General features: G+C 51.9%; 2 protein-coding genes across 7 annotated transcripts in view; one reads left to right on the forward strand and one right to left on the reverse strand.

The window, feature by feature from the left end:
* Nucleotides 1-7,676: 7,676 nt before the first annotated feature.
* Nucleotides 7,677-49,100, forward strand: PSTPIP1 (proline-serine-threonine phosphatase interacting protein 1). 3 transcript variants are annotated; one of them, XM_017870364.1, is made up of 15 exons: nucleotides 7,677-8,188; nucleotides 29,789-29,889; nucleotides 30,104-30,178; nucleotides 37,012-37,046; nucleotides 37,221-37,327; nucleotides 39,533-39,595; nucleotides 40,221-40,319; nucleotides 41,201-41,246; nucleotides 42,276-42,355; nucleotides 42,939-43,037; nucleotides 44,059-44,155; nucleotides 44,623-44,713; nucleotides 47,277-47,332; nucleotides 47,574-47,707; nucleotides 48,818-49,100. In XM_017870364.1, the coding sequence occupies exons 1-15, from the start codon at nucleotides 8,153-8,155 to the stop codon at nucleotides 48,947-48,949; spliced, it is 1,251 nt and encodes a 416-aa protein (XP_017725853.1). In that variant the 5' UTR covers nucleotides 7,677-8,152; the 3' UTR covers nucleotides 48,950-49,100. The 3 variants fall into 3 exon arrangements, with proteins under 3 accessions (XP_017725853.1, XP_017725857.1, XP_017725862.1); XM_017870368.1 differs by lacking the exon at nucleotides 7,677-8,188 and adding an exon at nucleotides 27,439-27,623; XM_017870373.1 differs by lacking the exons at nucleotides 7,677-8,188; nucleotides 29,789-29,889; nucleotides 30,104-30,178 and adding an exon at nucleotides 35,169-36,275.
* A 9,837-nt stretch (nucleotides 49,101-58,937) lies between these two features.
* TSPAN3 (tetraspanin 3) overlaps nucleotides 58,938-69,768 on the reverse strand; it is a 26,154-nt gene continuing 15,323 nt past the window's right edge. The window contains exons 1-7 of one of the 4 annotated variants that reach the window (XM_017870398.1): nucleotides 68,961-69,024; nucleotides 68,855-68,928; nucleotides 68,579-68,653; nucleotides 66,961-67,062; nucleotides 65,552-65,704; nucleotides 65,162-65,245; nucleotides 58,938-59,840 (exon numbers count right to left, since the gene is read on the reverse strand). In XM_017870398.1, the coding sequence (XP_017725887.1) occupies nucleotides 59,748-59,840; nucleotides 65,162-65,245; nucleotides 65,552-65,704; nucleotides 66,961-67,062; nucleotides 68,579-68,653; nucleotides 68,855-68,928; nucleotides 68,961-69,024 (645 nt within the window). In that variant the 3' untranslated portion in view covers nucleotides 58,938-59,747. Of the gene's footprint in view, nucleotides 59,841-65,161; nucleotides 65,246-65,551; nucleotides 65,705-66,960; nucleotides 67,063-68,578; nucleotides 68,654-68,854; nucleotides 69,047-69,768 lie in introns of those variants that run through there. The other 3 variants (XM_017870379.1, XM_017870388.1, XM_017870380.1) reach the window with 3 other exon arrangements.

Consider the following 69,768-nt stretch of genomic DNA (forward strand, 5'->3'; position numbering starts at 1 on the left):
TTTGTCGCCCAGGCTGGTCTCGAACTCCTGAGCTAAAGCAATTCACCCACATCGGCCTCCCAAAGTGCCGGGATTACAAGCGTGAGCTACCAGGCCCGGCTAGAATCTGGTTTAAGCTTTAAACAAGTAACCTGCTTAAATATGTAGGCTTATCATTTCTGTTTTCCAGATGAGGTAACTGAGTCTCAGTGAGGTGAGGCTGGAGCTCTTCCAACTCTGAGTCCAGGGGTCATCCACCCCCGCCCCCCCACCCCAAGTTCCACTCCTTGGACAGGCTGGGGCTTCCCTGCTTGGAGCCTGGGCACATGCTGCTCCCTTTGCCTGCACACAGGCCTATCACGTGTCTCTGCCTGTGGATTTTCTGGCCCAGCCAAGACTAAAGTTGGGGTCTCCTGCCTCTGATTCCTAGGTTTTCAGGGATAATTAAACACCAGTTGGACTGAAATCAAGCTTTGCCTTACTGTGAACAAGTCTTTTCCCACCTGAATTAAAACCAACCCAATAGGGGAGAAGATGCTAGAAACACATTTTTGAAGCTGTTTTGAGAGAGAGCTGCCATAATGGAAACAAAACGAAACAGGCTAGAAAAGGGGGTAGGGGGTGGGAGATGGTTATGTCTTTCCTTCCCTGTCAGTGAGATCATTCTACTGGTCCCCCTCTGGGCCCTGCCACCCCCACTTATTGGGCCTCAGTTTCCCTATTGTAAAATGACAAAGTAAGGCAATAGAAGGAGTTCTGCTCCAAGGTGTGTGACTGACTCACGAAACTTAAAATCTATGCAGACTCCCTGGCCCCACCCAGTCAGTAGGCCAAGGTTGGGACTTGGCCTTTGCTTTTTTTTTTTTTTGAACAAAGTCCCACTTCTGGTAGGCATGTTTTGTGCTGTTTGAGCACCTCCAGATGGTCCCTGCTGGCTCTTCCATCACTGCAGGCCTCCACCCTCTGACCGGTGAGCAGGTGGCAGTGGATTCCTGGGACTCACTGAGGTCCCTTCCCCATGCCCACCAGTTCCTGGGCCACTTCCCGAAGGGCCACTTTGCACCTCTTTGCTGTCTTTCAAGAATCCTGACCAGCACTCAGCTTCTGACAACTGATAATGCTTGGAAACTCAGAGTCACAGTCTTGTGGCTGCAAATTAGCAAACCTGAAAGCTCCTCATCAATTCAGAAGAGCTGTGCGAGTGGGAAGAAGCCTTATTTTTTGCAACTGCTGTCCCTGGGGGCAAACTGAAAAACAGAAACTATATCATATCCTGAAGGCCAAAGGTCACACCCTTAGCCCCAGTGGAGGACTCTGGGGCAAGGATGTTTCCTGGAGTCAGAGGAGGGGAGCCTCCATCTGAGCGCGCCACATCCCCATCCCGCATGGGCTCTGCACTTCCTTCTCAGCGGGGACTTGCTTTTCCCTTCTTCCTCATCCCTGTTCTGCCTCAGGCCCTGGCGCCTCACTGCCAGCTCCACACTCTGGGGAGGAAAGACCCTTGTTAGTGATGGGACTCCGAAAAGTTAACTGACCTGTCTGAGCCTCAGGTTCCTTGTCTGTTGAATGGGGCCATAATGCCTCACATTGTTGTTGGGAGGATTAAGTGATACGTAAGGCAGGTGAAGTGCTTATAACAGAACCTGGTGCAGCACAGCCCTAGTAGGCTATTAGCGTTATTCTTGAACGCCCTTCCTGCCTCACAGGTGAGCTCTTTCCCATTAATCAAGACCCAGCTCCGCTCCTTTGGGAGGACTTCCCAGGCCAGGCTCCTCAACAGCCTCTCTCTGTTGTCTGCGCTCAGCACATTTTCCCTTCCTAGGCTACCTCCCTCACCACACTGTCAGGGGCTGAGCTTGTTCATTTCCATGTTCCCAGACAGGAAGGCTCAGTCGATGCTGGTGGGTATGCTTCAGTGGAGCTTGTTCCATTCTGGGACAGGGTAGGTGGGGTGGACAGAGGGTGCTCCAGGACAGTGGGCATGTGCCTCTGGCCACCTGGAGAGACCCTGCGGGTATTTCCCCCAGCAACAGTGAACCATCATGGCCAGGTGCTGGAACATCCCAGTTCACCCACAGGATGGGTGGACAACCCTACAGCCATGGGCAGCGTCATGACAGTGCGCCCACTGAGGTCTGAATGGCTGACTCACGAATGCCCTTCTGGCCATAAGCTGATGGCAGGTTGAGGATTACTCCTGCAGGACAGATGCTCCCCTGCAGAAGGGAGAAGCATGCATCACTTGCCTACTCCTTGGACCAGCGGCAATGCTGTCTCCAAATGAAATTCATGGCAACAGCCTCCTGGCTCTTCAAATGTCACCAAAGAGCTTTCAGACCCTCCTTCTCTCCCTCTTCTTTCCAGCCCCTGCCCTTCTTCAGAAGGCTCGAAGCTCTCACTTTAGATTCTTCCTGGATAACAAATTAGAATCTTAGGACTCTCAGAGTGCAGTCCTGCCCTCCAGCTTGGTGTCAGCCTCACCTCTGAGGGCTATTCCCTGACAACGTCTTCTCTTCCAGCTCCTGGGAACTTGGCTGAACTTCCTTCAAAATGGTGTTTATTTGGCCAGGTGCAGTGGCTCATGCCTGTAATCCCAGCACTTTGGGAGGCCAAGGCGGGCAGATCACTTGAGGCCAGGAGTTTGAGACCAGCTTGGCCAACATGGTGAAACTCTGTCTCTACTAAAAATATAAAAATTAGCCAAGCATGATGGTGCATGCCTGTAATCCCAGCTACTCTGGAGGCTGAGGCCAGGAGAATTGCCTGAACCTGGGAGGCGGAGTCTGTAGTGAGCCAAGATTGCGTCACTGCATTCCAGCCTGGGCAACAGAGCGAGACTCTGTCTGAAAAAAAAAGAAAAAGAAAAAAGATGTTTATTTGCCTTCCATCTTGCCTGCATTTTGTCCATTCATCCATCCATTTATTGGTCAGGGAAGGCTTTCCTGAAGAGGTGACATTTGATAAGAGGGCCAAGGGATAAGGAGTAGTTAGCTGAGCCAAGGCAGGATCTAGGATGGAACAGGAAGAAGCTTCCAGGCAGGGAGATCATGTGCGAAGAACCCGGGGTAGAAGAGAATGAGGCAGAATGGAGGAATTGAAAGAAGGTCCGGGAAGCAGTACCAGAAATTGACGGAAGCATAGTGTCAGTTGAAGTTTTGAAGAGTAGGCTGGGACCAAATTATGCAGGGTCTGTAGGCCATGTAAGGGCAATGGCCATTGTCCTGAGAGTAATGGAAAATCATGGCAAGGTGACAGTGGGACGCTGACATGAACAAATGTGGATCTGAAAATGTCACTCTGCTGTGTGGAGAGCAGACAGGAATGAGCAGGGTTGGTTTCATAGACGTGCAACTTGTGTAAAGAAATTGCACTTGGGGTCTAATGCTCTGAGATTGCCATCTTGGAATTCTTAATCACATTATTTTTGAATTTGCTTTTCTTAAGTACAGTCTGGTGGGACAATGAAGCATATATCAAGGACTTGGAGCTTTGGCTTCTGTGGTCCTGCTTCCAACTGCCTCCCCTGGACTGGTTCTCAGTCTCCTTCTCCACTTCTGCCTAGCAATCACTGCCACCCTCTGCCCCCAGCAGAGACCTGAGTGCAGGCATGGTGACAGTCAGGGTGAAGGGCATACCAGGTAGCATCTGAGGATTGGCCATGGCAGTGTGGCCCCTGCCCCAGGCTGGCAACACCATGGCAAATTCAACAGGTGACTCAGGAGGCTGAGCCTCTCACTCACTTCTGACTCAGGGCCCTAGTGCATCCCGGCCTGGACTTTGCAACACCCCTGGGAACTGCCTGTCCACTGTGGGTTGGTGAGGCAGGTCCATGGGAAATGGCAATGCCTGGCTTGACTTCCTCAACCCCCACTGGGGAATGCAGAACACACGTCAGTGTGGTGACAGCAGGAGAACTCCAAGCAACTGGTAAATTTCAAACAGAACTGAGTCAAGTCAGAGGGTGGGGCGGGGCAGGTTGTCCCACAGATATTCCCATGCCCAAGGGAGTGTAATGTTAAATAACAAATCAAAAACACCATTCCAGGTTGAGAGACTGCAGTAAAGAAATAAGTTTTATATATTAGTACCTTTAACCACAATTTTGTCCCTGCTTTTTGAGTAAGAGGTCTCACATTTTTATTTTCCACTGGCCCCGTAAATTATGTAGCTGTCCAGGCAGTGAGCAATCAGTGAGATCAAGCCTGTGAAACTGGTGGAGGTCCTGTAAATATTGATCCTCCTTCTGTGGCAGCTGGTGTTACTGGTTTTATTGTTTATGTGGCTCAGAGGGATCGATGAAGTGTCTTCAGGAGCTGAGTCCTGCCAGTCGGTGGTGGGGGCTGTGACAATAAATATTATAAAACCTGATTTTGCATTTTATTCTTAATCCTTGGAGCTGCTGCTTCTTGAATTCTTCAAGCAGATGTGTTCAAATACCATGCAAAACAGGCAGGGGCTCTGCCTGGGAGGGGGATGCCCCCACAGCCTGGCTTGAGGCACAACTGCACAGACCTCAAGGCAAATTGTTTTGAAGCAGCTGGAACAGTCACTAAAAAGCGGTGATTTTCAGGACTGTATTCCTCTCCCCAGGGGCCTGGGTGTGGGTGTGGGTGGGGCTGCTGGGAATAGGGGCCCCCTAGGACAGTACTCTTTTCTGAGGGGCACTCAGATGTGTCTCAGTCTTGCTCCTCCACCTCCCTGACATCCCACCAATCCACCCAAGCCCCACCCCACCTGCCCCAACCAGACCTCATTCCTGTCTAAGTATCACAATATCTTCTTCTGGTCTCACCTGCTCTGAGCCACTTCTCATGGAGAAAGAACTTCCTGGAACCTGTCTGTCAGTCTCTGGGCCCCTCAGAGCAAAAACCAAGTTGGCCTCCCCTTGAGGCCCCAGTCCCAGCAGGACCCTGAGGGAGTTGGTGCTCAGCGGTGCTTGTGTGCCTGGGCTGAGGAGAAGGTTGTGGTGGTCATGTGGTTGGCTTTCAGAATCCATGGCTGCCCATTGGCAAGGCCAACCGTGGGGAATGATGAGCACATGACCCACTTTGGGCCAAGGAGACACAGGGGAAGGTCTTCTGGGGAGCTGGGCAGAAGGGAGAGTGCAGGGGTTTTGGAGAAAATGAGACACATGGGCAGGTGTCCTTTTCTTTCTCTGCTTGTGGCTGTGTCTGGGGTTGTAGACTAGAGCTGCTGCAGCTCCTTGGCCTTCAGCCCAAGGAGGAAGATCATAGATGCAGGAGAAACTCAGAGAGACTGAGCTGAAGCCCTCATGTACCACAACTGGAGGCTGCCCTGCCTCCAGCCCCCTTGTGTAGGTGACAGCACACATCCTCTGTGTCAGACCCTCTGGTTTATGTTCTTTGCAGCCAAAAGCATCCTCAACTGATGCAAACAAGACAGTGACTGCACAATAGCATGTGCCAAAGGCCCAAAGTGGGTCACGTGCTCATACTTCCCCATGGTTGGCCTTGCAAATGGGCAGCCTCTCATCCCAATAGCACCATCAGCCCCGGTGGCTTCCCTAGACTGTTTTTCCATCTATCGACTTGGGTGAGAGGGTCTCGAGGTAGAACTGGAGAAAGGAACAATGAAACCCATTTTGAATAGAGGGCTGTTGGTAAAAGACAACTGTGGAAGTTAAGAGCATGTGCTTTGACTTCCGACACATCTCGGACCAAAGCCCAGCCCTCCGCTTATTGCCTGTTACTTGGGTGCATTACTTACACTCTTTAATCACTGGTTTGCTCATCTGTAAAGTGGGGATAATGACAGTGTAAGTGAGGCGGCCCATGTGAAAAGCGGAATGATGTACCCAGTGCTGGGTAAGTACTCCAAAGCCGAATTGGCTGTCTGGTCGCCCAGCCCGGGGAGCTGCAATAGGTAAGGGTGGAAGGGAGGGGAGGAGGAAGACTTCTTTAGCAGAGAACTGCAGATTCTCTCCAGGGGTTCCTCCCATTACTTCCTTCCCCAGTTGCTCCAGCCCATCACCAGCATGGCCCTCCATCCGGGGCTGCCCTGGCTGGACAAGTGCAGTTGGGAAACGAAGGCCTCATGTGTGGGAGCCTTGAGGTTGGCTTTGAGGGGTGGGAGGATTTGCCAAGGTAAGGAAGATCAAGGGAAGCTTGCCAGAAGGGAGGCTGGGAACAGAGCAGGTGGGAGTGGGAAAGGTGCCTCTGGGGAGAGGGCAGAGGCCTGGCCGGAGCGGAAGTCTCTGGGAGGTGATGGGAAGGATGCCTAGAGAGGCAGGGCAGGGAGCCCAGCTGTGAAATTTTCTGCCAATAAGAGGGCAGGAGACTTCTGTTAACAGAGGGTCTCTAGACTGCTCCAGACCTAGAGGCATCATCCCATCTGATAGATGGAGAAACTGAGCTCAGGGAGGCTGAGCCAGTGCTATCAGAGGTAGTGGTGCCATTGTGAGGGGAGGTGCAGCCTGCCTCACTCTATGGCCTACGAAGTTCAAGGGGATTTTTACACTATTAGTTGTCTTCAGCTGCAAGTAACAAAAAACCTGACTGGGGTGCCTTACAGATTAAAGTTTAGCTCAAGTCCAAGGTTTCTGGAGGTAAGGGCCTTCTGGGGGCAGTCCCATTGCTCTGCAATTCTCCCCAAAGTGTTTGCTCTTGGGTGGCTATTTCAGAACCTGGGTGTGTACCTCTCTCTAAACCCTGGGCATGCATAATGGGCACTTGGGAGCTCAGCTATTTCATCTGCAGCAACTCTCATCTATCTTACCACCCCGTCAGCTGTAAGGCAGACATCAGTGAGGGTGGTGATTTGTGGACAATCCCTGACTCATCCCATTTTGCCAGCCTGCCTTGGGCTTAGGACTTCCTGCTGCATCTTCTGCTGAAGGGGCAGGGCCTGGCTCCTCAGGGCTGGGGCAGGGGCTCTAGTCCAGGGCTCTTCCTCAGGTAGTACCACACAGTGCCCCCAGCACCTGCCCACCAAACTGGAAATTCCAGAAATATTCTTGACACCGTCTCCTTTCCAAAGACTGGGTGTGGCAGATGAGGAAGCTGAGGTTCAGCGAGTTGGAGCCCTTGAAGGGCAGGGTCAAAATGAAACAAAAACTGGGCCTCAGGCTGGGTTTCCAAACACCCTACTCTGTACCTTGATAATCCTGTTTCTCTCTCCGTCCATTCCCATTCACTGAGCCGGAAGTCTCCATCTTCAGAGGGAGGTTTTCTGCCCCAAACAGTGTCTAATCAGGAGACTTGCGGCAGTGGCGGTGGTGGGGGGTGGGGGGCAGTGCAGGGGCCTCAGGCTGTTCTCCCTCATCTTGCTGCCTGCTCACCTCACCTCTGTGTGCTCACTGCCCCCCAGAGCACAGCTGTGTCTGCCCCCAGATTGTGGGCCCCTTGAGGGCAGGACCTGGTTCAGGTCCCGGAGCAGCCAGGGTTTGATGCATGACAGATGCCCTAGGCCTGGGTAAGCCCCTCCAGAATGGCTTGCTTGTGTGGGATAGAGAGTCTGGCATCTCTGGGCCCAGCCTGGAAGGGCGCTGGGCTGGCTGGCCAGTGACACACCTGGGGTTCCTGGGCCCCTCCTGGCCACATTGTCGGTGGGCCTCAAGCTCCCTTAGCCTATGACCTCTGGAATAGTGAGCCCGCGCCTCGGGAGGGGCAAGCAGAGGCAAGAGCAGGATGGCAGGTGGCAGGCGGGGCTGCACAGGGGAGCACAGCAACTCCACTTCCTGTGGGCGAGGGCCCCGCGCCTGCCCGGGGGGAGGTTGCACAAACCTTCCTGCGCAGGCCTCGGGCTGCCTGCCTGCCTGGCCCGAACTCCAGCCTGCCTCTTCCACTGGCCACTGCCTCCCACACAGGGCTGGCATCCCTGTTCCCTGCTCTGGGTCCCAGACTGTGTCCTCCATCACCACAGGGTCGGCGAGGGGCTGGGCTGGACACCAGGGCCCGCCCTCCCATCACTGAGCTCCACTCCTTCCTCATTTTGCTGCCGATTCTAGCCCCAAACAAAACAGGTTGAGCCTTTTCCTCCCCTCGTCAGCTCCTCTCTGGCTCATGGCTGCCTTCTGAGTGCTGCAGACGGCGCCGGCCGGGAAGGGGGGCCTGGGCCAGCCCTGCCAGGACTGGGACGGTGCTGCTGGCGCCTGGCCCTCCATCAGGCCAGCCTGTGGCAGGAAAGCAAGCTTTGCCGCGGCAGACGCCTGAGGATGATGCCCCAGCTGCAGTTCAAAGATGCATTTTGGGTGAGTGAGGATGGTTGGGGGCACTGAACAAGTGGAGCGGGCAGAGTTAGGCTGAAATATCCATGCAGGTGATGGGCTGCGGCTCCGAGAGGGGAGCTTTCTCATAAAATAGTGGTTGATTCTTGGTCTTAATCGTCATGGAGGTCCCACCCTTCTGGACTGGAAGGCAAGTGGACTCCGTGAATGAGGGTCCTCCTTTCTGCTGCCCCAGCTGTTTTCTCCTCTGGGAGACCTCTCCCCACAGCAGGAGCTCCTCAGAAGAGGGCAACACATGGGTGGCGGCTTGAGGAGGATGTGTGGGGCAGCAAAGGAGGGGTCACAGATTTAGAGACCAGACAAACTTGGGTTCAGGTCTTGGTTCTGTTACTTACAGGCTGGGCAAGTCATTTCTGTCTCTGAGCCTCAGTCTCTCCATCTATATAATGGTGATAAATAGAAATCAACACACCAACTAAAGCATTGGATCAGCAAGGGGATCCAATGCACTAAAGACTCCAGCCCCTTGCCTCACTCCAAATGGTAATTCTCTTTCTTTCACCCAGCCCCTTGTCCCTTGCAGTCCTTAGGGATCCTTCAAGGAGGCAGCCAGGCGGGCAATTGCTTGCTTACTTTCTTAAATTCAACACAGGCTTAAATCAAGTCATTTCCCCCATGAAACAAGGGCACCCAGCCAGTGGTAGAGGTAAAGTGACTTGGCCCGGGCCACATAGCCTGCAGCCCAGCTTGGACCCCTGGATCATCTCAACATTTTTCCAGCTGTCCTTCAACTCCCCCTCTGCCCCTCAGCTCCAGCTATGCCCAGGGCTCTGGGGAAAAGCTGAGACCTCTCTGGTTGGAGCTGGGGAATACGGCTGTCCTGGGGTGCTGCCTCCAACCCCGAAGAGGACTCGCTGGCCGCTGAGCCCCAGCCAACTGCCCTGTCCTCCCCGGGCCCTTTCCTGGGGCTGCAGCCAGGAGGATGAGAGCCACGGAGCCAGGCCTTCCTTCCCTTCCGGCCAGCTCCACTTGGGGCCTGTGGCCAGCGTGTGAGTGTTCTGCTTCCTCTGCACTGACTGCACAGTAGGCAAAGGACCCCACATGGGGAGGGCACCTTGTGCCTTTCTGGGCCTCAGTTTCCCCATCTCTACAAAGACAGGGTGGGCGCAGTCCAGAGAATCAAATGGAGGCAGAGCTGCCTCAGCCCATCCGGAGGACCAGGCACCAGGATGCTCAGGGCCCAGGCTGGCAGCTGGAGCCCTGGGGGTGGGGGATGTGAGTCACCACCTTGCTGCCCTGCCTTGGTGTGCAAAGTTGGGGGAAGAGGTAGGGCCTGGAAACCCAGTCCACTCTGTAGCCCAGGGCAGGCCAGGACCCCTTGACTATCTTATCACTGAGACCTCTGTCCAGGCTCAGAGCCTAGTGCAGAGCTGGGCAAGGAGCAGCCCCTATGGTAGGATCTGGGCACAGGTAGGGGTGGCGTATAAGGGATCAGGGTGTGGCAGCAGCAGCAGAAGCAAGCAGCCAGCCCCTGTGGAGCTTCCTGAGCGGCATCCTGCCCACACTCTGAGCTCATCACACCTCTGGGCTTCCTGGCCTCCAAGTGCCTGCTCTCCTCTGTGGCTGGCTCCCTGGGTCTGGGGTGGGCATATAGTTTCCCTAGGGAAGGCCAGAGCAGGAAGGGGAGAGAAGTAGCCAGTGGGAACCTTTCACACTGAGTCTGGGCCAACGACCCGAAAGGTCACTGTACGCATCAAGGCATCACCTGCCCCAGGGCTCTGGATTCTAATACCTGTTCCTGATGCTCAGCCCATCCCAGTGCATAACAACTAACATTTGCTGAGGACGAAAGATGTGCCAGGCGCTCTTCTCAAGATGAATGCATATTCACTCATTCAATCCTTCAAACAGATGCTACTGTTATCTCTCTTATTCAGATGAGGAAATTGAGGCACAGAGACATTAAGAGACTTGCGCAAGGTCACACTGCTGGGATTAAACCCTGGCAGGCTGGCTCCAGCACCTGTGTTGTCGCAGGATCCCTCTATCTTTCATATCATGGATCTTTTGGCTTCGGGGTAAGAGGAAATCCTCTTATCTCCCAGAGGGTTAAGAAGATCAGACAAGGTGGCTAGAACAATATTTTGAAGCTTCATTTGTAGACAAATCTGTAAAACAGAAAAGGCACACTACTCTGACCGCAGGTGTTATGTTAGGAACAGCCCAGCCAGCTTGGCCCTTGTTTGGGCCTTCCCCCACCCCAGCCCAAGGCACTGTCATTAAACCCTGATTCAGCCTGCCAGCACACTGTTTAGAAATGACTGATTTTTAGGCCGGGTGCAGTGGTTCACGCCTGTAATCCCAGCACCCTGGGAGGCCAAGGCAGATGGATCACTTGAAGTCAGGAGTTCAAGACCAACATGGCCAACATGATGAAACCCTGAGTCTACTAAAAATATAAAAATTAGCCAGGCGTGGTGGCATGCTCCTGTAATCCCAGCTACTTGGGAGGCTGAGGCAAGAGAATGGCTTGAACCCAGGAGGTGGAGTTTGCAGTGAGCCGAGATTGCGCCACTGCACTCTGGTCTGGGTGACAGAGCTGACAGAGTGCAGGGACCCTACTTTGGCTAAACTAGAAAGATCATGTTTGATATCACAGCCCTTCAGTTATCACCCATATCACCTCACCCATACAGAACACGGGGCAGAAGAGGGGAGCTAGCCCTGCTGTTTCTGGCTTTAGCTCACAGTAAGGGAGGAAGCAAAAGTGGTTTCTCAGGAGCCAAAGATGATTTCCCTAAGAGCTTTCCTTAAAGCTCATATACTACACTCCTAGGAGACGTCCCCTAGCTTTTACTCAGGTCCTGTGAACTCTAATTCCACCCACAATTTTAACGAACTTGGCATGGGGTCTTTTAGCCTGTAGATGTAGCAATTGGTGGCAGTCTGCACAGTACCTGATACACAGTTGGTGATGGATAAATGCTGGTGGACCTGGACTATGAGAGGACATTTCACAGGCAGGGCAGCTAGCAGCCTGATTGCAAGGAAGGAGGCAGAAACAGTCTGAAAAGCAGCTGTAATGGTACAGAAGTAGTGGGGACACTCAGAGTGGGAGCAGACACAGTCCTGTCCCTCGGTCGGCCTGTTTTTGTAATTTTATCAGTGTGGCCACACAGTATTTATTTATAGCCTGATTTTAGCTGCAGCCGAGTGTTCAGATGCACGCTGCTGTAGGAGTGAGGCAGGGCAGACCAGCCACAGAGGAGGGAAGGGATAATGTGATTTCTGTGATACATGCAGATGATAAAGAGTATCATCCCTTGGCAGGAAGTTTATAAATGAGCCTCAGAGTGGGACCTGTCAGTGAGACAAGGTTGAGTCTGCAAATCCCAGCTGTCCGAGCCGAAAGGGCGTTAGACCTCATGTTGTCTGGCCTAGCACTGAGTCTAAGGAGCTGGGAAACCCGGAGAAGGAAGGGTCCTCCCCCTGCCCCTAGTTTGTCACTGCTCCACTCCCAGGAGGCGGCCGAACTATTGCAAGAAATGTCTGTCTATATCCTCTGCACAGGGCTGATGAGTGGGGTACCAGCTGAGGATGTGTTCATAGAATAAATGAATGGACAGTGAATGTCTCCATGGTCCATTTCCCTTCCTGAACCCATTTTTTACTTCATTTCACTTTTTTTGGAGACAGAATCTTACTCTGTCGCCCAGGCTGGAGTGCAGTGGCACAATCTCGGCTCACTGCAACCTCCACCTCCTGGGTTCAAGCAATTCTCCTGTCTCAGCCTCCCGAGTAGCTGAGATTACAGGCATGCACCGCCACATCCGGTTAATTTTTGTATTTTTAGTAGAGGTGGGGTTTCACCATGTTGGCCTGGCTGGTCTCGAACTCCTGACCTCAGATGATTCACCCGCCTCGGCCTCCCAAAGTGCTGGGATTACAGGCATAAGCCACAGTGCCCAGCACTTCATTTCACTTTTGTTATATTCTGCAAAGTGTGTGTGTATATATACACACACACACACACACTGTCTAAAGAAACAAAATCGACTAATATAAAATCCTAAAAGGAAAGTGGGGAAATGGAGAAAAATAGGAAAAGAAAAAGTACCTTTAGTCTAATCACACAACTGCTAATATATTGCTGTGTTTGGGTGAGATTGCCTTACATAGGTGCAAGCATATTGTGTACACAATTTCGTATTTTCCCTCTCTTTTAAAAATTTTTTATTTTTGCAGAGATGAGGTCTCCCTATGTTGCCTAGGCTAGTCTCAAACTCTTGGGCTCAAGCAATCCTCCTGCCTTGGCTTCCAGAGTGCTGGGATTACAGGAGTGAGCCACTATGCACGACCCTCCCTCCTTTTTTTTCTAGTATTCTAAATTTTATTTTAAATTGTAGTGAAATACACATAACATAAAATGTACCAGCTTACCCATTTTTTTTGGTGTATGGTTCAGTAGCGCTAGTGTTCACACTTTGCCACCCTCTTCTTTTTTTAGCGTAACTCACTCCATCAGGAACACTTGTGGGTGTGGACATGGGTTCCTCATTTTTGGCGACACCGATGTTCATGGCCACACAGTTCTCTAGCTTGTGAATTTGGTGACTATGCTGTGATTTTTTTGCCCAGTCCCCCATTGCTGAACATTTAGGTTACTGACAATTATGTATTATTCTGGACAGTAACACCATGGGTAGATCTTTGACTGTAAAGGTTTTTCACTTGGGGATGATTTCTTTGGGCAGAGGAGGCTAATGGCTCTTTTCTAGGGAAGGAGGCATTTCTGGGTGAAAGAGTGGGGACAATTCTTTAGCCATGGGCACTAGCAACCTCTTTGGGATCCCCCATAGTCCTCTGGTTGGGCAGGAGCTTTTTCACACAGAAAGGAGGGACCCCAGAATGGCCTGGAAGGATCAGGGCCTGTGGGTGGGGCCCTGCTGGAAACCAGAGCCTGCTCTGACTTTGTGGAAGGCCTTGCAGCCCAGCAAACTGCTGTGGCCTTGAAGGCCCTGGACATCCTGCCTTTGCTGCCACCAAGTACCTTCCCAGCACCTGCCTGGCTGCATCTGTCAGAAGGAGTGAGGACGGAGGCTCTCCCTTTCCTGATTGAGAAAGCTCTTTAAGACCTGGTGTTCCCTGTAAAAAGCAGAGAGTCTAGCAGTGTGTCTGGTCGGCAACTCGTTGTGAAAAGTGGGGAAATAAGCATTTATACTGGCACAGGCTTGTTGTATTAACAACAAAAATCTGTGGATGGATGCACAGGGAGCTCATTAAAGTGGTTGCCTGTTGGGAGAATGAGAGAAAAGAGAGGGTGAGGGATGAGGCTGAGCGTCTGTGAATGTTTTCAGGATTGATGTTTTATACTGTTTGATTTTGAACCATATGAATGTATTAATCATTCAAAATTAAATCAAACAATTAAAATGAAAAGATGACATTTATTTCAAGTCCCATGAAGAATTTTTCCCTGAATCCCAGCTACTTACCTCATCCCCTGAGGAGCAGCAATGCTGCCTGTTTGCTGAGTGCCTGTTCCGTGCCAGGCATGGTGCCATTCAGTCCACACGCTCCCAAACCCATCTTCAGTGTCTTCCTGACTCTGTGATGGGACCTAAGGCACGGCAGGATTAGGACCAGACCAGGGTCACCTGTGCAAGGTAGAGCAGGGACTCCCACCCAGGTCTGTCGAACTCTATTGCCCTCTGCCCCTGAATTCTAGAGAGTTTGTTCTTGCTTCTATTTTAATTTCTGTAGGATGAAAGGACGGCTCCCTACATGTTAACACTGGTGTCTATGGGTTTGGAAGTAGGATTCTCTCCATCCCCCATCTAATTTTCTGCAAGTCAATACAGAGTACCTGTGTCATTAAAAAGAAAATATTTAAAAAGAAAACTAAGCAATTCCTGCTTTCAAGACTGAGGGGTGTTTCTACGCCAAGTTTGTGGTTTGCTAGCACGCCCTTTCCACACACTCTGTGCATACTTTGTGGTACATGGGCCTCTGGTGACCAAGAACTTGGTTCATCTGTGCCCGTTCCACAGGACGTGGCCGGCTGCTCAGGTGTTAGAAGATTGCAGAGGTTTGTGGTCTTGCTTGCTCTGCTTTCGCGATACCTGCAGATGGTCACTACCAGGATTTGCTAGCTGCAGGATTCTGGGTCGATTTGGTGTTCTTAATTCAATTTTATTCTTGATAAAAAACAAGATCTGTTTCTTGATGACCTGCTTTGTGCTCCAGTCCCCAGGAACCCACGTGCTTTTCCTGGCTGCTCCTGGCATCTACACAGAGCTAGGGCAGCCCCTGGGATGGAGAAGGAGGGCCTTGCTTTGGGCTTTGGAGGGTGGGTGAGGATTTGAGATGTCAGGAGGACAAAACGGCACTCAAGGTGGGAGGCACGGCATGGGCAAAGGTGTGGAAGGGGGTTTGGAAGACAGTTTTCTGGGCCAGAGCATTATGCAGGGTGACTGGTAGGAAGGGAAGGCACGAGCTGGATTGTGAAAGGTCTCTGTCCTAAGTGGTGGTAGAGATACTTTCTTCTGCCTCTCTGCACCCTCTCTGGTGGTGGCTGTTTCCTCTCGTGCAAAAGAGAACAGAGGCTGCAGGCTGTGAGCGGGATGCCCTTCCTCCTCACCCAGAGCCTGGCTGACGCTGCAAACCACACAATGGAGGGAACTTTGGGTGGAAACCAAGACTGCCTCTGCTTCCAGCTAGAGAGGATGATGCCCTGGGCCCTGGGCCGCCCACACCGGGATTCCCATTTGGGTTGGCTCTGGAAGGTTCCTCCCTCACAGACTCAGTAATGACCCATCCTCCAGGCTTAGAAGGAAATGGCTTCTTGGGAGGCCGAGGCGAGTGGATCACCTGAGGTCAGGGATTCAAGACCAGCCTGGCCAGCATGGTGAAACTCTGTCTCTACTAAAAATACAAAAAATTAGTGGGGCATGGTGGCGCGTGCCTGTAACCCCAGCTACTCAGGAGGCTGAGGCAGGAGAATCGCTTGAACCCAGGAGGTGGAGATTGTAGTGAGCTGAGGTTTCACAATTGCACTCTAGCCTGGGCAACAAGAGCGAAACTCCGTCTCAAAAAAAAAGAAGAAGGAAGCGGGCTTCTTTGAAGCCTCACCCAGCCCTCACCCACACTTGCTGGATGGCCTTGGAGAATCATTTTCCCTTTCTGAACCTCAGTTTCCTCATCTGTAGGATGTCAGGGTCATCATCACTTAAGATAAGGGCTTTGAGGATGGGGTGGCTCAGGGCAGTGCTAAGGGACCACCTCCTCCTGCGGCTCAGGGCAGCGCTAAGGGACCACCCCTCCTGCTCACCGTAGTGGGGTAGCAGACCGGGAACAGGTTCCAGGGGACCCAGATTTATAATTGGATATGCACCTATAGGGTGAGCCTTATACATAGATCTTGCTGTTTCCAGAATGCCTCCTCCACTGATGTTCAGCATTGCATGTTATACTCCACCATTAGAGAATCATTCCTTTGGTTTCAAGTAACAAGATGATCTATGTTATCTCACTGAATTCCAGCAATAGTCCTGTGAGGTCAGTATTCTTATTACTGTTTTACAGAGAGGAAACTGAGCCTCATGGAAGGGATGTGGGCCTGGGGGATGCCACAAGGATGGAATTTTGGACTGGGCTAGGCCTGGATGCCACCTTCCCAGGTCTGGGTCAGAGAGCCCTTTGCAGTTAATGGGAGGGTGTGGTGGTTTGCTGAGGCCTGGCACACTGAGCAATGGGTGATGGAGCAGGCAGGAGAGTGACAGCTCCTCCCACTTGTGTTGACAGGCCACCCACCATTGGGCAACAGGAAGTGCCAGCTGGAGCCCTGGAGACCAGCAGCCAGTGTGGGGATGCGGTGGCCAGATGGAACTCAGGGCTTCCCAGCTGTGGAAACAGGAACGGGAAATAGTCACACTGGGGAGGAAGTGAGGAAGTGATGGGCTGAGTGAGGCAAGAGCATGCCTGCATGGCTAAAGAGAGTGACCAAGGTTGAGAGTAGTTGGAGACAAGGTCAGAAATAGAACAGCGGCCAGGCGGGGTGACTCACGCCTGTAATCTCAGCACTTTGGGAGGCTGAGGCGGGAAGACCACTTGAACCCAGGAGTTCAAGACCAGTCTGGGCAACACGGTGAAACCACTGCTCTAAAAAAAAAAAAAGAAAAAAAAAGTACAAAAATTAGCCGTACCTGGTGGTGCACACCTGTAGTCTCAGGTATTTGGGAAGCTAGAGTGGAAGGGTCACTTGAGGCCAGGAGTTGGAAACTGTAGTGACTGCATGATCATACCACTGCACTCCAGCCTGGGCAAAAGAGTAAGGCTGTCTCAAAAAAGAAAAAACAAAGAAAGAAAAGAAATGAAGCAGAGAGCCAGACTGTAGGACTGTCATTCTAAAAAATCCCAATGCCTAGGCCACACCTCAGGTCAATTACATCCCGATTTCTGGGAGTAGGACCTGGACATCAGTATTTTTCAAAGTTCCCCAGTGCCTCCATGTAGAACTTTAGGTTGACAGGCGTCAACATAGATAATTGTGGTAATTAGTTACCATTGCTGGCCGAGCGTGGTGGCTCATGCCTATAGTCCCGGCACTTTGGGAGGCCCAGGTGGGCGGATCACCTGAGGTCAGGAATTCAAGACCAGCCTGGCCAACATGGTGAAACTCTGTCTCTACTAAAAATACAAAAAAAGTAGCCAGGTGTGGTGGTGCGTGCCTGTAATCCCAGTTACTCGAGAGGCAGAGGCAGGAGAATTGCTTGAACCTGGGAGGCAGAGGTTGCAGTGAGCCAAGATTGTGCCACTGCACTCCAGCCTGGGAAACAAGAGCGAACACTCAATATTAAAACAAAACAAAACAAAAATTACCATTGCTGACAATGGGCATACATCTAGTTTGTACCATTTTCATGATCTCATTTGACTCACCTGAGTGAGCAGAGATTAAAAGTTTTGGGGGGGGGGTGGTAATTATACGTACATAAAATTGACCATTTTAACTATTTTTAAGTATATGATTCAGAGGCATTAAGAAACATTCACTATTTCCTGAACTGCTTCATCATCCTGAACAGAAATTTTACCCATCAAACAATAACTCCCCACTCCTTCACCTCATACCTTGTTCTACCTCGATTCTACTTTCTAGCTCTATGGATTTGCCTATTCTAGTCATCTTCTATAAGTACAATCAGATAATATTTGTCCTTTTGTGTCTGGCTTATTTCAGTTAGCATAATGTCTTCAAGGCTCATCTGTGTCATATCATGTGTCAGAATTTTCTTCCTCTTTATAACAAAATGCTATTCCATTGTACACATATACTTTATTTTGTACATCCATTGATCCATTGATGGCCACTGGGCTGTTTCTTTGAGCTATTGTGAATAATGCTGCCATGAACATTGGTGTACAAGTACCTGTTGAAACCCTGCTTTCAATTCTTTTATATATATACCTAGGAGTGGAATTGCTGGATCGTATGGTAATCCTTTATTTAATTTTTTGAGTAACTGCCAAACAGTTTTACATTCCCATCAACAATGCAAAAGGGATCCAATTGCTTCATATCTTTGCCAACTGTTGTTAATTTCTATTTTTTTTTAAATCATAGCCACCTTAGGAGGCATGAAGTGGTATCTCATCGCAGTTTTGATTTGTATTTCTCTAATAATTAATGATGTTGAGCATCTTTTCATGTGTTCATTGGCCATTTGTATACCTCCTTTGGAGAAAGTCTATTTAAGACTTTTGCCCACTTTTGAATTGGTTGTCTTTTTATTGTTGAGTTGTAGGAGTTATTTATATATTCTGGATACTCATCCTTTATCAGATATATGATTTGTAAATATTTTCTCACACTCTGGAGTGTCTTTTCAGTCTTTTGATATTGTCTTTTGATGCACAAAAGTTTTTCATTTTGATGAATGCAATGTGTCTACTCTTTGTTTTGTTGCCTATGATTTTAATATCATATCTGAGAAATAATTGCCAAGTTAAATATCATGAAGTTTTCCCCTATGTTTTCCTTTTAAAATTTTGTAGCTTTAGGTCTTACATTTAGGTGTTCAATTCATCTTGAGTTCATTTTTGCAAATGGTATAAAGTAAGGGTCCAGCTTCATTCTTTTGCATGTGGATATCCAGTTTTCCCAGCGCCATTTGTTGAAGTCTGTCCTTTTCTCATTGAATGGTCTTGGCACCTCTGTCAAAAATCACATGACCATATATGTTAGGGTTCATTTCTGAGCTCACAATTTCCATTCTATTGGTTACATGTCTGTCCTTATGACAGTACCACACTACTTCAATTACTGTAGCTTTGTAGTAAGCTTTGAAATCAAGAAGTGTGAGTCCTCCAACCTTATTCTTCTTTTTCAAGGTTGTTTTGGCTCTTCGGGGGCCTGAGTAGAGCTGCTTTTGTTGTTCCCATTTTATAGGTGAGGAGACTGAGGCCTGGACCCTCCTAAGTTTGCCCAACCTGGACTGGCCACGAGTCCATGACAGACTCCTCATGATATTCCTACCCTAGGCACACATAGGGAGACACTTGCTTTAGAGGGCCCCTGGGTTGTGGGCTCCTCCCTGCAATTGCTCTGCCTTCCAGCTCCCCAAGAAAGTCCATCTATGACATCTCGACTTCCTTGAGGCCCCACCAGCTCTCACTCTTCTTCAAGGAGGGTCTGGAGGGACGGCCTGGAGGCTGGGTCACCAACTTCCTCAGTGGATCAAGAGAAGACCCTGCAAGGAATTAATGTCTGTCCCAGCCTCAGCTTGCCTGGACCTGAGAGGCCTTTAAAAATCAGGACTTGCGGCCGGGCGCGGTGGCTCAAGCCTGTAATCCCAGCACTTCAGGAGGCCGAGACGGGCGGATCACAAGGTCAGGAGATCAAGACCATTCCTGGCTAACACGGTGAAACCCCGTCTCTACTAAAAAAATACAAAAAAAAAAAAAAAAAAAAACTAAGCCGGCGAGGTGGCGGGCGCTCGTAAGTCCCAGCTAATGTAGTCCCAGCTTACTCGGAGGAGGCTGAGGCAGAGAATGGCGTGAAACCCAGGATGCGGAGCTTGCAGTGAGCTGAAGAAACGGCCACTTGCACTCCAGCCTGGGCGACAGAGCGAGGACTCCATCTCAAAAAAAAAAAAAAAAAAAAAAAAAAAAAAAAAACAAATAAAAATCAGGACTTCTCGCCCTGTGCAGTGGCTAATGCCTGTAATTCCAGGACTCTGGAAGGCTGAGGCAGGTGGATTGCTTGAGCCCAGGAGTTCAAGACTAGCCTAGGCAACATGGCAAAACCCAATCTCTATGAGTAATACAAAAATTAGCTGGGGCGTGGTGGTGCACACCTGTGGTCCTAGCTACTTGGGAGGCTGAAGTGGGAGGATCACTTGAGCCCAGGAGGTCGAGGTTGCAGTGAGCTGTAATCACACCACTCCACTCCAGCCTAGGCAGTTGCTGCCCAGGCTAGAGTACAGGGGCGCAATCTCGGCTCACTGCAAGCTCCACCTCCCGGGTTCATGCCATTCTCCTGCCTCAGCCTCCCGAGTAGCTGGGACTACAGGGGCCCGCCACCATGCCTGGCTAATTTTTTGGATTTTTAGTAGAGACGGGGTTTCACTGCGTTAGCCAGGATGGTCTCAATCTCCTGACCTCGTGATCCACCCACCTCGTGCCTTGTGTGTCAGGCTGCAGAAATTTCATCCCAGGCCTCAGATAACTCCCAGTCCTCAAGGGAAGGAGCTTGTACTCAGGGTCTGGCCGTCTTTTTGTTTTGTTTTGTTTTGTTTTGTTTTGTTTTGTTTTGTTTGTTTTTTGAGACAAAGTCCTGCTCTGTTGTCCAGGCTAGAGTGCAATGGCACTGTGTCGGCTCACTGCAACCTCTATCTCCTAGGCTCAAGCAATTCTCCTGCCTCAGCCTCCCAAGTAGCTAGGATTACGGGCACCTGCCACCACACCCAGCTAATTTTTGTATTTTTAGTAGAGATGGGGTTTCATCATGTTGGCCAGGCTGGTCTCGAACTCCTGACCTCAGGTAATCCACCCGCCTCGGTTTCCCAAAGTGCTGGGATTACAAGCGTGAGCCACTGCATCCAGCAGTCTTGATTTGAGTCCTACCTCTGTGTAGGCTGAGAGTAAAATGTTAAATAATGAATGGTCCCAGAGAGCACCAGACTCCTCACACAGCCCAGCTCCCCAGGCCTGGGGTAGGGGGAGCATCTGACTCTACTTAGAGTCGTGTTTCTCCGCAACGTGGCTCTGTGCAACATGTCCACTGGCTGTGTTGGGCAGAGTAGAGCAATCTCCTAGGCTCCAACACAGAAGCCTTTACTTGGCAGGCACCATCTTTGTCTCTCACTCTGACCTTAGAGCCCAGTGGCCCGCTTTGATCCTACTACACTCATGGGTGGCCCTGGGGAGCCCCACAACTCTCTGAGCCTTGGTTCCTTGTCTGTGAACATTGTAGTAGTAAACCAACGTTAGAGGATTGAGAGTGGAGACGTGCAGGTTAATGGCCAAGCAAGGAAAAGGAGCCCCGCATGCCGTCCCCTGCAGGTGCGGAGTCCAACTAGCCCCCAGGCGCAGGAGGCCTCGGGCTCAGCTCCAAGGTCCTGAACCTGCTGAGGCTGGCAGAGGGGGCTAAAGGGCCTCCAGAGGCTGCAGGTGTCTCTCCCTGCCTTCAGGGAAGGGCATGGGCATAGGAGTGGGGCTCCCTTGAAGCTCTAGGGGCCCATCTCTGTCTCTTGAGCAAGTCCCAAGCCCAAGGGAGCCTGCCAGCCCTCACACCTACAGCAATTCACAGCCACAAAGCAGGACACCCCATATCAGCCCTATAAGGGCTTAGGAGTCCACATGTTCTCCCCAATTTACAGATGAAAAAATTGAGGCCAGAGAGTGGGAGCGACTAGTCTAGAGAAGTGTCCCAGCTAGGATCAAACCCAGTTCTTGTAAACACCCCTTCCCTGGGCTCCTCTCGGTTAACATGCATGAATCCTTTCGGCTGCCCTTCCAGGAGCCCAGTGAGTGTCAAGTGCCCTGCGTGAGGCTCCTGCAGGTGTTGTTCATTTAGTCCTCAGAGCCCCTGGAAGTGGATGATGCTCTCATCCCCATCTCACCGAGGAGGAATCTGGGCCCAGGAGGTTTGTGACTCGTGCAGACTGTGTGTAACTGGCCAGAACCAGAACCCAGTGCCTGAGCCCTGTCACACCTCACTGCCTGGACTCGCTGTGGGCCTGTGCTCCCCTGGGACATCCCTGGCAGGTGTAGGTGGTGTGGGAGGGCAATGCCTGGGGACGGGGGTGTGCAACAACAGTGCCTGGACCACTGGTACCCCTGGCTGGTCACTCACAGGCAGGAACCCATGCAGCAAGGAGCCCTGCTCTTCCTGTGAAGACAGCTGGACCCCTCCTGGCTGGTTATAGGGTCAGTGCCTCCTCCAGGGCTCAGGGTCTGGGGTGGCTCAGCTCCATCCTCCCCTACATCCGTCACTCCCAAGGGCCCACGGCCTCCCTTCCTCACTTGCCCTCACCGTCCGCCTCTGCCTCCTCCCTCATCCACTGCTGGATGCTAGTGAGCCCCCGACTGCCAAATCAGCTTGGCAAGGACTGTACAGAGCTGTGTGACCTGGACGAGTCACTGTTATCCTCAGTTCCTCACCTGCCTGAAAGATGGGACAGTAACAGCACAGTACTGACTTGACAGGGTTCCCTGAGGACTGGAGGGGATCATGCATGAGAGCCCCACCAGGCACCCCACCCACTCAATCCCTTCCCCTGAATCTGGAACCTGGTCCTGGTTCCTATGACCTCCTGGGAAGGTCCTGCCCCTTGCTGTGCGTGACTTGGCTCTCCTCAGTCTGGCCTCAGGCCACCTTTACAGACACCTGCTCCATCTCCCTGCACCTGTCTCTGTTACCTTGAAGCAGGCTTGCACAGGAACAGCACTAGCACTGGACTTCCAGGTAGCTGAGCCTGAGGGGTGTGTCTCCATCTACCTCTGGCCATCTTGTGTTTGCTCCTTGCCTCCTCTCTCACTTTTCTTTTTTCTTTTTCTTTTGAGACAGGGTCTTACTCTGTCACCCAGGCTGGAGTGCAACGGCATAATCTCGGCTCGTTGCAGCCTCTGCCTCCGAGGTTCAGGCGATTCTCCTGCCTCAGCCTCCAAGTAGCTGGGATTACTGGCGCATGCCACCACGCCCAGTTAATTTTGTATTTTTAGTAGAGACAGGGTTTCACCATGTTGACCAGGCTGGTCTCAAACTCCTGGGCTCAAGTGATCCACCCCCCTCAGCCTCCCAAAGTGCTGGGATTTCAGGTGTGAGCCATCATGTCCAGCCCTTTCTCACTTTTCTGCATGTTTTGGTTTCATGACACAGGAGAAAGAAGTGGGAATTGGGCTGGCCCCATGAGAGTACAGGAGGGGAAGCAGGCAGGGAACTGAGGTAGTGGGGCGCTTTCCTGCCTCGTCATTGAAAAGGCCTATTTAAAAGAACAAAACTTTCAAGCCAGACAGACCTTGGTCAAAAGCCAGATGCCCCACAACATTAGAGAGAGTCACCTCTCTTGTCATCACCTTCCTCATCTTCATGACAGACAGCTGCCTCGTGGTCAGTATTGCTGAGGGCAGGTGCCACACTCATGCGCAGTGTGTCCTTGTCCAGTGCCTGTGTTGTCCCCTCAGTGGGACCCCTGGGAGTCCCTGGAAGCTCAAAGGGCTCTGATGGGGCCCCTGTCAGCCATGGGCCTGTGGGCCTTCCAGCACAATGGAGCCCAGCCCAGGCATCTTCAGGGACGGCCAGCTGGGCTGCTCAGGTGAGGGACTCTGTAAGGCCCAGCAGAGGCTATCAGACTGGGACTCGGAGGAGAACCGTGGCACTCTGGAAACTCATTTCTAATCTCAAGGTCCTGTCAGCCCAGGTGAACACAGAGTTACTCATCTGACAACATTAATGCACATTTGTTGTCTAAAAACTGTCTGTCTTTGCCTTCTTGGCCCTCTCTGTTCAACACTTACCCTGGGCCATCTCAGACAGCTGTAAGTCATCCTCATCCCCTATTTATTTGCTTATCCATGGATCCCAGCAGTACTTGGGTCAGGGAACCCCTAGACAGTAAGTCTCTAGTTTCACATCTGAGGCTTGAGTCCTCTCTGTGGAACCAGACCTGCTTACAGACTGTAGTGATGGGCGCTCTCCACCTGTCAAAGCACCCCGCCCTCTTTCGATACCTGCAGCCACTCGGGCTCCTGGGAAGCCTTTCCTTGCATTGACCTGGAGTTGGCCTGCCTGTCTCTGCTCCCATGAGTCCTGGCATGGGCTGGGAAATGCCAGTCACTAGTGCTCCCTCTGCTCCTGATGGCCTCACAGAGATCTCCAGGTGAGACTGGAACCTCAGCAGTTCCCCACAGCTTTGGCTTGGAACCTTCCTTCCCTCCCTATCACCTCCTCCCAAATACTCTGGGTAAGCAACTGCCTTGTTTACTGAGGGCTCTGGCCATCCATCCACCCATCCACCCATCCATCCATCCACCCGTCCATCCATCCATCCACCCATCCACCCATCCATCCATCCACCCGTCCATCCATCCATCCACCCACCCATTTACCCATCCACTCATCCACCCACCCATCTACCCATCCACCCACCCACCCATCTACCCATCCACCCATCCACCCATTCACCCATCCACTCATCCACCCACCCATCTACCCATCCACCCATCCACTGACCCATCTACCCATCCATCCATCCATCCATCCATCCAAATTGTACCTGAGTGTTTGGTCCTTTGCCTGCCTCAATTTGCCAACCAGTAATGGTGGAGAGGAGTCCCATTGCGGGGTACTAACTGTAGGGCAGTGGAATGAGTCTGGTTGCTGCTCATTGACTTAGCGTCCCTGTGCCTCAGTTTCCATATCTATACAATGGGGATGATAATTCCTGCCTCAGAGGACTGTTGTAAGAAGTAGAGGGGACCAGTGTGTCTGGCTTCTTTAAAGGTGCTGGGTAATGGGTCATTGAATCTGCAAGCAAATGATCTGGTCCCCTCCATGGGGCACCTCAGGAAGCAGCAGTCATAAGGCCTTGTCCTCTCGAGGGCCTCACCGAGGCGCTTCTCCAGCCCGTCACTCAGTGTGTCTGTGAGCAGGGCAGTGTGTAGGCACCGGGTGCCAGGATCCAGTGGGGAACCTGAAAGACCCCCCTCTGCCTCCATGGAGCTCAGCCCTTCCTACCTCAGGTTCTCAGTCCACAGAAGACAAGCAAGAGGAAACTAGGTGCTAGCAAACCCACAGTGTCAGCCACACCAGCTGCAGAAGTCACTGCTGGTATGAGGGAGGAGAGCACCCCAGCACCATGCGGCTCCACAACTGCCATCCAAAACAGCCGGCCCTGACTCCCGAGGCTTCTGAGATGACAGGACAGGCAGGGAATTGACACTCCCTGTTCCATTTCTTCACCCACCAATAAAAGATAATCTTTTTAAAAGGTTTTTTTTAAAAAGGAAGAACCTATCAACCCAAAAGCGTGTCAGCCATTAGAAAGATTTTCAGCAAGAATAGGAAGCCTTTTACCAGCTGGTTTTTGAACTTGGTAGGGTGCAAGCAGAAAAAGTTTTCTTTCTTCTACCTTCCAGATCTGCTGCTAGGTCTTGCGTCCCCACCTGTGGGCCCATGCTGGAGCTTTCCTAGTCATCTTCAGGTGTAACCCAATCCAGTCCAACCTAGTATCACAATTTCACTCTGTCATTCAATGTAAAGCTCCCCAGTCCCCCGACTTTTATTGGAAGCCTCTGATGGGGAAAAGAGAACAGGGTCGGTTTCCTCCCTTGCCATGGGGTACCCACACTGCACTGCCAGCTGCCTCTGGGGTCTCCATGGGTGGGGTGGCGCACGGGGCCATGACTGTAAAGGGGAGAAATGTCTCATTGCCCTGGTATTCTTGTAACTGGTGACAGCGAATGCACACAGGTCAGCCCTTTCTCTCCCTGGCGCCTGGGCAGGTTTTTTGGCGACCCTGCCCCCCTTGGAGTCCCTAACCACTCCGTTCCCTACAGCCTTCCACTTCCAACCCCTCCCATTGCACCCAATAGTCTGCTCCACTCAGCTGCTCCTTAGGGTTCCTCTCTCCCTGTCAGGCTGTTCTCATGGACAGAATTACCAGGCAGCTCTTCCTGGCTACCTTCCACAGCCCCCACTTGGTTCCCAGGGAAGATTTCGGTGCCAATTCTTGGACGTAGCAGATGGGAACTGGGACCAAAACCCAGGAGTCCCCCTCCAAGGTTGGAGGCTTAGCTGTCCTCTGATAGATGCTGTATTCTGGAGTGCCAGGCAAGCGAGCGTTTGAAAAAGGCTCTGCTCCCCTTTAAACGGACCCTCTGGTGGAGGAAGGTGTGTAAGGCGAGAGGGGAGGTGAGGAGGTGACTCATTTCTTCCAGGCTGGCCCCTGCTGAGGGAAGGTGTTTCTGGTGGGGGAGGTGGCAGACAGGCGGGTAGGGCTCCGGGAGCTGCTGCTTGCTGAACTGCCACTGGGTGACAGGCCCTGAGTGTGGGGCTTTGCAGAGAGGCAAAGTAATGGGAAGTTAACAGCCAAGATCGTGGCTTGGGATATCTGGGTTATATCCCGGCTGCATCCTGCAGGTCCCTGGGCAGGCTGGGTAACCTCTCTGGGTTACCCTTTCCTCATCCATAAAATGGCAGTCATCATCCAGAGCCCAGTATCCGCCTTGTGGTGAGCCTTGATCTTGAGTCCACTGTTCTCACCTATGCACACCATTTCACTTGCTTCTCAGGACACCTCTATGTGGTGAGAACTATTAGGCCCATTTTCACACGGAAGGAAACAGGCTGAGAAGGGCCAGGGTCACGGGAGGTGTGAACCCACATCTAGTCGGTCAGACCCTTCCCAGCCTCTCAAACAGGCCCTAGAACCCTCTCTGAACTGTGGCCCATACTAACAGGACTGTGCCCTAGAGGGGTGGGCTGTCAGGGCCTGAAAAGGGGTTAGCCTCCTGCCCCCACTTCCCCAATGAGGAAACTGGGTCCTGAGAAGTGAAGTGGCTTGCTTCAGGCCCTGATGTCTGTGGTCTCGCCCCTGCAGCCACCAAGAGTGTTATGGGCATGAAAATGGGGAAGTGGTGGTAGGTACAGAGGGTGCTTCTCCACTCAACCGGTGGGGGTGTGGAGGGCCTGGCCAGCTCACAAGCCTGGGCCATGGCTCACACCAACACCCACCAAAGAATGAAGCCAGTGGGCTATCTCTGGACAGAACAGAGCACCCAGGCCTTGGCCGCACTGCCTCAAGGCAGAGGCAGGAATATGTTTCCTCCCAAGAGCCTCCTGCTGGAGTTCTGGGATACAGCCTGGAGCCGATGGCCACACACCATGGATGGCAAGGGCTGGGTCCCACATCTGGCTCAAGTGAGCCTCCCAGAGGGAGGGACTGTGCCCGCTCCCCACCTGGCACCCCTAGTCCAGGACAGGTTGTCCTGGGTGCCACAGGGCTGGGCCGTGACCCCTGGCTGTTCACTGGTTCTCCAGGGCTGCACTCCTCTGACCCAGCCTGGGCACTAGGCTACCCTCTGTGAATCCACAGTAACCAAATTATAGCCCGAAATACAGCTTTGATTTGAGGTGGAGATAATTTGAGTAATCATTTTCAAGAGTTATTTTTTCGAATCATGTTTGGACGTTCCAAAATAGAAAATGGTTCCTGGGCTGTCTACTAAATGGCTGATGTAGCTATATGGTTTTGGGGACAGGTTGACCTGGGTTCAGATCCCAAACTCTGCCCTTTGCCCATTGTGTGGCTTTGGGCAGTCTCTTTACCTGCTTGGGCCTCCTGTCTCCATCTTTGCCTCCCAGGATGTGTGTTATGGTCAGGAAGATAACGCTATGATACCCTGTGATACCCTTGGTGCAGTGTGTGCCAGGTGATTTCACAAAGGGCAGGGCCACAGGCAGCATTCAGATAATGGAGGTCGGACAGGAGGAGGGGAGAGGGAGGTAAGAGTGGGGGACAACTAGGGTAGGGCCCCTGGGGGTAATGCTGATGCTGGGCCTTGGGTGGCAGACCCACACGACTGATTAAGTTATAGGATGGTGGGTTCATTCATTTCCTAAACATATCCTGAGCCTGACTCTTCCAGCTCAGAGCACTGAGTCAGACCCATGCCCTTGAGGCAGGGGTGGGGGTGAAGGAGGAGGATGTGGGCTGGGGGAAGGGGTGCAGGGCTGGGAGCCATCGTGAGCAGCCCCTGGAGAGTCAGGCACTTCCTCGGAACCGCCCAGTCCTTGTGACAGTAGCTCACTCAGCCACAGCCCCTGCCAGCAGCCCAAAGCTCTGAGCGGGGGACTGGGAGGGATCCTGGAGCCTGCAGCCTCTGGGGGCTTGAGCACCGCAGTCGCAGCCTGCAGGGCCTCTTGCTGCTTTCTGACTCCTCCCGAATGGCCAACGTAGGTTCAACTTGGTTCTCTTTCCACTCTGGGGGCCTCCATAAGGACAAAAGAAGGGTTCCCTTGGCGTCAGGGCTGGGTGTGGGCTGGGCTCCAGGCGGCCACTCCAGAGGTATTAGGAAGAAATGACAGGTCCCCTGAGAGTCCAGATTCTCATCCTGACTCTGCAGCCTCAAGCAAGCCATTTCCCTCTCTGGCCTCAGTTTCCTGAGGAGTAAGGGGAGCCACACAAGGCGGCTCGCAGTTCTGGGGTGGGGGGATCTGTGGCATTCTGACCTGAATGCTGGTGTCCCTCCAGGCAGGGGCAGGAGGCTGAGGCCCCGGATTTGTTTTTCTTCCCAGCCGCGGGGGGCTCTGACCTGAGAGTCTGAAGCAAGGGCAGAGGCTCAGGGGTGGGAAGGGGAGGGCTGCTGGCTGCAAGCAGTTGCCCACCAAAAACCACAGAAATGGAAGCCTGGCCCAGGCTAGCCCAGTGATGCCAACCTGGACATGGGGGTGGAGGCCTGCCTCTGAGGCTGGGGGGACAGCTTCTGGCCTTACAGGCTAGACACCCTGCTTGTTGCTCTGTGGGACAGCTGAGCCTGGGCCAGATCCTCCTCGGGAATTTCTAGGGATGTTTATGGAGGGGGTAGGAGCTTGGGGTCCTAAGTGTCCTACAGGCCAGGAGAGTCCACCCTTCTGAGCTTGCTGAAGGTGGACTGCAGTTGGTGGGAAGGGTGGGGCGCTGTTGGGGCAATTTATGCCATTGCTACCCCTCCCTGCTGCTTCTGATTCTCCTTAGACCTTGGAGAATACCTTCTCCTTCCAGCACCTGAGTCAAATGCCTCTTCCTACAGAGAGCTCTCCTTGATTTTGACTCCATCCCTGCTCCCCTCACACCCCTAAGGTGGCGTTTGAGGGGAGACATGGGTCAGGGGAAGGAGCAGCAGGCTTTACCTGAGTCATGCTAAGTGTGTGCGACCCTGGAGTGTGTGTGACCTTGGAGACTGTAATGTGTGTGGTCAGGGGAGCTGCAACTTCTTGCTCGTCTCTGAGGCTTTAGGGGTCCTCAGGGATAGAAAGGAAGACAGACTAGGTGCAGAATGTCAGGCCTGCCTTTGTTCAGTTGGTGACAAAAATCCTGTCTCCCCAGCACCTCAGGGTCCCCTGGAGTAAGACTGCATGCAGGGCCCGGGAGAGCTTAGGGGGTTGTGGCGGGGACCCTGGCCCTGGGACCCATTCCCCAGGCCTGGGAGTGTCCTGGGAGACCTCTGTTCCTTCATAGTCCTTAAAGACTACCTCCCTCCCCCAACTTCTCACACCAGCTTCCCACACCAGCAGCTCAGACACACACCTGGAACCCACTGCACAGTGAGAAAGGAGAATTGGGTTGGCCAGAACGACAGCCAGGGCAAGCTGGGCAAGTGCCAGGCAGCAGAGGGTAGCTGTCCCTGGAGAGTTCTCTGAGGCTCCCCACCCCACCCCAGTCCAGAGGGGAATGTAGGGTGTGTCTGCGTGTGCTCTGGCCTTGACTGAAGTCACCCTCCATGCCCATCTCCCTGGATCTGCCTGAGGGGGGTTTCCTGAGCCCACAGAGAGCCCAATGTGGCATCTGGCACATGGCTGGTGCCCAAGAAACTGTAATTGCTGTGATGGTCATGGAGACTGCACAGTGCTGAGGCGAAGGGCAGGGACTCCAGCCAGACACCCTGGGGTTCAAGGCCAGGCCAGCCACTTTCTAGCTGGGCCACTCTGGATGCGATCATGTGTCATCCCCCTGCACCTTGGTTTCCCCACTTAGCTGAGATAGGGATATTGGAAGGGTGGCAACGTGAGTGAGTGAATTTCAGGGCTGACTGTCATCAGGGGGACTTAAGGGTGGCCCTTCCCATCTGCTATCTCATGCTGATGTATGTCCTGTCCTGTGAGCTCTGATGCCAGGCCCGGCACCTCCAGCCCTGTCAGCTGGGTGGGGTTCACTTATGTACCTATCACCTCTGCAGATGTGAGGGGACCTCCTGTGTGCCTGTGTAAAGCCCGGTCTAGAGTCCCAAGAGCTTGCCCTGAGTAGGGGAGATAGAGGCAGGAGAGAGGCTGTTCCTGGAGATGGTGGGAGGGTCCCCACAGGGCTGTGCTTGGTGTTGCCTGGTCGTGGCCCTCATGTGTCCTTCTGTCCTATGTCACAGTGCAGGGACTTCACAGCCCACACGGGCTACGAGGTGCTGCTGCAGCGGCTTCTGGATGGCAGGAAGATGTGCAAAGACATGGAGGAGCTACTGAGGCAGAGGTGAGCTGCTGGGCAGGCCACGGGGAGCACAGGGCAGCAGACAGGTGCCTTCCACTCAGCTCCTGGGGCAGTGGCCGAGGCCCCCATCCCAGCCAAGCCGTGTCAGAACATGTCCTGCTTTAAAAAAAAACTCTCCTGTGTTCCCTCAAACCTAGGCCTTCCCCAAAGGGGGCAAGTCACTGATGATCTTTCAAATGCCCTTTTATTTTTGCAGGGCCCAGGCGGAGGAGCGGTACGGGAAGGAGCTGGTGCAGATCGCACGGAAGGCAGGAGGCCAGACGGAGATCAAGTAAGAGCTCCTGGGCCCTGGGGCTCACTCCTCTCCTCTGCTGGCAGTTTCTGGGCCTTTAAATGAGGTTTAGGGCTTCCTGGCATGGGGGAGGCTGGGCAGAACCAGGGTAGGTCTGGATTGCTCATGAGGCGTCGGGACTCCTCCTTGGTGTCTGGTTATCGGGCATTCAGGGTGAGGCCAGGTTCTGTGCGGGAGGGAGGAAGCCCAAGAGTCTGAGTGCTGGAAAGGGTCTGGGCGGGGGAGACAGGAGGCCATCCATCCTCAGTCATTTGCAGTGCAGCCTGCACCAGCCTGGGTGGCCTCCACTGAAGTCCTGAGGGGCAGGTGACAGGCCTCTCCACTGGTAGCCCAAGCCCCCTGCAGCACTGGCTCAGCATGGGCTTCAAGGATGGAGATGTAGCCAGAGACAGGGGTCCAGGAGGGGACACACCTGGGTTCCGGTGCCAGCTCCTCATCCCCCAGCTGTCTGACCATGGGCTGGCTGCTGACACACTCCATGGCTCCATTTCCTCATCAGTGCTGGGATAGTAACGCAGCCCTCCTCAGAGGAAGAAGTGGGCTCAGGGGCTTAGCTGAGGCCTGGTTAGAGGGCAGGCCATCAGGGGAGTGGCTCTGATGAAGCAGGGGTCTCCAGCCCCGCAGGTCTCTGCATGCAGACCGCTGGGGTGGGAAGAAGCGTGAGGAGATGAGGCTGAGTTCAGGACAGAACCACCCTAACAGTGGAGAGGAGGGGCTGCTCTGGGGAAGGCCTAGACTGTCCCCCTGGGTGAGGACAGAGCCAGGTCGAGGGGAAGACAGACCACCGGCCTCCAAGTTCTTGAAAGGTCTCTGCAGAGTCCTCCTGCCGGGGGCCCTGAGACCTGGCCTTGCAGCTGTTGTGGAACCCCTTCCCCTCCTGCCTGCTCTCCCGAGACAGGAACTGAATGTGCCATACTCTGAAGGTCCCCCAAAGACACCAGGCACCCTGGCGGCTCCTGCTTCCAACCAGGAGCCAGAGATCACAGGAAAGCTTAGATGTGGCATGAGCCATGTGTGAGGCCAGAAAGTGTGCACACAGCCCTGGGAGGACAGAGGGCTCCAAGGAGTCCTTAGAGCTCTGGTCCCGGCACGGCTGATGTGAGCTGTGGGACTGTGGGCAAGTCGCCTAGCTTCTCCGAGTTTGTTTCTCATCTCCCACTCCAGTGAGCTGCTGTACAGATCCACAAGAACATGGTCTGAGGGCCTCCCAAGGGAAGGGCTGAGGGCCGGGTGCAGGCTGGGCACAGAGGAGGGCTCAGGACGTGGTGAGGAGCGAATGGGTGTATGCCTTTTGCAGGAAGCGTGCCCAGAGCTCTCAGCCAGGTGGGGAGCAGCTGTGGGGCCTGGCAGCACAACCAAGGGAGCCCCTCCTGGCCTCCTGACCTCCCGGCCTCCCGGCCTCCAGGCCAGCTGGAAGATAACTTTCCCAGAAAGAGAGGGTACCTCATGGGGAGAACTCAGAGACTCAGGAGAGGTGGAGACGGTGGCCCCGGCAAGGCACGATGGGAGCCAGGCTGGAGTGAGTCTGTGTGATGCAGGCTCAGGGGATTGTGAGTCACAGGGGATTTACAGCAGGGAAGGAGAAGCTATCCACAAAGAAAATACAATGGGGGTTGGGGGCAGGGTGGGCCGCGGGAAGGGGGAGGTACACAACATCTTGCTCCATTTGTAGAACTAGGAAGGGGCCAGGTGGAGGCGGCCCTGATTGTGCCGTGGTTATTCAAGGCCAAGTGGGACAGGGTCTGCCCTGACTTATCCCTTGTGTGGCCCTGGATGATGCTCCCTGTCTCTGAGTGCAGGGTCTGTACCTGTGGAAGGGGATGGTCACTTGGAGAGGTGTTCTGGGCAGTCACAAGGACAAGCAGAGAGTGCCAAGCCACAGGGGTTCACCGCACACAGTGGGGCTGTCCATAGTGTTGCTGTTGACCCATGTGGCATGAAGTAGTGTTGGTGAGGCCATGCAGTTGTTCCTTACAGTGTAGGCCAAGCATCCATCTTCCATCCATTTAGACACCAATTGAGGACCTACTATGTGTCATGCCCTGGATGGGTCAGGAGGATTCACTAATTTAAAATAAAATAAAATAAAATAGAGGGCTTTGCCATTCCTTAGCCAGAGTCCAGCACACTGAGGGTGACTTCCTTCTCCGTCCTAGTCCTTTGCATTAGGGTCCATTTATGCATCTTCTCCAGGAGATCTCCTCCAGGCCCATCTCCTCCAGGAAGCCCTCCCAGATATCCTGCCTTGCCTCACTGTCAGTCTTGGCTTAGACCCGGTTACCCCTACCCATGCCAACCTGAAGGGCTTTTGGTGGGGAAGTGTGAACAGGTGAACAGTGGCCGTGGACCTGTTTCCTCATCTTGGACTCCTTGGGGGTGGGGAGTGTTGGCCCTCAGGAAAGGTGGCCTGGCTCTTCAGCATGGGGGCTGGTGGCCCACCCTCCAGGGCCCATCCCTGAGTAGGGGAAGCCCCTGGCCTCCCTGAGGCCCACAGTTGTCCCCCAGGTCTGTGGGATGCTCATTCCCTGCCCCTTGCAGAACAGGCAGGGGGTTGGGGGATGGGAAGGCTAGGAACAGGGTGCAGAACGAGGACAAAAGTCAGGTGGTTAAGTGACCCTATAAATAGCCTAGTGAGCCCTGAGGGCAGAACTGGCCAGCTTCCCCAGCCCCACTGCCTGAAGGTGTTGCATTTCTGCACAGTCCCCTGACCTCAAACCAGCCAGGAGCCACCCTCAGGCCTGGAGGCTCAGGCCACTGAAATTAACAGGAGGTTACATCTTAAGTGATTTTTGACATGTACCTCCTTCACATGTTAACTCAGCGAACATCCATGGGGCAGTGGCAATGGAGGATGGACAAGTAAGACCCAGTCCCCAAACTCCAGCAATCCCCACCAGCGCTTTCAGTGCATTTTAAAGACAGCATTAGGGCCAGGCGCTATGCCTCACGCCTATAATCCCAGCAATTTGGGAGGCCGACCTGAAGTCAGGAGCTCAAGACCAGCCTGGCCAAACTGGTGAAACCCCGTCTCTATCAAAAATGTAAAAATTAGTTGGGTATGTTGACGCGAGCCTGCAGCCCCAGCTACCCGGGAGGCTGAAGCAGGAGAATCACTTGAACCCGGAAGATGGAGGTTGCAGCGAGCCCAGGTCACACCACTGCACTCCAACCTGGGCTGCAGAGTGAGACTCCATCTTAAAAGAAAAAGACAGTGTTAGTATTTGCAGGGGGCTTACCAATATTGCTGATGTCATATGTCTAGCCCTGCAGAGACTGCCTGACTCTCCTTTCCAGCCTCTGGGCCTTTGCTCCTGCTGTTGCCCTGTTGCTCCCCTGCCCGGTCCCACCCATCCCTCAAGGCCTGCCTGAAATGCCACCTCCCTCAGAAAGCTGTCACCTCCGCTCCCCTATTGCTCCTCCTGCATCAGGTAAGGTGCTGGGGGTGCTGCATGCCCCCAGAAGTTGCACAGGGCAGGGGTTTGGGAAACAAAGGAAAATCAAGGCAAGGCCAGCTTCCTGTAAGCCTTCTGTGGTCACCAGTGAGCAGGCACAGCCCCCAAGGGGTGCAGGTCTGAATCCTCACGTCCCTGCCTCACCCCCACTTGCCACAAACCAAAAATGCTGTGGTTTTCCTGTCAGAGAGATTTTAAAATTTTTTTTTCATGGTCTCTCTTCCTCTGAACTCAGAGAGAATGACGACATTGCTGAGGATATTGGCGGGAGACAGCCAGGCCCTGTTCCTGTCAGATGTCCCCTGATGCTGGCTCACTGTGGGCACAGCCTCAGCACAGGGAGGCGAGACGGCTACTCCTCTCAGCCGGTGGCCAGGCAGCAGGGACACAGTGGGGACAGAGCAGGAAACACACTGGAAATCTGGACTGTATATGAGCACAGAATTTCAGACTGAGCTTCCTGAGAGCCGAGTAAAAAAGGGCAATGGAATGAGTTACACATGAAGGCACTGGTGACAGATGGCAGGAGATAGAGGCCTGTGCAGGACCCTATCCTTGACATGCGATGGAGACGCAGTAGAGGCACTCAGGGAGATCTTGACAGTTTCCCTGCGCAGACAGCGGGGAGGAAGCGGGAATTTCATGGGGCAGAGAATGACTTTATGCGGCCCCCAGATCCTCCACAATATCAGAGCTCAAGGCTGTTCACTTTGGGAGTTCTGGGGCAAAGCTGGCTCCTCCTCTCATCCACAGAGCTGAGGCTGCCTCCTTGAAATTTTGTCTGGGGCCAAGAAAGGGAGGAGTGTTCTGGGCCTTGTTGTGTGAGCTGAACTAGGGTGGCCTGATGGTTCCAGCAATGGGGACAGGGTACCTGGGGCAGGAAGGCCTGCAGCCCAGGTGACAGCAAGAGGGGGCCTGGAGGGGCCAGAGCCTGCCTGCCCAGGTGCCCCAGACAGAGGCAGCACCAACATCTATACAGCCCCCAAGGCCTAGCCAGGTCATGGGGGCAAAAGTTCAAGGTGAGCACAGACCGTCACTGTCAAGACTGTCCCAGCGGTGGGACAGAGGCTGAATGTCCACCTGGCAGTGCTGTGCATTCAGGCAGGCTCCCAGCTTTCAGGTGGGGGCTGGGAAAAGGGCCAGCAGCTGCCAGAACCTGCAATTCCTTACAGCACCCTGCAGACTGAGACCATGGACCAGGGTGGCCCACAGGTGGGTTTGGGGTTGAGAAAGTCTAGATTATGAGCCTGGGGACAATGAGGAGGAGAGCCGGAGAGCCAGGCATTGCCCCTGTCCTCAAGGGCTCATGGTTCAACAAGGTGACAGACATCCACTGGGTCAGTCCAAAGTGACATCAGTGCTCAGAAAGGACAGGAGAGGGTGCCAGGCAAAGATGCTGCAATGGAGATGGGCACATGCAAAGGCCCTGAGGCAAGACAGAGCCTGGCACCTGGAAGGAACAGGGGGAGGGGCAGAGAGCAGGGCTGACAGGTGGGGGGTGGAAGTGGTAGGGCAGGGGCTGCAGCGGTGGTGGCAGCTAGCGTGGGACAGGCATGAGATTTAGGAGATGAAATAGAAGGTGGCGGCAAGGAAGGGAGAGGACAGAGCCCGGGGTGACTCCTGGATTTCTGGTGTGTATAACTGGTGGACAGCAGTGTCTTTGCTGAGAGGGGAGCCCTGGAAGAGGAGAGGTTTGCAGGACAGGTGCTGAGTCCAGTTTTGGACATGCTGAATTTGAGGTATCTGTCAGATGTGAGACCCAAAAGGTGAGGGCCGGGCAGTGGATGTGCAGGCCCTGAGCTCTGGGAGGGGTCTGGGCATGCTGCGGTCATGAAAGAGGTGCGGCTGGAGGGTGGTGTGCATGAGGGCTGGGTTGGGGGTGGGGGACCACGCTGTGACTGGAGGCCTCTAACTGAAAGAGGGGGACTGAGCTGAGAGGTGAACTGACAGGAAGCAGAGGGATTGGAGGTGTCATGCTGGTGAGGAGTCAGAGAAGAGTCCTGAGTCCCACAAGGGAAGGTGGGATCACCACACAGCCACCCCTCTCCTTCTTCCTCTCCCTGGGTTCTGCCTCTTACTGTAGGGTGGCCACGGGTGCAGCTTCTTCACTCCTGTGACCCTTGGCTTCTCATCTGTGAAATGGGATAAATAAAGGCACCTGTGCCGGCAGAGTTGCGAGGAGGTCTCGTCACTCAGGCCAGCAGTTCTGACGTCTGGATGGGCATCAACAGCCTTGGGGCCGGGCCCCAACCGGAAGCCTCAGCCTCAGGAGGTCGGGGAGGAGCCTGAGAATCTGTATTTCTAACAGGCTCTGCAGATGCTGATGCTGCTGGTCTGTGGACCTCACTTTGGGATCCACCAGTTTAGGGCGAGGGGCCTGGCCCCCACAGATCTCCCCCAGACCTGGATCCCCACGCTCCTGCCAGGCTGCTGTTCCTCCTTGGCCTCTGCTTCCCCAGGTGTCTACTGAGAGGAGAAGTCACCTGAGAAGCCTGCCTGGTGCGCTGCCAGCGCCACCCAGGGCTGTCCGGTGGGCGTCATGAGGTCATGTGGCCGCCAGGGGGCAGCCGAGCTGCTCCACAGAGAGGCTGCAGGGAGAGTCAGATAAAATACTGGATGCCCAGGTGAATGTAAATTTCAGATAAACAACAAATACTTTAAAAATAAAAGTACGTTTTAAATACTACAAGGAGCATACTATACTCAAAAAGTGCTCGTTCATCTGAGATTCACATTGCACTCGGTGTCCTGTCTTTATGTGTTCATTCTGGCAGCCCCCGCCCATCATTCCCTGCCTCCTATATGCGGTGCTGGGCCCTCCCCTCCCTCCCTCCCTGGCAGACAGTGCCCACCTCTCACCTCCTGCGCCCTGCCCTGCTGGCCTCTCCCACGGCCATCCAACCTCCTCCAAACATCCCCTGGGCCACCTACTGAGAGCCCATCTGAACACTGTCCCCACCCCTGCAGCCTCACCCTGGGGCCATTTGGTACTTGCAGAGGAGGAGAGAGTGCTGTGAGTGTGGGAGAGGAGTTCAGGGGAGGGAGGCAGGGTTCTGAAGACAATCCCCTCTTCTCTAAGAATGCAGCCAGGAGCACAGATGGGGGGGGCATCGGTCCCCTTCTGCCACATTGCAGGGGGTTGATCGCTTTAATTTGCAGAGAACTTTGCGTTCCGGAAATCAGTATGGGGCCCCAGTGGATGGTCACCATCTGGCTAAAGGGTCCCTTGGTTCTAGAGTGACCCAGGGTCTTCCCACCAAAATAAAAGTCCTCCCCCCCCCACCCCCAGCCGGGGACGGCCTGGACTTCAGGTTCCCGCTGTGCTCTCCTCCTCCTGACCTGGACCCGTCTGTTTTGCAGCTCCCTGAGGGCCTCCTTTGACTCCTTGAAACAGCGTAAGTCCCCCACCCTGGGGCAATGGGATCTTTTGGGGCTGGTGGAGGGTTTGGGGGGACAGAAGATGAGGTGTTGGGGCTGGGGCTGGGCTGGCCCAGACAGGGGCGAGTTGTGGGTGGCTGAGGCCCATCAGATCTGACACTGGGGACCAGTATCCATGCTCTGCCCCCAAGAAATGGAGAATGTGGGCAGCTCACACATCCAACTGGCCCTGACCCTGCGCGAGGAGCTGCGGAGTCTTGAGGAGTTCCGTGAGAGGCAGAAGGAGCAGAGGAAGAAGGTGAGGCAGGTGTAGGAGGCAGGGGAGCTGCTCCCCCATTGCCAGCCTCTCAGCTGCTGTAGGGGTGGGGGGCTGACCCTCCTGGTAGAGTCAGTAGAGGGTGGCAGGGGGTGGTGGTGGGACAGTACCCCAAGCTTTGGAGCTTGAGGGTAATCTGAAGTGGGTGGGGAGGGCAGAGGCCTGGCCACTGGCACCAAGGCCAACTGTCAGTCCCAGAGTCCCGTGGAGGGTCCTTTCCGCCGAGCTGCCTCACACCTAGGAGGATCCTACTACGGAAGACTCTAGAGGGTCTGTAGCAACTTGGTGGTGTCCAGAGGAGGCAGTCTAAGTTGTGGGGGTCACTGGAAACTGGTCTTGAGTCCAAGGATCGGGGCTGATTGTCCTGGAAAAAGGCAGACTTGCAGCCAGTCACCCCACAGGACTGCCAAGGCTGAGGGGTCAGACACAGACGGGTGGGAGAGTTGTGTGGCATTGCTTAGCATCCAAAGGTACTTCTCACCCATATGTAGGGCATGGCCATCCCGAGACAGAGTGACTGCATGAAAGTGAGGTCCCCACCATGGGAGCTGTGTAAGCAGAGGCTGGCAGATGCTTGTCAGGGAGGCTGCAGGGCTGGGGTTGGGGATGGGTTCCCTGGAGGGCAGGCAGGACGCAGGCTGGCCTAGAGGCTGGGCTTGGGCCTGTGAGGATGGGGGCTCAGCCTCTCAGGGCCTTAGTGATGAGGGTGGTGCCCTGCATAGGCTGGGAGGGCAGCACACAGACCTGCTTCTTGCTTGGGGAGGAAGGATCATTGGAAAGTGGCCAAAGAAATGAAAATGAAGACACAACTGAGCCTTCAAGGGGAGGAAGCTGTATCTGAGGCTGGGGCCAGGCTGGGCCTGGGTGTCCTGGCCATACCAATTCCCATCTCTGTGCCTCAGTTTCCCTCTCACAGGATGGGACACATATGTCTACCTCCCAAGTACTGAGAGCTCAGCCCAAGCCATGCTCCCCTCAGTCTCCATAGACAGGGCTTCAGCTCTGCTTAGCGGTTCTGCTGGCAGAAATGTTGCGTGGCTGCCTGCGCCACCTGCTCGTCTGCCAGCTGGGCTTTCAGGATTCTAAATGTGGGGTTCTGAGCAGACAGTGGGTCCCCACAAGCCAGCCCAGGCTTGAGGTGCTGCAGCAGACACCCTCTCTGAGTTGGGACCTGCCCACAGAGCCTGCAGAGAGCCTGCCAGGACGGAGGGACTCCAGCCCTGCTATTTTGAGCCATCCTGTGGCCAGAGGAGCTGCACGGGCTGCAAAGGCTGTTTTGGACAGAGCACTCCTTCCCCAAATGGCCAGGGCCCCGCAGGCAGAGTGCTGTCTTGTGGAGCGTGCCATGTGTGTCTGAGCCTCTGTGTGTGTGTGTGCCACAGAGCAAGGACACACGCTCACGCTCCCCTGCATATGCCTGTGAGCATGTGTCCTTGTCCAGCCCTGCTTGGGTGTTTTAGGGTGTGTGTGTGTGTGTGAGTGCCTGTGACTCGCTGATCTCCTAGTTGGCACAGAACCCCTCCCCTGAGACCCCAGGCACAAACTGGCCCAGTTCGCCTCCCACCTCATAACCCAGTCGCTGTCCTGCCTGTTTTGCCTTCTGTATCAGAACAGGAAGCCTGGGAGGTGAGGGGAGGCTTGGCCCCAGACCTTGGCACAGGGGTCCGGTAGCCACTGTGCCCGCATGTGGCCTGAGGTTGTGTGTGGGTGACTGTGGGAGTACTTGTGAGTGGCATCTGTGGGTGTGCACAGGGATGCCTGTGATCATGCGTGTGCACAGCTAGGGATGGGGCCAATGTACCTCCGAGTTAATGTGGAGCTCTGCATGTATGTGTGTGGCATAGTGTGCACACATGTGTGAGCAACTATGATGCCTGCAGAGGCTCTGGGATGCAGGATGAACGACTGTGTGTGCACATGTGTGGGGCTGGGAACTCCCCAGCTGGAGATGAAGCTCTGGCCAAGGTCTGCAGCGAGGACCTCAGGGCACACCCATGCCCTGGGCTTGTCTTCCATTGTGAGGGTCACTGCGAAGCAGCAGGCTCTGGGGGAGGGAGGGCAGCCTGTCACCCCCTCTCCAGAGCCAGGAGAGGTGCTGCGCCTCATCCCAGGGACACCCCGTCCTCTTGGCCTAGGGGAGCCTCCCGAGGCCGCGGCCCTCGGCTCAGAACCTCGTGTCCCCTGCAGTATGAGGCCGTCATGGACCGGGTCCAGAAGAGCAAGCTGTCACTCTACAAGAAGGCCATGGAGGTGAGCGCCAGGGCCTGGGGCCGCGGCCTTCCCTCGAGGAGCTGAGAAGGGCTCAGGGTGCGATCCTGGGCTGTGGCCCCAGGCAGGGCATTTGGAACAGGCTGGCCTCGGCGTTGGTCCTGCAGGGCGCACCAACCTACGGGGTGCTTGGGCCTGCGCTGGGCGCCATGGTCCCGTGGGGATGGGTCCGGGCCCTTCCCTTGGGGGCTCGTGAATGAAGGGCAGATGAAGTCGGCTGGGGACTCTAAGGGTGGAGTGAGGAGGGACTCCTGAGCTGGATCCTGCGAGACGCTGGGCAGGAAGGGAGAGGGGCTCCTAAGAGGGCGCGGCGTGGCGAGGGGCGTGGCGAGGGGCGTGCCCTCGCCGAGGAGCACCGCCCAGGAGGCGGGGCCCGGGACAGGCCGCGCTGTCCTCAGTGGGGAGGGCCTGGGAGCAGGACTGCCAGTACCCCCACGCCTTCTCAATCTCCTTCCGGACCCGCAGATCCCTGTCCCTGGTGAGGATGCCCCCACTCCACCCACAACCCTCGCCAGGGAAAAGGGAGGCTGGGCTCAGGGAGCCTCACTGCCGGGGGACACAGAGCAGGGCTGTGCAGCCCCCAAGTCACGCCCCTCCACCCTCCCAGTCCAAGAAGACTTACGAGCAGAAGTGCCGGGACGCGGACGACGCCGAGCAGGCCTTCGAGCGCATTAGCGCCAATGGCCACCAGAAGCAGGTGGAGAAGGTGCGCTGGGCTGCTGGGCGGTGTGGGTTGGCCAGGGCTGGGGGCAGTGGAGGAGGCACGGAAGGGGTGCCGTAGACACCCCCAGGCAAAGGTCTGCATGTGGGACACGCTAGCTGCTCAGCTCTCTCTGACCCCAGTCTCCTCATCTGTGAAATGGGTTTCCTATAGAGAGACCTCAGGGCATGGGCAGGCAGGTCAGCTGGATCCCCTTTGCCACCTCAGGTGGCACTCAGGGACCCATTCCTCAGAGCAGGCCCACTGAGGCCCACGGGGCGATGAGAGCAGACGCCAACCCTCACACAACCTCGGAGAAGGGCTCAATAGGCCCATGTCACAGAGAGGAAACTGAGGCTCACAGTAAGTGACTTGTCTAAGGTCTCAGAGCCAGGAAGCTGCAGAGAAGGGACCCCCAACTCAGGTGGTCTAGAGCCCATGCTCCTGAGGCTGTGACCCCTAGGCCAGAGTGGGGTTATCAGAACTCCCAGAGCCCAGGAAACACATCACCCATTGCACAGACAGGAAGCCTGAGGCCCAGAGAGGGAAATGGCCCAAGGATGAGCTGGGGGCAGTCAGTCAGGGGCCAGAGCCCAAGTCCCAGCCAGGGGGCTCAGCGGTAGTTGCATCTCTCCTGTGGGTTATGGTCCCACTCTTCACAGGCATCCTTCTGGGCTCAGTTCCTGTCTTCATTCCCTTTCCATGGAGCTAGCCTGTGGTCCGCTGTGAGGGGAGGTTGCTAGTGGATGATGGCATCTGCCCACAGTTGGCTCCTGAACTCCCCCGCAGGGTGGCCGGGGAAGGTGTGACACTCACTTCAGGGCTGCCCAGGTGGGCCCGGGCTCCTGGGGCAGGGTCTCAACGCTGCTTCCCCTCTGTTTCCTCAGAGTCAGAACAAAGCCAAGCAGTGTAAGGACTCAGCCGCTGAGGCAGGTATGTGGGCCCTGGCTGCCCCATCCGACCAGGGCAGAGGCCTGGGTGGTACTCCCCACACACACCTCCTCACCCTGGTACACACACACTCCCACCTGGCTGCACAGTCATGGGCGCGGTGCTCTCATTCCAGATACGTGCAGTCAAAGTAAACGCTATGCTCCCCCATTCACCGGCCATTCTTGGCACTTCATGTGTTCAGTCCTCACAACTGCCCTCCGAGGTGGCTGCTGTTATTATTCCCTTTCTTAACAGATGAGGAAACAGAGGCACTAAAAGGTCCAGTACTTGCCCCAGGTTACAGCCAATAAGTGGTGGGGACTGCATTTGAACCCAGGCCATCGGGCTTCAGAGCCCAGGACTTGCATGGCACAGCCCCAGAAGACAGGGCCACTATCTATTACATGCATGTGCGCACACACACTTTCAAGCTCGGGCACACGCATGTGTGCACATAGCCTTCTCTGGGCCTCTGTCCTTCACTTGATGCCCGAATCCTACCAACACCCTTGTCTCTGCTGGTGCCCCACCCACCAGACACTGCGCCCACCCTCCTCCCTTCCCCTGGGAAGGCCTCTCCCTTGTGCTCTGTCTCTTATCAGGACCCAGCTACTCTCTTGGCTGGGGGACAGGTGACCTCCAGAGATCTGGGCACAGAAGTTGTGACCCAAGCCTGTGGGACTCCACCCCTCCTCCAGCACCCTCTGAGCTGCCCTCTCTGAACCTCAGTTTCCCCTCTGGAAAGTGAAGTGGGGCGCCCAGAGATGCCCAGACGCCAATACTCTGGACTTGCATATATGAGGCTCCACTGCAGCCCTCAGGCAGCTCAGCACAGTTGGGGAGCAGAAGCAGTACCAGCGTGGGTGGCCCTGACAGGCATTCAGATGAGGCTCCACCAGCTGCTAGGACAGGTCCCACAGGGGAGGCGGGGCTCCCAGGGGGGAGGAGGCCTCCAGGATGGGACCCAGCAGGAGCCAGGGCTGGAGGAACTCGTGTCAGGGCCCTCCCTGAGGCTGCCCGCTCTTGCAGAGCGGGTATACAGGCAGAGCATCACGCAGCTGGAGAAGGTCCGCGCTGAGTGGGAGCAGGAACACCGGACCACCTGTGAGGTGAGTGGCCCACGTGGAGCCTCGCTTTCCCCAGCCGGGAAGTGGAAGACACCCATCCCTGCTCCAGCTGCTTCAAGAGGCCCAAGCGAGGCGGGGGTGGAAGGTACCCGTTACTCAGTCTCCTGCTCACAGGCCTGTGCCGGGACCTGGCCCTGGTGCTTGTCACCTGACCTTGAGTCCCGGGCCCCTTCGTTGCAGGCAGGCATTATTTCACCGTTTTTGTTGAAGCCAAAACTGAGACTTGGACAAAACCCACAGCCTCTCTGGGCGCTGTCGATGGACAGGGCCTGGGGAATAGGGCTCAGGACTCCTGTCCGAGGCTCCTCTCACTACCCCTCTGCCTCAGTGTGGTGCGGCCTGAAGGGAGGCTGGGGCAGGGACCCCCTGGGCAGTTCCACCTCCCTCCCTGCAGCCTCAGGGCTGGCCCAGAGTCGGGATGGGGACCCCAGGGCACTCTCCTTTGGATCGGGCTTCCAGCAGAGAGGACTGGCCTGGTCAGCTCCGGCTGAGGGGTGAACGGGGCCCAGCCTGGCTAGACCCTGCAGCCCCTCCTCATGGTTCACCTCCCTCCCACTGCCCCTAGGCCTTTCAGCTGCAAGAGTTTGACCGGCTGACCATTCTCCGCAATGCCCTGTGGGTGCACAGCAACCAGCTCTCCATGCAGTGTGTCAAGGATGATGAGGTGGGGACTGAGGGCCTTGGTGGGGTAAGGGAGGGCAGCCTCTAGGCGGCAAAGTGCCCAGGTCCGTCTGAACCAGTCAACAAGCACCTGGTCCTTTGTGGTCCAAGCTTGGCCTCAGGGGTCTCAGGCCTCAGCAGCTCAGCCTTTGCCCCCAGAACCCCAGGACAGGAGCTCAGTACCACAGGGCCAAGGCTTCTCTGCCTGGAAGATGGTGACTCCGTGGTTCCCCTGCCATCTGACTTCCTCCTCATGCCTCAGAGCCACAGAGCACCTGCTCCCTCTGCCGGGGATGGGAGGGGAGGCGGACATAGCTCTCAGAGGTTGGCGGAAGCTGGAGGACCCTGGCGGCTCTGCTCTAGGCTCGGTGCTTGCAGGAGCCGAGGTGCAGTCCTTCCTCTGCTTCCCACATCTCCAGGGTGCCCTGGTTCCCCTTACTGAGCCCAACCTGCTGGGTGGGTCCTCCCCAGCAGAGAGGGGCCCCCGCCAGGGGCCCTGAGCTCTGTTGATACAGCCCAGTGCACGGCTCTCCCGGGCAGCCCTGGCCCCCTTGCCTGCTGTGTTTCCTGCCTGACCCTCCTGTCCAGGGCTGTGGGGATTGATTTTCTTGTTGTTTTTGCCCAAGTGACTTGAGCCCCTGCTGCCTCCTCGCCTCCTCGAGGTGGAAGGGTGAGCTCTGGATCCACTCTCACTAGCCCCAAGACCTGGCTGTGCAGCATGCTCGCTCTGTGACCTTGAGCAAGTCACTCTCCTCTGAGTTTCCTCATCTATCCAATGGGGAAAAGTGGGGTCTACCTCAGAGGACAGGTGTGAGTTAAGTGCCTTGCACAGGGCCTTGCGCATAGAAGGTGTTTAGGAAACAAGAAGCTGTCAGCCAGGACTGTGACCCCTCAGGATCAAAGACCCTGAGCTGCGCACAATGTCCTGTGAGGAGGCCAGTGGGTGGGGGCCGCTGGCCAGAGTTCAGTCCCACAAAGGGGCAGAGTGGGCATCGGGCTGCAGCCTCTGCTCTTTCCTGCTCCAGCTCTACGAGGAAGTGCGGCTGACGCTGGAAGGCTGCAGCATAGATGCTGACATCGACGGCTTCATCCAGGCCAAGAGCACGGGCACTGAGCCCCCGGGTGAGGACTGGCCTGTGGACAGCACAGCCTCTGGGTGCACTGAGCCTCTGGAAAGGCCTGGCCCTGAGCCTCAAGTGCCAGGACAGGGCTGGGGTAGCTTATAGCTCCCTTTCAGGCAGAGGAGCCCTAGCCAGACCCAAGGGGTTGTGGGGGGTTGGGTCCCAGGCCTGCAGCCTCCTCTCAGGCAAAGCTAAGGGCATGATAGCACTCAGAGGAAGAGGTGGGGATGGGGATTGAGGTGAGGAGCTCCCACGGCCCCCACTCCCCTCCTGTTTGGTTCCGCTGGATCACGGGTCCAGAATATTAGGTCTTGGTGGTACCTACAGTGGGGGAGCAAGACAGGCACCTCCCTAGGCACCAGGGTGGGCCAGGGCCAGATTGGGAACACAGGGCCCCAGCTGAGTCTCTGGCAGGGCCAGAATGGGGTGTTGGGGACTGCCCTGGGCCTCACAGCTTGCTGTCTGCAGCTCCGGTGCCCTACCAGAACTACTATGATCGGGAGGTCACCCCACTGGCCAGCAGCCCCGGCGTACAGCCATCCTGCGGCATGATAAAGAGGTGAGGCCCCGACAGACGGAGTGACTGCCTGAGGCTGGGCCAGGAAGTGGGTCGAGCCCCTCCTCTGCACCTGGCCCTTCCTCGTTCACTGAGCACCTACTATGTATCTGTATCTGGTGCCCAGTTAGGTGCTGGGTACCCTGTGGAGACAAGATAGGCTCAGTTCAGCCTATGGAGCCCTCAGCCCAAGGGACCCAGACACTAAGTGAATAATCACATCCCAATTATTCAGCAGGGGATGTGCTCCGAGCTCTGGGGAGGCCCCTATGCTGGCTTCCTTGTCCCTGGGGCCTCGTGTGAGCCTGGTGCCCTGTCAGGCGGCATGGCAACGCTGTCTGGCTGGAGCAGGTCTAGGGCATCTGGAGAATTCTCCAGGCTTCTCCAGGGTCCCTTCCCCGGCCTGGCTGCAGTCAAGTGCGAAGGTCCTGGTGCTGGGCCTCAATGTGTGACCTGGGCAAGTCATTCGCACTCTCTAAGGCCAGGGCCCTGAGTGTTGGGGTCAGATTCAGAACCTAAGGACTCTCCTGGTTCAGGCCTTGAGTGACAATGGTGACAGCCCATTGGGAGCACTATAGCTGGCTCAGGGAGCCCTCATAGCCAGGCCTTTGAGGGAGGCCATGTGCCCTGTCTATGAGCATCCACAAGGGTCTGTGGGTTTCACGTGGCGCCTGTGCCCCCACTGCCATGCTGCCACTCCTCTCTGCAGCCAACCTTCAACCAAGAGGGCCCTGCCTCTGGGAGGTAGTGGACTGTGGGGAGGGGCTGATGCAGTTCCTGGCCCTTCGCAAGGACCGGCTCATTCCAGGGCCTCAGGAGCCCCTGGACCTTTCTACTCCTGGGAGGCAGAGGCTCGTGGGAACCACCAAGAGGGGTACACATACACACCCCTTTGAGAATCTTGTGAAAGCAGTGGCCCCAGGGCGCAGCACATCCACAACCTCACATGCTACAAAAGCTTGTGAGACTCAGGCTTCCCTGCACCTGGTGAGGACCTGGATATCAGCAAAGGTGGTCATTTAAGCAACTGGACAAAAGAGCTCACCTGAGGCAGTGTCAGGAAGGGGCAGAAAGGGGTGGCCCCAGAGAGGATTAGAGAGAGAGAGAGAGAGATGTCCTGTAGGACGGAGGGAGGCCTGGCTGCTGGAGGGGGCTGGTCAGGCCTCTGGATGGGGCAGCTAGAAGCCAGGCAGGGCTGGGAAGAGGTGGGGGTCAGTGACTGAGAGTCAGAAGTGTAGACAGTCTGGGAAAAAGAGGTGCGGGGCAGGCAGCACAATGGCTCAGCAAGCCTTGCACACCTTTTCCCCTGCTCTGGCCGCTTCCTCCTCCCGTCCCCAGCCCCTGCTGGCTCTCACCCTGTCCTTTGCTGCCTGGGGCGCTGGTGCGTGTCTGCCCGCCTCTGTTGGTGTCAGGCCCTCCCATGTGCTGGGTCCACACATGTCCACCCTGCACATGCGTGTGCACTCCTAGGGCCTTGGCCCTCGGCCCCTCATGTGGGAAAGGTCCCCCACATGCCACCTTGAATTGCAGGGCTGCCTCCCACAGGCCCCTGAGTCATGGCTCAGCCCCTCACCTGCATTCAAGGTCCCTCAGGGTCTGGTCCAGTCCCTATTTCAGTCCTGTCCCTCCCACACCCCAATTGGTCTGGTCCACTCCACAAACCCCACCTGTGCCGTGCCTCCTCCCCTGCACCTGGGTGCTCCCTCTCCTGGTCACCCGCAGTACCTCGTTCCCCTTCTCTCCTAAGAAAGCTTCACTCACCTTTGAAGACTCAGCCCCACCCCACCAAGAAGGCTTCTGGCCTTGGAGGCAGTGTCAGCCTCTACTTGTAGAGCCCTCACTACTGCTCACTTCAGGGGGTGCCCCCAGCATCTGCCTCTTCTGTTTTATTTTCCTTTGTTCAGTAAACCTTCACAACCCCAGCTCAGTCCAGGCCTAAGCCTGGGGTAAGGCCTAACCCCTTTACCTAAGGGGTAAAGTAGCCCAGCGCTGTCCCAGAACTCCTGTTCACAGGGTGGCTGAGCTGGCCTGATCACTGTGGGCCCGCAGGGAGGAGGGCTGACTCGGCCCAGGCAGCGGAGGCCTCAGTAGGGCACGTAAGCCAGGCTTTGTGTGGCAGTGCACCCCCACCCCCACTGGCCGGGGAAGCTGCTAGGGCAAGCTAAAGCAGGGGTCTGGAGGGTGAGGACTGGGTGTCTTCCCACGAGGCCTCAACATGGAGGTCCTAGAACCCCCGAAAGGGCCATGGGAGTCTTCCCATGAAGCTGCAGCTTTGGGGGTTCTAGGATCCCCTAAAAGGGCCCTGCAGGGAGCAGGTGCTGAGATGGCCTGCAGAGGGCGCCAGTGGAGGGCCTAGCTGGGGAAGGAGGAGCCACGGGGACCACCTTCTGGGGGCCCTCCTGCCTGAGGGGACCTCATAAATCACATCCATGCCAGGAGGCTAGGGGCAGGCCCAGCCCTGGCAGAGCGTGTGCAGCTCTGAGACTTCTCCCTGTCTAAATCCTCCTCCAGGTGGGACCCTGAGTGTGGAGCGGGGGCACTCACCCTCTTTCCTCCCCATCCCCAGGTTCTCTGGACTGCTGCACGGAAGTCCCAAGACCACTTCGTTGGCAGCTTCTGCTGGTAAAGGGGGTCAGGAGGGGACCCCCAAACACACTGATTCCGGGGGGGAAGGAGAGGTCTCCCACATGGCACAGATGGGGCCACTGAGGTCCCTCAAGGGGAAGGGTGTGTCCCCCAACAGCAAGTATGGAGAGTGGATGCAAGAGGCAGGGCCCAGCATGGAGAAACCCCATTCTAGCAGAATCTCCAGGGGCCAGTGTCCCCAGAAAGGGGAGGGGTCCATGCTTCACCCTGCTCTCAGCCTCCACAGAGACCCTGACTCCCACCCCCGAGCGGAATGAGGGTGTCTACGCAGCCATCGCAGTGCAGGAGATGCAGGGAAACCCGGCCTCGCCAGTCCAGGAGTACCGGGCGCTCTACGACTATACAGCGCAGGTGAGGCCTCCACACCCTAAACCCACCTGTGCCACCTCTCCTGCACCTGAGAGCTCCCTCCCCCATTCAGTGCGTCGCATCCTCATCTCTCCTGGTGGTTTCACTCATCTTCGAGCATCCTCTCCTACTCAGGAGGGCACGTGTGCCCAAGAGTATGTCCACACTAGCAAGGGCACCTGGGAGTGTGCTCGGGCATGAGCTCTGAGAACAGCACCCCAGGGCTTAGGGGGCCTCAGCGCACATGTACTGACTGGAAGCTGGTGTGCAGCAGGCCTGTGTCTGCCGGGGCTGTACACAGCACACATGTGGGGCACATGGTCCTGTGCCGTCCACACAGGCTGGGCACTGCGTGGTACACACGTGCGGGGAGCTGGCAGAGCCTGGGGTTGCCTGCAGGTCATAGCTTGAGGGCCAGGCTCTGCGCCTTTGGGTCAGGGCCCTGTCCTCCGTGGCCATGGGTGTGGAAAACTGTGGCCAGAATGAGTCTTGCAATCGTGCCAGGATTGATTTTCTGATGTGCATAGGGTGAGGATGTACCAAGGCAGCCACAGGGCAGCTATAAGAGAGGGTGCACTCTGTTCCCTGCTTGAGGGGAGGGGTACATACCCAGACCTCACATCCACTGGACTGAGGCCAAGCACCCCCCATGGCCAGGCAGGCTGGGTGTGGGCTCCACTGACGAGGCCAGGGCTCGGGGAGGTAGGGAAGCCAGGCCAGGAGAGTGACGGGGTACTTGGATGGCAGTTGCTACCTGGGGCTGGGGACCACAAAAGGGAGGCTGTGTTAGGTAAGCTTGGGCATGTGTCCTGGGCTTGGGGTGTGATGCATACCCCTGGCCCCTGACATGCTCCAGTCACTGCGTCTCCAGAGTGGGAGAGGGGAGGTACGGGTGGGGAAGAAACCCAGGTTGGGGGAGGCCTATGATGACAAACTGGGGTGGATGGGAAGCCAGGTCCCTTGGGTTACCCCCATCCTGTGTCTCCAAGGGGCTGCCCCAGCAGGCACGGACACAGCTCAGCATGCTGCATTTACTGCTGGGTGGGGGAACACCAGGCCACGCCCCTCCCCGCAGGCCCTTCCAGCGTCATGCGCTTTCAATCTCTTGGCCAGAACCCGGATGAGCTGGACCTCTCCGCGGGAGACATCCTGGAGGTGATCCTGGAAGGGGAGGATGGCTGGTGGACCGTGGAGAGGAATGGGCAGCGTGGCTTCGTCCCTGGTTCCTACTTGGAGAAGCTTTGAGGAAGGGCCAGAAGCCCCCTCGGACCTGCCCTGCCAGTGGAGCCAGCAGTGCTCCCAGCACTACCCATGCCTTGCTGGGGCCCAGAACCAAGCGTCCCCAGCCCTGAGAGGGAGCCTGTCTCCCAGAGAATAAAGGAGTGCGTTCTGTTCTTGGTGTGCTGGGGTCTTTCTCTCCTCCTGCTCCAGTGTCCGAGTGCTCAGTTCAGAGGAGGCAAAGGAACAAGGGAAGGAGCCTGAATGGCGGAGCTCCCCAACTCAGCCAAGGCTTCAGCTATAGTTGGAGAAGAGGCTTGGCCCCAGTTACTAGGAGCTCCCAGACCACCAGGGAGACACATTCACACCTGGACAGAGGATACAGGGTTGCAGGAGGATGTGGCAGGGGCAAGAATGGGTTCAGCAGGGCTGCAATGGGGAGAGCAGGTGTCTTGGGGACGGAGGGTTGAGCAGGTCCACAGCCGGGCAGCAGCGGCCAGAGCAGGGCAAGTGCGTGGACAAAGGTGAGGTTGGGGGTACATCCAGGAATATTCTGAGGACTCAGTCTGGAAACAGGAAGCTAGTGATGGATCTGTTGGAGAGGCCATGGTGGGAGCCGAGGAAGGAAGGCTTGTGGCTTGTGGGTGCCAAGTGGGGCCTGGGGAAGCCACTGCTGTCCGTGACACTCCCGTCAATATGGCAAACCCGGCCGAGCAGGGCTCCAGAGCCCAGGCAGAGAGGGGCACAGAGGGGGCTGTTCTTGACGGCCTTCAGTCCTTTTCTCTTTTTGGTCCCAGGAACATAACTTCCACCACTAGCCAAGCCCTGATCCAACCATGATAGGCTTCATCCATGCCAAAGGCATTTGGGATAGGGAGTAGGGGAGAGGGCCCCTGGCTCTCAGTCTTGGGGGTGGCCAAGTCGGCCCACCCCACACCCACCTGGGATCCCCACCCCGCCTCGGAGCCAGGCAGGTGCAGGACTGTAAGGGGTGGGAGGGGGACACAGTGGTCCTCCTCTGCTGGGACCACGCTGAAGAGCTGCTGCAGGGTACTGCTGTTACCCGCGGACTGTCTTTGGATTGCGAACTGCTCGGCCGCTCCTCAGCCATACCCTTTGGGGACTGCTCTCCACGGACACAGCTCTGTGCCAGGCCTAGGGAGGGCCGGATTTGCCCTCAAATCAGAGGAGCAAAGCCTCAGTCTGCTCCATGCAAGGAACTCTTGACCCAGTAAGGGGACCACACGGCCCAGAAAGTTTAAGAACTCTACAGGAAATGTCCCAGTGTGCAGAGATGTCACCAAGGTTTCTGGGAAGAGGTGGCCCTGAACACGCAAAGGAGATGGGGGGACTCCTTTCTGCTCCTTCCTGCCTCTGGTAGCTCCACCATGACAGGGAGAGGGAGGGAAGGGGAGAGGGAGAGAGGGAGAGAGGGAGAGAGAGAGAGTTTGAGAGACAGAGAAGGGAGTGAGGTCACCCCCAGAATTCCCCAGGACTGAGGACTAGATGAGACTCTCTTGGCACCTCCTGCACGATGCCTGCCCCGCCACCTCTGGGGAATGGGCATCCCAGTGGGCTTCAACATCTCTAGTGACAGGGAGCTCATCACGCCCCGCAGAAGCCCAGGATGGACCTGCAGCTTCCCCCAGTCCTGGCTCTGCCAGGCTGGCAGCCAGCTGGCATACAGAGGCTCTCCCATGTGCCCAGGCCACTGTCAGATGCCACCATGGCAGAAATGAGGCTTTTCACCAAGCTCTGCTCTAAGAAGAGGGCAAGGGGGGGCTCGCAGAAGGGGACTGCTCTGGTGTTTCACACGAATGCCCATCTTTATACCCTGATCTTTACTTGAGCAAAAAATTGGGTTCAGTTAAGCAAGCATGAGACATGGTGAAGGAGGGGGAGGGAAAGCACCCTTGGGTTGCCACCTCAGGTGCGTGGGCACCTCTCAAGTCTGCAGTGTAGTGAGAGGGCTGTTCTCCCACCAAAGTGTTATTCGTGCTGGGGCCAAGCAGACATGCAAAGGTACAGGCAGCCCCCAGGCTGCAGGTGCAGGATCCTGGAAGCTGGGCTCCGGAGCTGGGGACAGGCTAGCGGTCTGCTGAGTGTCACCTATCACTGCTTCCCACCAGAGGGTGTGTGGCAGGCAGGGTGGGAAAAGGATTTGGTTCCCTGAAAAAATTCAGTGATGCTTAAATCCTTCCTGAAATGTCATTTTCCCTCCTAAAGCCATCCTGCGAAAGCTGACCAAATGCCCACTCCTGCTCTCATACATCCAAGGTTTCCCAATAGAGATGTTTGAAGAGAAAAATGTCATCTCGTGCTTGGTCTCATACTCTCCTGAAGGAGAGAGAAGTCCGTGAATAAAGCCTTGGATGTGAAAATGCTTGCCTGGGCCAAAAACATTGCCCAGGACACATGTCTGAAGCCCCACCAGGTCCAGCTGGGTCCCAGACCTGTCAGGTAGTCCAAGTAATTCAACCAGGATATTCTGATGACTTCTCTGTGACCGGCACTGTACCTAATGATGGGGGCATGGTGCTAAGATAAAGAGGGCCCTCAAAGAGCTCACTGAGCCCAGGAGGACAGACAGGCACCCACTAGGTCCTGAGATGTGAGGCAGTGAGCAGGGTGAGTGGGCCCCGGGGGCTGGTGCAGGCCATCCAGCAGAGGGGAGGGTGGCTTGTCTGGGAAGTGGTGACTGGGCTGGGGAACAATTCTGGAACAGGGAGCAGATGAACTGGACTTGGTAACTTATGGGATGAGAGACAGGTGAGAAGAAAGGAAAGCGAGGAGGTGAGGAGTGACTTCAGAGCCGAGACTTGAAGATGGGCTTCTCCCCAGTTGGAGGAGCTGGAGGGGAGTGGTGCGGGAACAAAGCCTGGGCAAGGGCTGGGAGAGGCAGGACAGCCGTGTAGGCTTACCACTGGGTCGGGCAGGGAAGGGAAAGGAAAGAGTAGAAAGTTAGGTATCAATACTTTATTTATTCCTTGAAGATGCCTTGTCATCTTGATTGAACATTCCATTCCACTGCAAAGACTTTTTTACAAACCTTTGGCCTAGATATTTATCATCATCTCTGACAGGTGCCGCAGTGTCTGTGGGCCCCGGAGGATGATGGGTAACAAGTGTTAGATAACACAGCCTGTTCTCCAGTCATTCAGGTGGCTAGAGAATAGAACTGAAAGCAACTCTTGGGTCACAATTTATGCCAGGGGGAGAATGCCCACAAACGAATCCAAGTCAGATTCACTGCCTCTGCAGCTTTCTCCATTCTCTCTTCATCCCAGTTGGTTCAGCTGCTGGGAACCAACTGCATGGATGGATGGCCTTCCCAGCAGAGATGGTGCCAGATAAAGAGGGAGTTAGCGTGTAATTGGGTGTATAAATAACTGCAGCCTCTTCCTGACAGAGGGCCACTCAAAGACAGCACGAAGCAGGAGGACAAACATGGTCTCTGAATCAGAACATCAGGGCCTGAATCCAGGCTCACACTTCACTGGGTGGTCTTAGGCAAGTCACAATTTCTCTGGGCCTGTTTCAGCATCAGTAAGATGGGTGCAATATGCCCCTATGCAAATTGCTATCCCCTAAGGTTCAAATTAGACAATGGTTAGGTGTGACTTACCAGCAAGGGATACCACTTTGAAGGAAAAGGCCCACAACCTCTGAATCTCGGCTACACTCAACAGCAGCTTTGAGCTTGGCATAGACACCTTCACTCAGCATGCCCTCTGGGACAGCTGCGGTTATGTCAGTGAGTCCTTTACCGTCGTGACGAAAAGAAGCAACTCACATTTGGCCAAACTGGAAGCACGCGCCACTGGTGTGCAACACCTAATTCCAACTGCTCTCTCACCGCCTTTCCTAGGCCAAGGAACCTCAGCATAAGGGTCACCTGCTTGCCTTGGTCTGGCCGTACCCGAGTGTCTGCCTATTTCTCCATCCTGGCATTTGAGCCATCAAAAGCCCAGGACAAGGTAACACCAGCAAGTGGGCTCGCTGTCCTTAGCACCCTCATGGGGTTATCAAACTGTGCTCAGTAGAGCCCTCTTAGGGGCCAATGGGAAGAGAAAGGGGGCTCCCACTCCAGTTTGAGCTCTACCTGGAGAATTTACATATTGCACGAGCAGTGGTTCTCAATCCAGCTAGCTGCTTAATGGAGTCACCTGAGCAGCTTTTCAAATGCTGATGTTTCAGTCCCACCTCAGACAAACTGAAACCAAATCCCTGCAAACTGAGCTTGCGCATAAATATTTGAAACATTCTCCTGGTGATTCTGATATGCAGCCAGAGCTGAGAAACCCCTGGCTAACAGGATATTCAGCTAAACATTTTTAAAAGTTTGAAAAACATTTATGGCACCATAGTGACTTATCTCAGATGATAGTGCCCACTACCTATCAGATGGTGGGGATGACAAACATCAGCAAGCAGGCCGGGCGTGGTGGCTCACACCTGTAATCCCAGCACTTGGGGAGGCCGAGGTGGGTGGATCACGAGATCAGGAGTTTGAGACCAGCCTGGCCAACAGGGTGAAACCCCGTCTCTACTAAAAATACAAAAATTAGCCAGGCATGGTGGCGCATGCCTGTAATCCCAGCTACGTGGGAGGCTGAGATAGGAGAACTGCTTGAACCCAGGAGGCGGAGGTTGCAGTGAGCCAAGATCGTGCCACTGCACTCCAGCCTGGATGACAGGGCAAGACTGTCTCAGGAAAAAAACAAAAAAGATCAGCAAGTCTCTTTTCTACCCTGTAATTTCTACATCTGTCTTACTTTCTTCATTGGATAAACTCAGGAGAGCAGGATTTATGTATGACTCCCCCACAACCAGCAATGCAGCAGCACCATTCAAAAAGGTATTCAGTAGATAAGAGGTTTCTGCCAGGTCACTGTTACACCCTCAGGAGACCTCACAGACCTCACAGGCACTGCAATAGAAAGCCAAGTGCAACACACAAGTTATTTTCAAGAACTGCAAGGATGCACCCAAAAAGCAGGTGCTGTTACACACCAACACCAACCAACTAGGAAATAACTCAGGAAAACCACTGCATTCACAATAGCTACAGACATTAAGCTTCAGAGAAAAGTTTCCTAAGTAAACTCTGTTAAGATCCGAAAGAAAAAAACCCATTAACCAATCAAACCGGGCAGAGGACAGTAACAAAATTCAGAAGATACAAATGGCTGAAACACTTTTAAAAGCATCCTGGCCCTAGCTAACAGTCAAATAAACACATATTTTCATTTCTCAGACTGGAAGAAAAGATGAAAACTGATCATACAAAAAGTGTTGACAAGGGTGTAAAGAAATGCACATTTCATACACTGCTGGTGGCAGCAGAAACTGATATAATCTTTCTGGAGAGCAACCAGATGTATCCATGAAAATGTTTCAACATGACTTTTTTTTTTTTTTCCGAGACAGTCTTGCTCTGTCGCACAGGCTGGAGTGCAGCGGCATGATCACGGTTCACTGCAACCTCTGCCTCCTGGGTTCACGCCATTCTCCCACCTCAGTCTCCCAAGTAGCTGGGACTACAGGTGCACATCACCATGCCCTGCTAATAGAGATGGGTTTCACCATGTTGGCCAGGCTGGTTTTGAATTCCTGACCTCAAGTGATCCACCTGCCTCGACCTCCCAAAGTGCTAGGATTACAGGCGTGAGCCACCGCGCCCAGCCAAACGTGACTTTCGATCCAGAGTAAATCCAACTATCAAGCATCTACCCTTGGAGTTCATGTAAAAATACATGACACAGGGTGATGAATGTGCTTTGAAACTAGATACAGGCAGTGGTTCCACAGCATGGTGAATGTACTCAAGGCCACTTGTTTACTCTAAAATTGTTAATTTTATGCCATGTGAATTTCATCTCAATAAAAACTGTTTTAATTTTAAAAACTGTAAATGACTGCAGTGTGTGTATAGAGATGGTCACTGTGGCAAGTAGTGGAGGCACTGGAGGCAGCCTGCAGGCCTGCCCTTTATACACCTTGGTTAATCATGGTACTAATGTACTCACACAGCTAACACAACGGAATGACAAATTCTACAGTCCGACATGGAAAAAGCACCAGACTATGTTGGGAAGACAGAAAGAGGACCTTGTAGGATAAAATTCCTATTAGCAAAAAGCAAAAACCAAAACCGACCACCAAGTCTGTTTTTGTGTACGTAGAGTCTGCAAACACACATGCCATTGCTGAACTTGCTTCCCTGTGGGTACTTTGTTCTTTATAGATGTCTGCATTGTTTACATTTTTAAAGCACCAATTACTTTTGTTTTAAAAAAATACAATTAAAAAAGCCAGTCAGACAAGCCCTGTCAATCTACAGGACAAAAAGCAAAGACACCCCAGTTGCAATAAGCGCACCTAGTGCCAAGGACCAGGGCTCCCGGAAGAAACACTGATCCAGGGCTGGCGCCCAGGGGCCCAGAACATCTTGTTAGACCAGAAATTAGGGGAGTGCTTCCAAAAATGCTGGGATATAGGAGGAACTCAAAGGGGCTCTCACTGGCCAAGTCTGTAACTATCTGAGGAACTCTTCTCCCACCCCTAAAGGTCAATGATGAAGTAGACTGTTGAAAAAATGGGAATCCATAGTGGATGTATGAAAACAAGTGAAGGAGAAGGGAGGGATGACCGGCAAATGAAGAAGGAGTGCTGGACTGCAGAAACGTCGCTTGGCAATCATCATCAAGATTGAATCAGGCCAGAATCAGCAACATTTGCTGAAGTTGAGTGGGGAGGCGGGGATTCTGATGAGGAACAGGGTATGTACATGGAGACAGTGTGTCTCCAGAGATTTCTTATTAGTTGAAAAGAAAAAAACAGTAACTATGCTATGGAGAAAGTGGATACACCTCGGCCAGGTGTGCCAGGTATTCATTTATTGCCTCTTAGCTCCGAACTCCCCTGACCTTGCCCTTCCTTGTCACACTGAAGAGGGGACGCTGCAAACTCCTTTATCCTTTGCCAGCCTGACCCACAGTGGGCTCTGAAGGGGCCCACAAGGCTAGAGGAGGAAGATGGCCTTTTTCTTCTGTCTCCTTTGGTCCGGCATGGGTCCCAGCAGCATTCCCCACCGTGGCAGCTCTCTGCTCCCCTGGCTTGGCGGGGGGCACCTCCAGTGAGCTGATTCTCCAGCACGGGACAGGCAGCATATCCCAGACAACCACAGCCACCCCTTGGAGGTCTCTCCCCCTTGGGGAATCTCCTCTGAGTTTCCAAGTTCCTTCTCTGTGTTTTCTTCCCTTAGCCCTAGGGGTGACAGCTGTTCTCTGCTAAGCTGCTTTAGAGCTTTTTTACCCTTTAGTAGTTAACTACCTTCTACACAGTTAATTATTTATATTAAAATCTTCCTGTTCACATTTCCTCCTTCTTGGACTAGATGATCAAAACGAACATCCCCACTGAGGGGCAGATGGGCACTGTGTGCCATAAGATGGGATGCCCCGAGAGGCATCCCACGTGACGCAGGTAGTGGTTCAGCCACCTGGAATGCAAAACCAAATCTAATCACGAGGAAATCGCAGACCAACACACATAAGCAGCAACACCTAAAACGAACTGTATCCTTACAAACTGTTCCTATCATCAGAGACAAAGCTACGGAAATGATCCAGATTAAAGAAGACCAAGGAGACATGACAACTCAGTTGATTACCTGATCCAGACCGGATCCAGCACCGCAGAGGGAAAGGTGCTATAGAGGACACAATGCGGCCAATGGGAATATGAGTGGTGAGGTATTCTATCAGTGTTAGATGGATGGAATTTGACAACTGTACTGCAGTCGCCAGAGAGTATCTTCTTCTTGATAAGTACTCACTGAGGTATTAAGGTTTTGCAAAAGGCCATGACGGGTGTGGAGGCAGCGGGAGGGAGAGGAAGAGAGAGGGGTTTGGGGTGAGGGAGAGAGAATGCACACACATTTGAGAACACACATGACAGACAGAATGAGACAAAATGTTAATAGGTGTATCTGGGCAAAGGATATTTGAGCCTCATGTGTACAGTTCTTATTCTCGCAACTTTTCTGTAGGTTTGAAATCATTTCCAAGTAAAATTAACTTTTTTAAAAGAGGCAATACGATATAGCAGTGGTCCTCAACCGGGGCTGTGTCCTGGACACACCCTAGACCACCTCAGAAGCTCTGGGACCCAGGCATCTGTAGTTCTCAAAGTGCCCCGGTGCTTCCAATGTGCAGCCAAGGGTGGGAAACACCAGTCTAGTGGGTGAGCTCGCTCACTAAATTTCAGACATGACGAGCAGTGCTTTTGCTCTCTGAAGAATAAGCACTGGGTAATGCAAACTCCGAGCCTCAGTTGCACGGGGAAAGGCAGAGATGAGATGTTGAATTTGCATGGCCCTGGCCAACACAGACAACATTCCTCTTCTAATGGTTCCCAGGCAGGAGAGAAAGGCATTTCCAGGACAACTGTGCCAGGAATTAAACACAATTTAAAGCTGGCAGGAGCTAGAATGGTTTCCCAGACCTCAGAGCTACCTCCCCAATCCCATCTTTTTGGTCTCACTGCTAATACAACCAGTCTGGGTCCAGCTGGCAGAGCACACGGGAGGAGGCTGCTCTCTCACCAGGCAAACTGAGGACTGAGTACCGGAAGGGTGTGGAGAATTATCCTCTTGGGCAAGTTCAAGGAGAAGGCTACTGCTTGGCATATTTCTCAAAGCCATTTCCCACTCTAGAGGCCCCATTCTGTCCTGTAGAAAGAGTGGAGGGCAACCAACATCACAGTCCAAATATTGCTCACCTCAGGGCCAGTCTGTGACAGGTTGCCACAGGACGGTTCATATTGAAAACTGGGGGGACCATGCTGGGGGGAGGTGGTAGTAGTGAAAGGTCACAAACATTCTTGCCCACTGTGCAACAGGCAGGGGCAAGAGGTGGGATGGGTCAGTAGCCACATGATAAATCCCTTGGGGCCTCTGAAATCACAAACGTTCTGGTAACTTCCACTTTGTGAAGAGGAGTTAATTTTTACTCCTCTCCTTTCCCGTGTCTTCTCCATTTTCAGGTGGGACAGATTTGCATATTTGGGCATCTCAAAACTGACGAGCCCAAAACTGACCATGAGCTCACTCACACCCCCAGATGTGTTCTCTAACTACTCCCTATCTCTGTGACTTTGTTTCCCCAGCTGACTGAGCCAGAAACCTGAGACTCATCCTAGATGAGTCTTCTCCCTTCTCTGTCCCACGTCCAATCACTGATCGAATTCCACTACCGTCCTGCCTCCAAACAGCCAGAATCCACCGCTCACTACCACCCCCAACAGTGCCCTGCTGCCCACTGCTAAGCTCTCTCAACTGCTACGCCAGCCTAACTGAAGCCCAGTCACGCCAATTCATCCTGGCTCCAGCATGGCCGGCTTGCATCACCACCTTCTTCTCAGTTCACCTTCCAAATCAAACCTCTGAAGAGCTGCTTCCACCTACAAGTCAGGTCTCACCTCCACAGGATGTTCCATAAGACACTAGAGGACCTGGGTTTTCCTGTTTCTCCAACTTCTTTCCCCAGCCTTGGATTTTAAGCTCCCTGCACACACAATTTTGTTTCACACTCTTGTGTACCAACTTTCAACAAAGCCTATCCAGCCTCCAAGCTTGCACATCTCCAGGGAGTCACCCCTGACCTCTCCGGGACTCCCCTTTGGACTCCCATTCTATTACTACAACCACTGCACCGTTTGAAAATTATCTGCTCCTATGTATGTCTCCTATACTAGGACTCCAAACTCCTTGAAGACAAGGACAGTATCGCCACTGTATCCCCAGTGCCTTGCACAAAGTAGAGTTCTATATTTCTAGGATATACTGGACTGAAAGCATTTATGGTTTTTTGAATATCAAGGCCTTTAGAATCTGGCAACAGCTATAAGGAAAACACATGCAAATCATGATGAACTATAGACAGCACCAACAAAGAAAACACGACACTGCTGCTCTGGAACTGAAATATCCCCAAAATAATGAAAAATGACATGTTGGGGGCTGATATAGAGTTTATTGAATTAGATTTTTCTATTTACAACTGAGATCACGTCTACATACTATTTTGCTAGTCTACATGGGTACATTATTTCCAACAAGCTTAAGACTTACCATGAATGGGCTCATTCATACAAAAACACACTCACACTAATTCTTTTAAAACAGTAGTGCATACACTATACTCCTCCTATAAAGCCAGCTTTGATTAAAAACCACTAGTTTCAAAGATCAGTCTCTGATTTTGAAGATGAACCAAGATATACATCGTATGATTCTAAAATCTTTTTTAGTCATTTTGTACAGCTGCTATCTTATTGGACTACAGTAAATATTTTTTAAAAGGACACTGATGAGGGGCACCATCTGGTGTCAACCTTAGCCAGATAGCTGGTTTCCTCCTCCTTCCCCAAAAAACCTTTGGCCAAGAGTTCTCCACTGTGAAGACTGAAAGGACCTGGTGACGTTTCGGCATCAGTCTTGTTACCACTTGGAGGTAACAGAAGCAGGCTCGTGTCCTCCTTTAATTCTACCACACTACATGACTTGTGATTGGTTCTGAAATTAGAACGTTCACCATCGTACTTAAAATTTTAGGGGCATGAAGAGTCAGCTAGAACAAGGAAAAAGGAAGTTGCAGGTAGGTAGGTAAGTAGGTGAGCACATGAAAAGCCAAGCTGCTCTGTCCAACACCAGTGTACATGTGCTTTAACTAAATGAACTCAGGAGGCCAACAGCAGCAGACCTGCTCAATTCACCTTCCAAATCAGAACAAGACCAAAAAGCTCAGGCTTGAGTTGTCAACTATGCATAGGTTCCACCAGTGATGAGGAGCTCATAAGCAGGATCTCTACTCCTTCTGCACAACACGATGCAGGCACACAGCATGCCCAGCAGCTGTTGAAAGAAAACAATGGGGAAGAAAGGCTGAAAACCCTCTCACGGCAGGTGTGTATTTCTTTGTTGGTAACAGAGCTGTTTCGAAGTTCAATGACTTCAAATCATCAAAAAGGCAATAACGACAGTGACAGAAGGAATTTCTTATGAGTACATTATTTTTTAAAGAACTAACTCCTAAGCTTCAGCTTCCCTCCCAGGAACTCTTTGTAAAGCCAGCAGGGAATCAAGTCTCTCTTATTTGGCATCCCCACTACTAGTCTAGCGAGTGCTCTCCAAAAGAACTTTCTGCAGCGATGGAGACATACCACATATGCACTGTCATGTGGCCTCATGTAGCTACTGAGCACCTGAAATACAGTTACTGCAACTAAGGAGTTGCACTTTTTATCTTATTTAAATTAATTTAAATGTAGACACATGTGACTAGTGGCTACCATTCTCGACAGCAAAGGCCTGGGGAGTAGAATGAGCAAGAATGTGTGTGCTTAATGGTGGTCTTTTCAGGCCCTTCAGTTTTTGGAGCAATAGGCTTTACAACAATCCACAAAATTCAGTATGTGAATAGCCCTATGGTGGAAAACCAATTCTGATGCCAAAAAAATGTAGTTGGAAGGTTTTTGTTTCCTTCACATTTACCATTTTTGAAATCCATGGTTCTGTGGTATTGTATACATATTATTTTTGAAAGGTCACTCTTCCTTCATCATTTTATTTTAATAAGTCCTAATCCTTCTGTGGTAGCATACTGGAGTAGTAATAAAGTCAAGCCATGTTATTTTGGATAAGCAAAAGGATTAAGCTGGATTAAAGAGAAAATGATTCTAGAATTTTTGACCTACCTTCTCACAAAATAAATTTTTTTGTGAGATAATTTGCTGTTCTAACTTCTCATTGATGGGGACAAGCCTCAGTTATCTGATTTTAAAAGATAGGGTCCTTTGTACATATGTGGGTCAATCTAATTTCTGCAAAATGTACCCAATCCATAAACAGACTCTCAAAGTTTGAAGTGGAAGATTAACTACTACTACTAAGACAAACATACACATAAGGATGTCCCCAATCTGAATTCTCCACGGTATAAAGTCACCCACTCCAATTTCTACCCTCACATTAACCTATATTCTGCCCATTCGGGATATACATTTCCTGCTCAAACCCAACAGTTTCACTATTTCACAATTTGCTGAGTGCTTACTAGTGCAAAGTACCTTAAACACAAGAGGTGAATTTTAACGTTTACTAAACAATTTAAGTCAATTCTAGACCGATGAAGTATCTAATTCCTAGAGAAATACATTTCTGTTCTCTGTACATCAAAACATTGTTAGAACAGCTATAAACTCAAATGCAATTATGTTCCCAGGCAATGTTAAATTGAGCAATAAAAATGCTAAGCTCAGAAATGACTGATTTGCTAGGGAAAAAAAAATCTCTCTTCCCACCCCCACCTCCCCACATTCCTTTCAATTGGTTAACTTCTATTATAGGAGTCAGCATTCTCAAAATGAGATCTGAAATAAGTATTTCTTTCCCAATTTGTTTATTTCAATGAAATCAACATGTATTGATTTTTAAACAAATAAACTTGATAAAATTTTACTCATGCTTGGGAATCAGTCTGCTTAAGAACATTAAGCTCTACACAATAATTTCTTATCCTCACCATTAAGTATTACAGGCTCATTTCCAAAGGCCTGTTACACTGAAATTCCATTGATTTTTGAAATACTCCAACAACAGACTTAGAAACATTACACAAATATTTTATCTCCAACATTATCTCTTGCAATGAAATACTCTCTTGCAATATTCAAGGCATGAGAACTAAACTTCACTTAGCCCAAATATAACACCTAGCAACTGCAAAAATTGCAAAAAAAAATGACAAGTGGTGATTTAAAAAACTGACTGGCAAAGTAAAATGTTCTATGATATACCATGCAGGTGGTGGTGGGGGAAATAGGCATTCTTATACAAAAATAAGAACTTTTGCACATTAGAAACACTCTTTTCTGAGAAAAAACTGGAAATACCTATCAAAATTCATTCATACATTGATACTGTAATTTCATGGTTATAAATTTTTGCTATAAACAGCCCATTAATGTTGATTAAAGTATGCCTATAAAATGGAATACTATGCAGACATGAAATTAAGAAGACAGATCTATATCCAAAATACACTAATTTGTTTTTAAGAAGGTACAAAAGGTTGCAAACTATATGAGTTCATTTATATAACATTTTGCAATGTTGGCCAGGGTGTGAGGGGAAGGAGGAGGAAGTTACTCATTTTAATGAATAACTGGTAATTAAGGAGGAGGAGGAGGAAAGGGCCCTCTCCACTGGCTTCACATGTGGCATATAGACCAGGAAAAAAGCAATGTGGCCTTGGGAAGCAGTTCTCTACGAAGTCTGCTCTTGATTGTTCTATCTTGAGGACATGCTAACTTCATGAGACTCCAAAGTAAAGACTTAGAACATTTTCCCCATACTGCCTTTGTAGAGAGAGAGCCTTACTCACAGCAGTTACTCAGGAGTTTGACAAATCAAAACCTAGATTTTTGTCAATTATTACAACTAGACTCTTTAAATATAAAATTCATAATTGATCATGAGTTAAGAGAGTGGCTACTCTCAAAGAAGTAAAATATCCAGCTAATCTTCAAAAGTCCTGTTATAATAATTAATTGGTATTTTCAGGTTTTCTTTCTTGGTCACTTTGGTCCTACCCAAATCTTGATTATTTAATGGACTAGAGCAAGAGTCACCAAACATTTTCTTAAAGGGCCATATCACAAATATTTTAAGCTTTCCAAATCAAGACAAAAATCAATCTCTATTGTAACTACTCAACTCTGCCATCTTACCTCTCTATTTTATCCAGCTAAAGTGTCAATTAACTGTCAGGTTTCCTGACAAAATTTAGGAATTTAATCTTGTAATTGGAGGCAGAGTACAACAGAGGCAGGGGTCTTTAGTGTTGCCACTGTGTGTGTGATGGTCATGTCACGCTATCCTTGCTCGCCCTAAATTTTGTGCCTAAACAAAGAGGGCTAAGACTGGAGAATCTCCAACCATCCTCTCCAGTTCTAAATTTCTATATTAGGATTAGTGTACAAGTACAAAAGCTCACTGATCTTTCAGTTATTTCTGCCTTTGTTCAGATTTTCCACACCCAGGGCACCAATCTATCAGATTTTGAATACCAAAAGCTTAGAATGTTTACAGGTACTCTTAAAAACAATTAGGGAAAATTCTTTTATTATTTCAGATAAATTTTCTCCCCTTACAACCCAAGTTTTTAAAATTTTCAAAACCACTAGGTTTTGAGTCTGTGAAAGTTCTGAATCCCTAAACTTAAGCAGCCTTGCTGAACTGAAAAAAATCAAGCTTTATCAGCTTTTACTTAAGTCAGGGTGACCTAAGTATAAAACACGTATGGCAGTCATATTTAAATTAAGAGACTAGTTAAAATATTTATTAGCCCCTATTGAAAAATATTTAATAAAGAAATATCTGGCAGGCTAAGCCACTTAACTAGATGAGGGACATAGCTAAAGTGATTTTTATCAGTCTTCTACATACATGTTGCATATTTCATGACCACAAGTACCATACAGTTCCAAAGCTTTTTCACTGCATGCTAATACATGTGGCTTTATTACTGAACATAAAATCATTAAGAATACACAGATCAGAATTCTATTTGGGAAAAGAGACCTTCCTCATATTTCATTATTTTTAGCTAAATGAATGTGTTTGCATAAATAATCAAAATATGAAATAAATCCCTGCTGATCATCAGATTATTGCTATGCAGAGCTGCAAAGTAAATACTTAGAAGGGCAAAGACCATGGCAAATAAAGAGGTAGACTTTTTAATGAATCATTTCAGGGCTGTCTGAATATCAGCAAAGTAAACAGTCATCCTTTCGCCTTTCCCATTAAATACACTAGCTTCTATTCAAATATACAAAGAGCAAGCAATTCAAGCAATTTATCTAACAATTAAAAGATATCTACATTTTTCTTTTTTAAAACAAAAATTTTTTTGGTAGAAATGGAGTCTCATTGCCCAGGCTGGTCTCAAACTTTTGACCTCATGGGATCCTACTGCCTCTGTCTCCCGAAGTGCTGGGATTATAGATGTAACCCATCACACCCAGCTCTTTTAGCTCTTGAAATAAGTTTCAGGCTTAAGAAAGCATAAGCTGAGGCTAGGCACGTTGGCTCACGCCTGTAATCCCAGCACTTTGGGAGGCCGAGGCAAGTGGATCACCTGAGGTCAGGAGTTCAAGACCAACCTGGCTAACAGTAAAAATCTATCTCCACTAAAAATACAAAAATTAGCTGGGCATGGTAGCGGGCACCTGTAATCCCAGCTACTTGGGAAGCTGAGGCAGGAAAATCACTGGAACCCAGAAGTCAGAGGTTGCAGTGAGCCGAGATCATACCACTGCACTATAGCCTAGGCAACAAGAGCAAAACTGTCTCAAAAAAAAAAAAGCAAAGAAAGCATAAGCACTTTAGGAGGCCAAGACAGGAGGACTGCTTGAGGCCAGGAGTTTGAGACCAGCCTGGACAACATAATGAGACCACATTTCTGCAAAAATAAATAAATAAATAAATAAAATAAAAATAAAAAATTAGTCGGGTATGGTGGGCTGTGCTTGTAGTCCCAGCTACTCGAAAGGTTGAAGTAGGAGGATCACCTGAGCTTAGGAGTTCAAAGTTACAGTGAGCTATTATCATGTCACTGCACTCAAGCTTGAGTGACAGAGTGAGACCCTGTCTCTATTTTTAAAAGTTGTTGCATTTAGTGCAAGAGACCAGTGCTGTAGTACCAGTTCTTGATTTAGATATATGAATACGTAAAACCCGTGAGGACAGAAAAACAAGAACTAGAGGGAGAACTAGCATACAAAAAAACTGAAAAAAGCTTTGTATTCCAAACTGAAAGAAAGAAGTATAATTTTTAAAAATTTTGTGACATTCTATTAAAATGTCTTCCAAGAATACACTATGACAACAGTTCATTTATGTTTTGAACAAGTCACTCACTAATCAAGAAAGACAGTAAGACAAGGAGTTCCCTCAACACATAGTCCGTCCCCATCCAGATTTCTGGTTTCTTTAGACCATTCCGGGTCTAGGTGTATAGACAAGAAATGGGAAACCGGAGGCCAGTACCTCAGTCACTTCCACATTACCTACATACACAAAGATTCACTGTGATGGGGATTAAAACCATGCAGGGCTGACATCACAGAACCAACTCACTCTGATAGAACTCCTTGGCAAGCTGTGCTTACCTGAATAGCTGCAAATGCCAGTGCAGCCCAGATCACATGCATCATGATTTCTTGTAGCTTCTTCACAACTAGAGCCTCACACCCCTGTAACAAACACAGTCATCCTCATTAGAAGTCTTCTTTAAAAGTTAAAGCTGCAGATTCACAGGTTACTACCCACTGACAGAAAGGAAAATGACAGAAACTGAAAGAGGGGAAAAAAGATTCCATGATTGGTATAATTTACAGACATGTAATTAAAGCAAAAGACAACGCATTTTATAATTTACAATAAGACAATATGACATTAAAGACAAGCAAAAGGTGGCAGAAAAGAAGTCCCAGATGGTGGTAAGACATGGTGAAAAACAGTTAATCAGGCTAGACTCAAGTCTTGGCCAAGAGACTCACCTCAGCATAGAGGTCAGAAGGGTGGGCCAGGCTGCCATTACAATTGCTGGCAGTCTCTCTGCAGCAGCTAAGAGGGACACTCTGGTTTTTCGTTTCTTTGAACCAATCTGTATTTTCCCAGTCTGAGTAGTTGTGAATTCCACAACAATGCAGCTAGAAGAGAACAGGTATTATTCCTCACAAAACCCAAACACCTGAAGTTCCATGTACTACAGAGCTTTAAAATAAGCCACTCTAGACCAGTGATGTCTGATATAACTTTCTATAATAATGGAAAGTCTGCATGATCCAATATAGTAGCCACTAGCCACATGAAGCTCTACTGAGCACTTAAATTGTGGCTAGTGTGACTAGAAAACTGCCTTTTAAATTTCAATGTAAACAGCCAGACATGGCTAGTGGCTCCAGAACCCCCAAACGAAAAGTATATTGCCAGGCCAGGTGCAGTGGCTCACGCAAGTAATCCCAGCACTTTGGGAGGCCGAGATAGGCAGATCACCTGAGGTCAGAAGTTCAAGACCAGCCAGACCAACATGGAGAAATCCTCTCTCTACTAAAAATACAAAATTAGCTGGGTGTGGTGGCACATGCCTGTAATCCCTGTTACTCAGGAGGCTGAGGCAGGAGAATCATTTGAACCCAGGAGGTGGAAACTGCAGTGAGCCAAGATCATGCCATTGCACTCTAGCCTAGGCAACAAGAGTGAAATTCTGCCGTCTCAAAAAAAAAAAAAAAGAAAAGTTCACTGCCTGTAAGGGGTAGTTTCTAACTAAGGAAAAACTTCATGTCTTACATGTTAAATATCTGGTTCCAAGTTAAATATTATTTCCAATGACAAAGTGTTTAAAATATTTTGTCTTAAAATTTTTGAGATTTGCTTTAAGATAATGAAGCAAAAAATAAGTGGGGCAATTAAGACTGACAAAAGTTGATATTATTGAGAAAGGGTCGGGGTGCAAACATCTATTATACTATTCTTTCTACTTTCGTGTACATGAAACTGTCCATAACAACTTTTTTTTTTGACAGTTTGTCTGTTGTCTTTTCTGATCTTGTTTTCTAAAAGTATATATAGACCTCCCACCTCCCCTGGAGTCTATCTGGACTCCCACCTTTCCTGTGACACATACCTCTCTCCTGCATCATCACCCCTTTGGCTAAGTACTTTGGGAGAGTACAGACTGGGGTCAGGGAAGGGGAGTCAGATGATTAAAAAAAAGTTCAAGGTGTTTCTTATCTGGCTAGGTGATGAAATAAACTTTTCAAGGGTGAAGGCTGGGGAAAAATATTGGTCACATCAGGATAGCCATGGATGTGAAGGGACATGGCTAATTTACATAGAAATCACAATTAATGTTGACCCAATAGTGACTGGTCCTCAAAAACAAATCTGCCTCAAGAAAGCTCACCTGTCTCTGTACATAATCAATAGCCCGGCTAGCAGCATCAGGGTTGGTTCCATTGTAGGTCTTATACACTTTCTGAATGCTGCGATCAACCTCATTTTCCACCTGAATCAGAACAAAGAATTCAGTCCCTCAAAAATACTAGCAAAAGTAACATTAGTCAAGGCTCCTACTAAAATACTTACATGAAATGTTTGCAAGTTGCCAGATCTCTATGAATTTCTTGTAACGTTTTCTCCATTCCTGCCTTCATCTTCATATAGATATAGATGAAGGCAGGAGGGAGAAAAGTGACAGGTAAAAATTCAGACATATACCACATAGATTAAAGCATTCAAAGAGAAGACTGTGTGCAAAATGGCAGGCTAACAATGTATTCAAAAGGGAGAAAAGTTGAGGCTTGGGATAGATGTCCTAAATTATAAATGGACGCCTTCCTTTTACAAATAAGTTTCTCAGAAGACTACTCATTTTCCTGTCCTAAAGGAGGTAAAACAAAACAACTCTGAAGCTCCTGTAAGATACTTTTAGGACAAATGCCAACATTATTTCCATTTTATTTATTCTATGTTTAGAGTTGGCTAAATGTGCAAAAGTAATCAGGTTTAAAAACATCAGTTCTTAGAAGTGGCACTTCATGAAAAAGCTGCTGTTCAATGTATTGCAAAAAGGAGACAGGAAACAAGCTGCATAGCTTATTGCTGCCAATTACTAAAATGGCAAGCAAGTATCATTTAGTAAAGTTTGCTTGTACCAGATCCTCCTTGCCCCTCTGAGGACGGGACTTATCTAGTAATTACAACAGTAATAAAATAAGTCGATAAAATTGATAACCAGATCATAGGTAGGGACATAATCCACTGCATTTTTTTTAGCACAGCTTTACAGTACCTTACGTATCAATGATCTGAAAATTAACTTGGCATATTATGTCCTTGACTTAAAACCATTAAGTTATAATGAGAATGAGTCTATTATGTCTTTACCATGGCCCTAAAATTATGCCCATATTAATTAATTTAAAGCAGCCTATTTAGCCTTAAGTGGTACTAGAGGTAGACAGCAAAATCAGGCAAAATAGAAAGGAAGGAATGGTGAAATGACTGAAAAAAATGAAGGGCAAGAAAGGAGTGCTGGCACCAGCTGCCTTGGTGTTCTAAGTTGGCAGGACCCCTTATTCCTCAGGACAGCGGTGGAAGGTGGGATCACAACTCACAACATCTTTTTCTATGTTCAGGACCAAGGCATTTTTTAAAGAGACAATGGAAAACGAAATCCTGAGTTTGGTTCTTCTAAAGCAGAAATCAGAAAATTATGCCTCCCCTCATATAGGCAATCTATGTGCTGAGGAAATCTGAACAAACTTCTCAGCTAATTATTCATTTGCAGCTATAAATACCTAAAATCAAGAGCAATACATATATAATACTCTGCTATATTAAATGTGGTGAGGAATCTTGATATGTAAATATTTGACAATTAACTTTAGATATTTAAAATACAGATTAAACAAGTAAGGCAAAAGAAAATGTTTACTCTGATAAAATGAATGTGTTCTATTTTACTTGAAACACTTAAACCACCTTTTAAGGCATTATGTGAATTACAGTAGACAACATACCTTTGCTCTGTAAACATATCCCAAAACCACTACGACAACTTCTGTGACAAAAACCAAGAGCAGGATGATGACAAACTGTAAGAAAACATTGTTTAAAATTATATACAAATGAAAAAATAACTTTAAATACACTCTTGATTAAAAAAACTTATCAGAGATAATTGCTAGAAGTTTAAATGCTAACTCTGTTCCAACTGTAAGAGCCAAAGAGTCTCAGGTTCAAGAATAGAGTAGTGTAGACTAAATACTCCGGCGTGTTCTGACAACACATCTTACCGTGGCAAGTCCACAGCGACTTTCCCGGATTGTGGCACAGCAGCCAATTAGCCCAATGATGAAAAGCAGGGCTCCTACAGCTATGATCACTACAGCAGGGATGAGCGTGTACACATCTTCAAAGAAGTGGTCATAGTCATCATAAGTGATGAAGACATAGGCTCCCACATAGCATAAAATGCCAGCTGCCCCCTGTAGAAAACAAAGTCAGTACTGGTCTCTAAGCACTGCTGGTAAAAATTTCCTATTATTGCTTAGTATGGTATAATTTAATGAGAGTTACCGTAACTGTTATAGACTTTTTTCAGTGAAGCTGAAAAGTCTTCTATGATTCCTTATTCAGAGCATTTCTATACTAGATAAAGTTAAAAAGTTATCCACACTTCACCTACTTTTCAATAATTGATGGTTCAGCTAGGACCAAGAAACCATAACCAAAAAATGATGATGATGACACACACCTACACATCCCTAAAGGCTTACTGTAGCTCAATTCCACATTCAATACGGATCAGTATGGTGGCAGGGGGATCCTTGCTCACTGCAGTTACCCTCAATAAGTGGGGAAATGTGGTAGACAAGACAGAGCTTGGATCTGAACTCAGGCAATCTGACTCCAGAATCTGCACTTCTAATCGCTATCTACCCCACCTCAGGGAAAAGAAAATAAACCAACAAGTGAGCATGATACGCACCCCACTTCCAAACATCCTGCTGTCCTAGAGACAGTGAAATGGCAAAGCTAGAGGGCTCAGTCATTAAAGAACATTACAAGCCCTCTATTAATTCTTTAGAATGGTGGTTCTCAAACTTTCAAGTATATAGGAATTGCCTGAGGATCTGAATAACGTGCAGATTGATTCAGGAGATCTGGGGAGGACCCTGAGAGTCTGCATTTCTAACGAGTTCCCAGG

Source organism: Rhinopithecus bieti, unplaced genomic scaffold (assembly GCF_001698545.2).
Source record: "Rhinopithecus bieti isolate Rb0 unplaced genomic scaffold, ASM169854v2 scaffold_662, whole genome shotgun sequence".
NCBI lineage: Eukaryota > Metazoa > Chordata > Mammalia > Primates > Cercopithecidae > Rhinopithecus > Rhinopithecus bieti.

Excerpts from the sequence above, each read along its gene's own strand:
- PSTPIP1 (XM_017870364.1), top strand. The coding sequence starts at position 8,153 with ATGATGCCCCAGCTGCAGTTCAAAGATGCATTTTGG. Across the intron at positions 29,890-30,103 it reads GAGGAGCTACTGAGGCAGAG|GGCCCAGGCGGAGGAGCGGT; the intron begins GTGAGCTGCTGG and ends TTATTTTTGCAG. Across the intron at positions 37,328-39,532 it reads AGAAGGAGCAGAGGAAGAAG|TATGAGGCCGTCATGGACCG; the intron begins GTGAGGCAGGTG and ends TGTCCCCTGCAG.